The 55,110-nt window shown below is 33.3% G+C and overlaps 5 protein-coding genes and 1 pseudogene across 6 annotated transcripts; 3 read left to right on the top strand and 3 right to left on the bottom strand.

The window, feature by feature from the left end:
- The first annotated feature begins 2,105 nt into the window (after positions 1–2,105).
- Positions 2,106–5,941, top strand: LOC110641703 (aspartic proteinase Asp1). Its single transcript, XM_021793527.2, has 9 exons — positions 2,106–2,463; positions 3,484–3,601; positions 3,690–3,916; positions 4,133–4,366; positions 4,462–4,600; positions 4,694–4,888; positions 5,064–5,136; positions 5,253–5,340; positions 5,431–5,941. Exons 1-9 carry the CDS (start codon positions 2,258–2,260, stop codon positions 5,567–5,569), a joined length of 1,419 nt encoding a protein of 472 aa, XP_021649219.1. The 5' UTR covers positions 2,106–2,257; the 3' UTR covers positions 5,570–5,941.
- On the bottom strand, positions 5,554–21,276 carry LOC110641694 (kinesin-like protein KIN-7C, mitochondrial). Its single transcript, XM_021793516.2, has 26 exons — positions 20,991–21,276; positions 20,813–20,910; positions 19,978–20,067; positions 19,448–19,500; positions 18,891–18,956; positions 18,759–18,812; positions 17,622–17,681; positions 17,059–17,137; positions 16,686–16,753; positions 16,389–16,451; positions 16,184–16,288; positions 15,646–15,750; positions 15,310–15,417; positions 15,063–15,209; positions 14,634–14,816; positions 14,354–14,524; positions 13,666–13,905; positions 12,606–12,746; positions 12,353–12,478; positions 10,539–10,589; positions 10,387–10,434; positions 10,009–10,299; positions 9,107–9,850; positions 8,121–8,210; positions 7,726–7,801; positions 5,554–5,871 (listed from the first exon to the last, which is right to left on the bottom strand). The coding sequence occupies exons 1-25, from the start codon at positions 21,260–21,262 to the stop codon at positions 7,781–7,783; spliced, it is 3,474 nt and encodes a 1,157-aa protein (XP_021649208.2). The 5' UTR covers positions 21,263–21,276; the 3' UTR covers positions 5,554–5,871; positions 7,726–7,780.
- A 5,366-nt stretch (positions 21,277–26,642) lies between these two features.
- LOC110641685 (replication factor C subunit 3-like) lies at positions 26,643–30,914 on the top strand (annotated as a pseudogene).
- LOC131168974 (replication factor C subunit 5-like) lies at positions 26,968–28,481 on the top strand. The gene is made up of 4 exons (XM_058138404.1): positions 26,968–27,157; positions 27,595–27,761; positions 28,118–28,226; positions 28,318–28,481. The coding sequence occupies exons 1-4, from the start codon at positions 26,968–26,970 to the stop codon at positions 28,479–28,481; spliced, it is 630 nt and encodes a 209-aa protein (XP_057994387.1).
- Positions 30,915–31,117: 203 nt separating the features above from the next.
- LOC110641669 (protein CELLULOSE SYNTHASE INTERACTIVE 3) lies at positions 31,118–41,758 on the bottom strand. 2 transcript variants are annotated; one of them, XM_021793498.2, is made up of 8 exons: positions 41,625–41,758; positions 41,261–41,472; positions 40,653–40,711; positions 37,305–40,374; positions 34,334–36,881; positions 33,070–33,524; positions 31,953–32,069; positions 31,118–31,749 (listed from the first exon to the last, which is right to left on the bottom strand). In XM_021793498.2, the coding sequence occupies exons 3-8, from the start codon at positions 40,709–40,711 to the stop codon at positions 31,597–31,599; spliced, it is 6,402 nt and encodes a 2,133-aa protein (XP_021649190.2). In that variant the 5' UTR covers positions 41,261–41,472; positions 41,625–41,758; the 3' UTR covers positions 31,118–31,596. The 2 variants fall into 2 exon arrangements, with proteins under 2 accessions (XP_021649190.2, XP_021649184.2); XM_021793492.2 differs by having other exon boundaries at positions 41,261–41,466.
- Positions 41,759–50,249: 8,491 nt separating this feature from the next.
- Positions 50,250–52,166, bottom strand: LOC110641661 (NAC domain-containing protein 2). Its single transcript, XM_021793479.2, has 3 exons — positions 51,886–52,166; positions 51,530–51,804; positions 50,250–51,009 (listed from the first exon to the last, which is right to left on the bottom strand). Exons 1-3 carry the CDS (start codon positions 52,049–52,051, stop codon positions 50,581–50,583), a joined length of 870 nt encoding a protein of 289 aa, XP_021649171.1. The 5' UTR covers positions 52,052–52,166; the 3' UTR covers positions 50,250–50,580.
- Positions 52,167–55,110: the final 2,944 nt, after the last annotated feature.

The following is a 55,110-nucleotide window of genomic DNA, read 5'->3' as shown; positions in this document are numbered from 1 at the left end:
CAAATGTTAAATTTAACAGCACAAATTTTTATTGTTAAAAATATAAAATTTATTACTATAAATTTATTACAATAAAATTTGAATTGGCATTTTATAATAAAATTATGATTGTCAGAAAAAATAATTATTAATAATGACAATTATTATTATTGAAAGTTTACCAATAATAATAATAAATTATAATTTTTACAATAATCTTTTTATATTATTTATATTATAATTATACGTACATTTTATGGTAGTAGAATATGTAATTATAAAATTTTTATTACTAATTCTAATAGTGATCATAATGAAATAAAAATACTGTTAAAATAGAATTAAAATTTTAATTTATATTAGTTGTATTATTTAATTTTTTTATAAATAATATAAATATATAAAAATATTTTTATTTATTCATAAATTCTTCTTTATTTATAATTTTATATATATTTATATTTTTGTGCCCAACCTGCCTGCCTGATTTAAATGTAGTATTTCATTTTAACAAAAAGCACTCATTTGAAGTCTGACAATAGAATCCTGTTATTGAGGTGATGTTCATCCCACAGTGGATGGTGTGAGAATAAGTGCCATCAAAATTGAAGTCAACTCCAGTATGTGCATATTGGACAAATCACTTGATTTCTGGAGCAATTTGTCATTCTTCTAATCAACATGTGGATAATCCACTTTAGTGAAAATAATTTATAATTTGTTTGGCTTCTTGCAAATTTTCTTGATATTTCTCATTAATGAATTTTCAAAAGCAAGACATAAGATTACCTTTGGTAAAATATAATATAATGTAATTAATTATATAATAAAATTAATATAATAATAAATAATAATATAATATAATATAATAATTATTATATTAAATTTTAAAATAAAAATATAAATAATATAATATAATGATAATTTTTATTTTTATATTTTATTATTTATAATATTAATAATAAATTATAATAGTTACAATAATCAATAATTTAGTATTAGTGGTAGTTAAGTGACAGTAATAATAACAACAAATTAACTCACTGGACACCATAAATGAACTACACGCAAAAATGAATAGTTAAAAAAAAATATAATGTCAACAAATTTAAAAATTTAAGGATTTAAAATATAAAATACAAAATATATGAGTTTAATATAAATATGAAGTAAAATTCAGGAATAATTGAGATATTTAAAAGTAAGGAAACAATACAAATTGAGATTTTTTTTTTTTTAAGAATAGGGGAATATAATTAAGAGTTTAACAATGTGGGAGAGTTAAATTTAATAAGTTAAATTTAATAAGTTAAAAAAAAAAGAATTCACTAAATATTTATAGATAATTTTAATTTTAATTTTAATTTTTTTAAAAAAATATTAAAATATAATCATAAATCAATTTTGTAAATGCGAAAAAAAAAAAAAAATAAAGCAACAACTGTCTTAAGACCATTGCTGCAAGTTGCGTAGGTTGTCCTCTCTTATATGGCCATGTGTCACTTTTTTTTTTCTAATTTGGATCAAATCAATTTAGAAGGTTTGACCGAATCATTGGTTTCGATTCAATTTACACTTTAATTAAGGGGGAAACCAAGCTCGACCAGTCGAAAGGCCACAAGTTGGTTTACATTCGTGGAAGAGATTCAGAATCGGATCATAGGGGGTTAATTTTGATTTCAGTTTAGGAATAATTTTAATTTCAACTTGTTTTCGGTTCGATTTGAATTAAATCAATCAATTGGTTTTTCTTTCTTAAAGAAAAGGAGATTCACGGACTATTGATTCAAAGTTACAGAAAAAGAACTGAGATAGACTCTCCTCCAACATGATTTTGGTTGGAGTTTGATTTTCATCAGATAGGATTTCAAATCAAGCCAATAGATTCTATTTCGATCTTTAAAAGTGAAGAATTTTTATATGTATTCGGATGTAAATATATTTAATTTTAAATAAATTTAATCATAATTTTATAAAATATAAAATTTATAAATTAATCGAATGCACACATTTGACTGCAGTAATTCTTTCCCCTTTAAAAACACATGGATATGTCCACGTGTGCGGAACTATCGGCAGAGCCTAGTCTAGTCTAGTAGATTTTGCACTTCACTCTTCAGCTCTCTCTCTCTCTCTCTCTCTCTCTCTCTCTCTCTCTCTCTCTGTCTTTATAGATTCCTGCTCCTTTTGTGTCGGGGGCTTCTTTTTCCTTTTCTGTCCTGAAATCTTGAAACCCTTTTGGGAAACAGCTCGATTGATTTTTTAAAGGCTCGTAGATATGGAAAAGAAAAGCAAAAGAAGATTTGTATTACTGTTATCTTCAGTGTCGGCCATTTTCTTTATTGTATTGGCTGCTAATTTTCAGGGTTCTTTCTCAGCGGCTAGTCAAAAACCCACCAAGAAAAGGTCAACCAAGCCGGCGGTTGCTACTAGTTTTGTTTCCTCTCTTGTTCTTCCCGTCGCTGGAAATGTTTATCCTCTTGGGTATGTCTTTTATTACTGGAAATGCAGTTTTAATCTTTTTTCAATCTTGATTCAATTTGGTCTTTTGTCTATTGGTTCATGGTGAACCGGTCTAGGGAAGAAAATCCTGGATTCTTGTGTGATTCTTTTCTTTCTCTCGTTTTTTTCTGTTGTTTGTTTGATTGGCTATGGTCTGTTTCAATTAGTTTCCTTCTTGTCTTTTGCAACTGAATTCCATCTTTTTGATGATTTTTTTTTTTTTCACATTGAGCTGTCTTCTTTTATTGTATCATTCTGATTTGGTTATTGATTGGGCACTTGGGTGTTCCTTGTCTAAAAATAATTAAAATTAGTACTTTTGATATGTTGCATTTCAATTTCATGAATTACTCCAGTGAAAAATAATACCCATTTTTCTATTTTGTTTAGTTTCTTTGACAAATTAAAAGCTTTTTATCAACCCATTTGTCCAAAAATGATTTTCTCTTAGGATCATTCAGTCGATAGTAGAAAAATTTATTAGAGAGGAAAAAACAAGGAAATAATGAGAGTGTTACAGTGACAGACTGCTAATTAATCATGCAATTAGCCAAAAGGAAAGAGTCAATCAGGGAATAACTAAGATGACTACACAACTTGCAAGAAAACTATCTAAAGCCAAAAATTTCGGCTTTAAAATAACAGTGACAGAGTACACTGTACAAAGCAGAACAACCAGTCTCCTCATCTAAACTTCTTTTACCTTGTTACCCAAAAACATATCAAGAAATCCTCAGCTACAAAAATAGCAATTTTCTCTGAGTTGTTTCGTATTGAGTGAAGCTGTTGCTGTCATTTCCTAATTTCACTTATTGTGGCATTTAGATGAATTCATGGATTATGTTATTGATATTCAGTTTCAAAGTTGATCTTTATCCTCATCAACTCATTGTTTCCCAATGTCTGGACTAAATGTGATTCTTTTATTTATTTAGGGATTGAAAGTAGTACACTGAAGTGGAAGAATTTACATCTTTTTTATTTTTTTTTTCCATTTTGCAGGTACTATTCTGTGTCCGTGGATATAGGCAACCCGCCCAAGCATTTTGAGTTAGATATTGATACTGGCAGTGACCTTACTTGGGTCCAATGTGATGCACCTTGCACTGGTTGTACAAAGGTAAATGTGCTAGATAAGAATAACAACACTTTTAACATTTTCTCTCCATGGCCTCACCCACTGTGCGCATGAATGTTCATGTTTACAGCCTCGTGATCTCCTTTACAAGCCAAAAGACAATATAGTGCCTTGTGTTGACCCCTTATGCAGTGCCATCCACTCAGCAGGAAACTTTAAGTGCGAGTCTTCTAATGATCAATGTGATTATGAGGTCCGGTATGCTGATTACGGTTCATCTCTTGGTGTGCTGGTCTTAGACTACTTTACCCTAAGATTAATGAATGGATCTCTCCACAGACCTAAAATGGCCTTTGGGTAGGTATCAGACTTGACATCAAAGTTCACACCGCTTCAGCTTTTGATTTTGATGAAAACCCTGTTCATATAATCACTCAGATTAAACTAATAAGTAAATTAGATTCTTTAGCGGACAACTTTATTTATTTCGAGACTTGAGCAGAAATGAAAGCTTGAAACTTATTGTGCTTGTAGTTCTTTGATTAAATTGCCTGATGACTTCAATGATATTAGGTGTGGATATGATCAAAAGAATCCAGGTCCAATCCCACCACCTCCCACATCAGGGGTCCTTGGCCTTGGCAATGGCAAAACAAGCTTTGTTTCACAATTGGAAACCCTGGGTGTAATAAAGAATGTGATTGGACACTGTTTGAGCAGGGAGGGGGGAGGATTTTTATTTTTCGGAGATCAGCTTGTCCCTTCTTCAGGAATCAATTGGACACCAATAACAGGCAATTTATTGGAGTAAGAGCAATATACTCTGTGCTTTCCCATTCTCATCTTTCTTTCAGGCATGTAATTCATCTAAAATAAATCTCTTTCTTGATGTTCTTATCCAGCAAACACTACACATCAGGACCAGCAGAGCTTCTTTTTGGTGGAAAGGCTACTGGCATAAAGGGACTAGAATTGATTTTTGACAGTGGGAGCTCTTATTCTTACTTCAGTGCCCAATTGTACAAAAGCACACTTAATTTGGTGAGATATGAAAAAGCATGAGTATTTCCTTCTAGTCACCAAGTTAGATAAAGGAATTATGTTGCAGGAAATAATAACTTATTAATGTCTCAGGTAACGAAAGATCTATCTGGAAAGCCTTTAAAAGATGCACCAGAGGAGAAGGCCCTCCCTATCTGCTGGAAAGGTGCAAAACCTTTCAAATCTGTTAGTGATGTCAAGAGCTACTTCAAGCCCTTAGCACTAAGCTTTACAAAATCAAAAAATGTTCAGCTGCATTTACCACCTGAAGATTATCTTATTATCACGGTGAGTGAGGACCTATTGAATTTTATTTGCTTCCTGCGTCAAGAATATGAATGCTTAGTATACAGAGTAGGCCCATTTAGTGCCAAAACTACCAGAAAGCATACTTCTAGAATCCAATTATTTGTTTACTGCAGTTTGAACACATTCTAACAAGTAACAACCTCTTGTCTTTCAGAAAAATGGAAATGTGTGCTTGGGGATTCTAAATGGTAGTGAAGTAGGATTGGGAAACATCAACATAATTGGAGGTAAGTGATCCTAACAGAGTTACTAAAAATAAAACACTTGTATGATCAAGCTGATTGAAGTTTTCCTTTCATTAATTATGATCTAACATCCACCTTTCATGCACTTTGCTGTTCAGACATTTTTTTACAAGATAAACTGGTGATATATGACAATGATAAGCATCGGATCGGCTGGGTTCCTGCAAATTGTGACAGACTTCCGAAGTCCTGAACTATTCTCTAGTAATATTCCTTTTATGCAATTTTGCTGAAGGGCTTTCTCACTGGTGTTCTTTTGCTTATGTTTATTGACAGTGTGGACCGTGACTATAATGAAGGTTTTTGTCCAACTAATTATGGTTTCCTAGACGAGCATTGCCCATCACCATTTGCTACTGTGAAGACCAATACTGATACAAAGAACATTGCACCAAGATATAAAAGGCAAAAATAAATAGCTTGATGTCATTATAGATAGTAGATAGATACATTTGTTCAATCACATAGGTTTACAAATGTTGTTCTTTCTTCTGTGATCTGTAACCTTCACAATAGATTTAATGGGTTTGTCCCACATACATAGCATTTGTTACAAAATTATGGTAATGTCCCTAGTTCATTTCCGCTACAAGTTAGCTACCGCATTTAGGATTACAAGAAAGGTGCTACTCCCTGGCTGTTGCTTCTACTGAGAGTTATGAGAGAAGCTGGCATACATCAATTGGGTTACTTCTGTTACTGTACATTTGGTTACACCTGCATAACACCAAGAAGAGGTCAAACAGTAGAATTCGTCACATTGGAATAAATAAATAAATTCTGTTAATGATTTATGTCATCAATTACAAGATCCTAGCAATGATGAATTTTACATTGTTCTTTCAGGAACCTAGAGGACAATATGCATAAACAGTCGCATACTATTTTAACATGGATCTCCAGAATTTCCAGTCCCATCTAATGACATCTACATCTCATATCTGGGAGAAAAAGAGTTGCTTTTTGTCTCCCAAAGTTATCTTAGAAACAAGTCAAAAAGTTAATTTTCTTGGGGAGAAAAAGACTGTCATGTCACACCACTAAAAATGACCTGTTAACATCTCTGACCAACAGGTATCACATGCTTTTTTGAGTCATCTTGGTGGCAAACTGGCAATGTATAAGAGAGTAACGGAAAACAGAAAAACAACTATTATTTTCCTTTACTTACAATATTTCTGAACGCATTCCTGGATAACAAACCTAAAGGTTTTCCTAGTGACGATAAGTTTGGTAACAGCTAATTGTTGCATCAGAAAAGCCACAACCTTACTCGGTTATATTTGACAGTTTAAACAGAAGCTATGGCCTTTGCCATCTTAAAAGAGAGCAGTTAAAACATTCATCCGGAACATTTCTGATTGCACCAAGAACTTAAAAGTTCAGAAACTAAAACAAGATCACCAAGTAAATGCAACAAATGTTACAATGTCACAGCACTGACAAACCCATGTAAAAATAGCATGTGCAAATCCTCAAAAAACGATTTTACACAAGGGCATGTTCCCAAAAGCACATTGTATCAAACTGCTTCAATAACTTCATTCAATAAACTTATTGAACAATGGACAATAACAATGAGAACCTATTCCTGATCTTGGCAACACTAGATCCAGCTAAAAAGTTGCAACAACAAAAAGCTAGCATTAACAAATGCTCACATCATGGTTTAAAAATCGACAGTTATGTAACTATTACTTAAATGTTTTTTTGGCCCTTCATCACTGTTTCCCTCCTATATATAACAGCATTTTAAAATCGTAGGTTGTAATGGCCGCTACTCACATGGGCAGATAAAGGAAGGCCATTTTTGGGCAGAGGCACTTAACTTTATCCTTTCAGTTTCTATGCTTTCTCTAGGCAGCTTCTCTCAAATTTTGCAAGTGGAATTTCATTTCTTGAGCTAAGATCATCAAATAGACAAGATTTATTTGAAGTGAAAGAGAGCAAATCTACACTTATGCATTCAAACTTTTGCGAAGTGTGAATTATTTGTATTTATTGTTGGTGTTTTTGCTCATTTGATGAAGAAAATTGTTTGATTTTTGCTAGGTCAGTTGATTTCTGGAGCAATTTTCAATCATAACTAACCTGTCCATAATCTACTTTAGTCAAAATAATTTGTTTGGCTTGCAAATTATCTTAATATTTTTCACTAATGAATATTCAGAAGACATAAGATTATTTGTCAGAATCACATCCAGAAGGAGTTATACAGGCAGGATCTCTAAGATTTCTTAATTTTTCATTTTTAGTCACAAGCAGATCAATGCACTCTTTGGCTCATTCTTAACTAAGTGACATAATACATCATGCGCCTAGTGATGTTTGTTTGGCATAGGAGTGTGTAGAAAAGAGCAAACAATTCCCACTTCCTCACATATTTTGAGATGACTGGCTCAATTGGAAAGTTGAGGAAGGGCAAGATGCTCAAACTGAATCTATTTATATTCAAAGATAAAGGAAGCATTTAAAAATTTCCCATAATTCACAATGAAAAATAGGCTAGAAGAACATCATAATTCAATGCTTGGTTAGGGAAGAGGGGAAAAATCATGGATCAAGACTAACCTCAGAGGTCAGAAACTCCAGTATGGCAGGATTCAACATAATAGGTCATCGAATGTTATAAGATATGATTTGCACACTGCACAGCAAAATAACCAACTTTAGAAAATTAATGCAAAGCACTAAAATAAAGCCAAAACATCTTTTACTGTTTGCCAATGATCGTCAGACAGATATCGCTAATCAAATCGTGCACATTGTTGAAATTCATATGCTAAGAATAACCGTTTTAATTTCCAATGCAAATAGTTCTAAAACTGATAAACATCATACACTATTCATATATTATAGTTTTGATTAAAAAGCAGCCTATGAAACATATTGAAAAGAAAATCATACATTACATAATTAAAACAACAAGAAAAGTTCAATAAAGAAAAAAAAATAAAGGAATATACCTTTGCATGAGAAATTTTTGTTATAGCCTCAATATGAAAATTCTGTAGCTGCTCAAGTGCTTTGACATCCAAACCACCAATGTCTTCACCCTGACAGAAGTTTCATATTATTCTTTATTAGTACTTTCAAATTATTCTTCATTAGTTGTTTGTTTTTCTCTCCCTCACCTTTTCTTCTGCTTTCATCTGTTTTAGTTGCACTAACACGGGGGGAGTTTATGATTCATCTCAAACAGCAAAACACCAGACCATAAAATAATCAATTCCAGATAGATCTTTGATTTCAAAATAAAAAACCATAATTCAAACCTCTGGATGGCATCATACGCTTAATTAGACAATAACCACTGACAAAATTATAAAATAGACTGATGCAGGCTATAAAATGTATAGAAGTATTTAACCCATATGTAATGACTAATGAGTCAAAGTGTCAAACAGCATAGACTTATGGCATCAAATTATACATCAACTCTTAATGGAGTAGAGCAAATTTATATTTTAAGTGACTTCGCACACTGGCCTGCACTACTTCACACAAGCATAAACTCTGATACAGTACATGCACAAAGAGATATGTCCCAGTTGACAGCTAAGAAAATATAAAACAATCAGGAAAGAAGCTCACACAAGGCAAAAGTTTACTAACAAAGAAAAAGTCAGAAAGGAATCTTAAAAGCTGGAGCAGGATCACCGCGGAAAAATTTCAACTCAGGATAAATTCTCTCATCTAATTAATGAGAGAGAACAAGCCTGACCAAGCTAACAATAAAGTGAAAGAGAATATATGTGTGATTTTTCAGAGACAAGTCAAGATGCATAATAATATATATTGTCTACTCTTGCATTAGTTGAAGAGGTCCCATTACAGAATCCAATTGGCTAGCCAAAATGCAGCATAAATTTGAACATTATATTCAAATATTTTTTTTATAAAATGGCATATCCTATGTAATTTTGATAATGTTTTGTTAAAAAGTGCATACCTTTAATCTTGAAATAAGGCTTTCAAGTTCCTTGCATCTTCTTCTTTCTTTTTGATAACTGATTTTTAACTCATCTAATGTGCTTATCCCATCCTTGTTTTCACAGATTTCATCTTTGGATATTCTATTAGAATGACCATTAGATGGAAAAAATCCATTTTTAAGTCCAGATTGAGAAGTGTTAGATGAAAGGGCCCCTTCAGATGGTATATCCTCAGCATTGCAACTGGACATTCTCATCTTTGCAATCAGCACCCACATATTGGCAAGCTCATTTTCCAAATCTTCTTCACGCCATTTTGCTTCACCAAGTCTTTCCCGTAGCTCACTTTCTATTTTATCTTTCTCAGATATTACAGCTTCCAATGCCGATTCTCTTTGGCATGTTGTATTTAGTTTTTTTCGTAACTCCTCAATAAATAAACCATCTTCTTGTCTTCTTGCATGACCATCAGATCGAGCACTACTTGAATTCTGTTTGGAATCATATGAAACAGATCTCTGACAACAATTAGATCTGCAATGCACCTCCTTTGCAGCAGCCAGATCACCAGTCAGCTTTGCATTTTCATAAGAAAGCTTGGTTACTTCTTCAGCCAAGTTCCGGAGCTCAACTGCTGCAGTTGCAGCCAGTTCTTTTGCATATGTAGCTTCCTCTGCCAGTTTCTGACTTCGAATTTCAAGCCCATCATTTTCTTCAGACAACTTTACCTTCTCTTGCTTCAGATTCTCTATCTCAGCAGCCTACAAAAATATGATGGAACTCATCAGTCAAACTGATTAAAACCACCAAGGGAAAAAGAAAAATAAAGTAGCTACTAACTAATCAGCATATCCAATAATGTTCATAGCATTTTGAGCATCCATGCAAAAGATTCTAGGAAATAAAGAAGAAAATCAACCTGCTTAAGAACTTGAGAACTCAAAGGAGAATTGCCATTGAATTCTTTGGAGTCATCCTGGGAAAATATTCGATTCAAGCTCATGACACTTTTTGGCGTATTTTCATCAATAGAGTTTTCTTCACATGGCCAAATCTCATTATTCCCCCCTTGGTTCTGCCTTGGTAGCTCTTCAGAACAAGTTTTAAGTGTGTCAGATTCTGCAATTGGTGGTTGACTGTTACCCAATAATGAATTAAGCTGCTGCCTCAGAAGTAGAATTGTCTCTTGCATCTCAGTATTTTCTGCTATCTGATACAACAACCATAAGTTTTTTTTCTTTTTTTTTTTTTAAAAAAAAGTTTTGGCAAGAACAGATGATGCAATTCTGGAATCTACCTTCATCTGTAGTTGCTCCTGAAGTACCCTGTTATCTGCAGACTTAATCTTGAATACCCATCCCACAACAAAGCAGTCATCTTAGTAAAGCAGTTTAGCAATTAATATTGAAAAATCATCCTCATGGCTAACAAGTAAATAGGATAACAAACCTCAAGTTCAAAAATTTTTTCATTTAGCTGCGTAGTGAGCTTGGATAGAGCCTACAAGAGAGGATAACAATTATATTAGAAGATTAAAGTTACTCACCAAGGATGCTCCACCCAGTACAAGCATCTTACATTCCAGTCTTTGACTTTCCAATACTTGTTGTCCAACATAAAAGTCCAAAAATGGTAATTTATTCCGTTCCAGTGATTCAAAGCATAGTTACTTGGAACACAGTTCACCTAGGATTGTGGTACAGGAACACAGTACACCACTTAGATATAGTGTATGCAGAGGGTAAGCTTAGCTGATACGCCAATTTGGTTTGTGGTACATTAATTAGACTTGACTAGTATAATCCCCAAGTCTAGAAACACCAAATCAAATAATAATTTTCTTCTATTTTTTGTACTTTTTTATATTTTTTTATTATATATACGCTATATAATATTAATATTTGTAAAAAGAAAGTCTCAAAATTTATATTTTCTTTAATATATTATTAATTATTTATAAATTAAATTTAAAAACACAATAATATTTGAATATGATGAGCTTTAACTGAAATTTATCATAATAACACACTGTCTGAAGCCCATATTGTTGTTTCCTTCAGCCTTCATGCTATGCTGCAAGCCCATCTGTCCATTGCCCAAGAGGCCAAGACCAAAGACCAAGAGACCATCAAACCAAGACACGCTTAATTATAATTCTCCTTTCAGTCTTCCACTCCCAATCCATGTTACTCCTCCTCCTTCTCCTCCTCTTTGACTTTGTGCTGAGTAATTGGAATTGGTTTTCTTCATTTGGAGATCCAGATTGTGCCCCCAAGCAATTTGGGACGCAATACTCTCTTCCACCTTCTCTTTGATTTTGTGCCAAGAGATTGGAATTGGTTTGCTTCATTTGGCAATCCAGATTGCATCCCCTAGTGATTTAGGACGCAAACATCCTCCTCTTTGATTTTGCGCCAAGCAATTGGAATTGGTTTGCTTCATTTGGCAATATAGATTGCTTCCCCAAGTAATTTGGGACACAAATGTTCCGCAAATTGGAACAAGCGGCTAGGCGAACCTAGTAACTATGATTTAGAGTAGAGAATACCACTTTATCCTTATATAATAAAATCAGGGACTAAAAAGCAATGCACTGGATTATATTTGAAGAGTAGTTTGGAATCTAGGGTTTGAATTTGAGATTTTAGCTCAAGTTCCATAAACAAAGGTTTGCATTTTTAAAGAAAGAAGCACCTACAACAATTTTGAAAAGCATATTGGAAATGACAGCATCTTAGGTATTTTCAATTCAAACTTGAATAGTTTTCATCCAAATCATCCATGTACTTGAACAAATTTATTAATTTTAAAATTTAAAATCCAAATTTTCCCTCAAATCCATGAAGCCAAATGCAACCTTGGAGAATTGTTAACAAACAATAGAAGAGCAATTTTGGAAGGGAAAAAGAAACTTGGCATGATCCTTGGTGAATTCACTTATTATCTATTTGTCTTTAAGAGTTGGGCTTTTCCAAGGAAAAAAAAACTTGTAAATGCAGCACCTTCATTAATCATAAAATGAATAGTTATTTCCATCAAATTGATATGGAACTAGAGTTTAACCTGAGAACTACCGATTGAAAGGATATCTCTATAGTTTCATGCTTATAATGCTGCTTAAAATTTTTTAAAAGGATTCACCATCTATGTTAAGCTAAACTCACTCTGTGTTTTTTTTTAAACATTTCTGCTTTCCTTCGGGAATTTTTTATTTAATATAGTCATTTTAGTTTCTCAAATTTCTGCTAAAATCTATCACTTACCTGTGACAATCCAGTGCTGCTTGATTTATTTGGTGTCATCTCAACTGATCCAATCATGCGTTGCTCCAGAACATGCATCTGAAGCTTCTTTTCAGTAATTTCATCTTTTAACTTCTGCATTTGATCCTATGTCAACCAATATGACAACCAAAAACCAAATTTTGAATGCCTTAACAGAGATGAAGGTATCTATAAAGTGATACCCAAAATATTTTGACATCTAAATGAAGACAAGAAGACTACAATGTATCACCTTCAGTTGACAATCTTCAGGGTTACTACTGGCTTGCTCTGACAGTCTTTTCAGAGAACTAGTACACAATGCCACCTCCCCAGCTAACATTTTCACCTGCTCACGAAGCAGATCCATTTGATCCGTGATTGTTGTCCCAGTCTGCACAAAAGCGAGTCAGTCCTAATTAACAGTTCAAGTGCAGGGCCAATAACATGTACACTTTTTCCTTAAGAGTTAAGATACAGAACCAAATGACCTCCAAGTTTTAGCAGCTTAACAAATTGACAATATACCATATAACCACATAAATTTTCCTGCAAACCACAAAAGGACAGCAGAAAACAAAATTTTGGACTGGTACCGGCAGCCTGGATACACGAAAACAGAAGCCAACACAACTAGGGTCTGGGAAGAATGAATAAAAACCAGGATGGTAATATCCCCAACTAGAACAGGTGTGGGAATATCAAATAGCTATCCATATACTATAGGAGGCTTGGTGTTTAATAAGTCTTTGTTATAACGCTTGTGATGACATATTTACCCTTGGTTTTGTAAATATTTTCACCTTTTTTTCTTTAATTTTATTTTATATCACTTTGATTAGATTAATTTGGTCTAAAAAAGCAAAGGACAGTGATAATATGAAGTTTTTATATTATTAATAGGATTTAAAACTTGTTATAATATTTCTGTCACTTATAAAGTCAAAATTAGGTTTAATATTAAAAATTATTATAATATTTCCATGCATTCATTAATAAAGTCAAAATTAAGTTTAATTATTACAAGAGAGAGAGAGAGAGAGAGAGAGAGAGAGAGAGAGAATTCAAATAGCTAGCCTGTGCAAGGCATATGCTTACTCAACTAGTTAACAAGAAAAGGAAAGCAGCTACTAGAAGTCAACTTAACACCAATGTAAAGTTTGTGTTATAAGGCTCTTTAGTTTGAATGGCAAGAACATACCAGAGCTAGACTTTCTAGGCTATGATTAACCCTCACTGATTACAAAAAAATAAACAACTAGTATATTACAGCATTTAAGCACTACTTAAGTAATGGTTAGAATTTCTCTTACCGGAGGCAATTGGTGACCACCAACAGCGGCACTAAACAAGTCACCTGCTTGGTTTCTTTCTGGAAACGAGTCAATGAGCACAGAATCGTCTCCTCTTCGACTGATTGATATTCTCCGTCCATCCTTTGTATCACTAAACATGACTCTATTTTGTGATGATTTAGAACAAGATGCAGGTGATCCACCAGCAGAGCTCCCACTATCAGCACTTGGTGATGACCTAACCAGATTTTCGGGCTTCTGTACAAGAGATTATTTAAATCCTTAAATGAGTTAAAGAGTTGTTGAAGGGGCATTAAGAAGAAATCATGCCTGAGAATGAAGATTTACATTCTCTTGCATAGGAGAGGAACAATTACACCGATTCATTAACTATAGCACCTCATGTAACAAATTGATCATGTCAAATAATTTTAGTTCAGAACCAATGCAGGGATTCTCTAAGCTACTAACTTGCCAAGAACTCAGAGAATGAGTAGAAAGTAGATGCTGCCTGGTTTAGTCAATGTATGTAAAAGAAAATTAGAAAGGAAATGTAGCTTTAGGAAACTAGGGAAAAAAAAGTGTATATACCAATAAATTATAAAATATGATTCTTTCTTGACAACCAATATAACACAAATAAACCAAGTTCAATTTCAAAAATCATGTCAATGCAAAAAGGCACCTTATCAAGTATATGACTTACTCTTGGTTTAAACCAGCCAAGCATCCCCCGCCTCCTGTTCCTTTTGTAATCATTCACCAACTCATCTAGATTGGTGATATCATCCCCTTTGTCAGCCGAAAGCTCAGAAGCATAGCTTCCAGCATCTTCTTCAGTCATATATTCTCGTTTCCTATCTGGTAAATATGCTAACTGCATAAACAACAGAATCAATCATGAATACTTAAACTTCCACCTAAACTGTTGAACACCAGGAAATTATTTTTTATGAAAAGTAAGCTTAAAACAATGAATTATCAACCTCATCTTCCCCAAAAGAATGTCTTCGCCTGTGACCGGGCCTTTCTGGAAGGCTTGATTGCATTGAGTTCTTGGTGGAAACCAAGATAAGTTTTGTCAACCGTTGAATTCTTCCCATTAAAGCTGCCTTGGCTTGCTCCTCTTCTTCCAATCTTGACTGTAATTTGACCTGACCAGCTTCCAACTTTGACACCAGAAGAAATTATATATTAGGAAGTGAAAAACAATACTCCGACAGAATCCACAGGAACCTAAAAGGCATGCTAAGTTTTATTTATTGAATATTTTATATTTAACGTGACATCTTTGTTAGGGAAAAAATGGATTCTAAACATAAGCCACAAGAAGTAATTGATTTCACTTAAAGCCAAGGTAATGAATGAATAAGAAAGCATTCTAATTTCTAATAGAAATGATTAAATGCACCAACCTGAAGCTTCAAATTAACCAAATCCTCCTGGGTAGATGCAGCCATATAAGGATTTTCCATTAGCCCACGCTTTAATTGCTGAAGTTCTTGCTTTAAGGAGGAAATTTCCTTCTGATACTTTTTTATGAGAGACTTCTCATCCATAATCTAAATAATACAACATTTCAAGAAATGAAAAAAAAAAGTACAAAAAGTAAGCTTCTCAAAATTAATAACAACTCAAATAGTTAGTGAACCCAACATTCACCTTATTCTGAGAAGCCTTGATTTCCACATGCTTGCTTCTGTGTGCAAACTTCAATGTGTTGTGTGTCTCTTCACTATTGCTAGAGGCAGGTGTCACGGTGCAAATAAGCTGTCCATAAGATTTTGAGAATGAAACTTAAAATAAATGCAATAGTATGCAACTTAATAATAATGACAAAAACAAAATAGTGACAGTAACAAAATTATCCCTAAGCACAAAAAAGAACAAAAAAGAGAGTAAACACAATAACAACAACAACAACAACAATGTAGAGTAGCAGCAGAAAGGCAACAATTATATATATACCAAGAATTTGAAGTAGCCTATTTAACTTACAGAGATCCGCCCATGACCGCTGAGGGATGACTGCAATAAACGTGTGAGTTTTGAATCCCGGTATGGAATATGAGTTGATTTTCCATCTGTTAGTTTAGAGATCACCTGCAAAGAGAAGCAGCAACAAGTCAAAATATCCAAAACTTTGTGTTCACACTAAGCAACTATAGGGAACAGATTAGAAAGAATTGGCAAGAGAAAGATCCCCAGCTCTAATGAAAGTCATTTACACACCCATAATGAAGAAATCCTCAATTTCATGCCCTGAAAAGTTTTACAAGTCTCGCTACAGTCAAATTAATTCAGTTTTAGTGTCCAAATTGGTTTTGGTATTCATCCTTAAATGATTAACAGTAGCACAAAGCAACCCACATAATAGTGAACTGAAAACAATAAATTAAACATAAATAATTCCTGTCAAATGGGATTTCAAACAAAGAACAAAAGCAAAAATCCAATTAAAAGATTAAAATGGTTTCAATATATGTTACACATGAAATTGAAAAGAACAAGACAGATAAGCAGAGCAACATCTTACTGTGCCAAGAGTGAGTAAGCTTTTGTTTATGTATGAACCCTCTTTTCTCCGCAATCCAGTTGTTTCAGTTTTAGAACTTTCAGATCCTGCAAGGTCAATTAAGTTCTGCAAGAAATTTTAGTTGTATAGTTCAGCATCAGATTGCAACAAACAGTAAAATTTTATTAAAAAAAAATCAGAAAATAGAGCCAGAAACAGGAATTACCAACTGAGACAAGGTTACATCTTCTTCCCCTTCATTTTCTCCACGTGGACTGCTTTCAATAGTCTAAAATGCAACAATATATTTAGTGTAGAAAAACAAAAGCTATGAAAAACTAAAAAGCCAACAAACAAGGGCCAATTGGTCAATCAAACCTCTCAGGAATAGATAATAGAAATGGCCCATCTGTCTAGCTTTACAAGGTTTAGCTCAAGTTTGTACAGGCTTTTTCATACAGAAAGTCAGAAACAGAACTATGATTTTTCAGACCTTCATATTCTGAAAATAAAAAATACATACCAAGGTGAATATAGTGTGGCTACGACTGCTTAGAAGATTGAAATTATTAGAACCCACATGCCTATGCTCTGCAACAATATCAGAACAAAAATGTTGAGAGGCACACAAATGCTCAAACAAGAAATGTCTGTATTGGGGTTAGAACAATATAAAAAGACAGGTTGATACATATGCATAATGATGTCCCATAGCTAAGAATTTCAGGGATTAAACATAATGTGTGCATGGATACAAACATGTATATAGCAAATGCACAAGGCCATACTTCAAGAAACATAGTAAATGAAGTGTGTTAAATGAAACAGGGAATGTGAAAACAGCAGCTAGTGTACCCAAGAAGTATTTCTATATGTAAGTATTAGAAAGCATATACCTTCTCCAGATGCTATCAAGGAAAGAGCATGTGCAGGTGATAAAACAACTTCTTCTTTGATTCCCTCAACATAGGTTCCCTGCCAGTACAACAATGAGCACATTCAGATAACAAGATTTCAAATACCTACCAACTCAAGATCACTTTGCTGTCCAAAAGTCTAATATTGCAGATGCTCCAAACAATGCTCAATGCTTAAAATATAATAACCATCTCCTATTAGACATATTCAAATAAAGGTTTACTTCCAAGAGCATATTCATCTCTACAGTATAATCCTGTTTGCAAATCTAATTTTTGCTTTGCAATTTTTGACAGATTTAAGCGACTATCCTCCAGTCATTCCCAGACATCACCAACCATTTAGGATATACAACTGTATGCTCCGACATTGAAAACTTTACATAAAGCTCTCAAGGTAAACAAACCTTGAAGCATTGAATATGGAGAAAATGGAATATACATACATATATATATATATATATATATATATATATATACACACACACATATATATATACATATATCACTGTATAACTATACTAAATCTTAAAAATAAGCACCTGCACATCCTCTCGTATTCTTAGGTTTTGCCCTGTTGGATCAAGCAAATCATTGATGACCTGGGAGGAGAAAGGGAAAAAGAAAGTTATTAACAGCAGGTACCTCTCATAATGACACAAAAATTAATTTATATTGATTATTGGAACTTCAGATTTATATTTCACAGAGATAGTTGAAAGGAAAAACAATGAACTATCTGCCCAACTTAAAGCTACTGACATGAAACATTCACATAGGTAAAATAAGCAATAAAAATAATTCACAGAAAATTATAACTTGTGCCTTTACTTTAATCGGTGATAATGAAAAATTCTATTGATACATGAGAGGATAGTGCAATGCAATAAAAGAAAACAAATGAAAGAGTTGAGCACCAAAATAGAAAGTCAGCAGCATTTTTACAAGTATCATCAAGCACACATATGGGAGAACTAAAATTATAAGTGAAATTATAAATAAAAACCAAAGTAAAAGCACCCATACCCTCCTTCCTATTTTAGCAAATATTAAGAGAGAAGGATCTTGTAAATGCCAAGGAAGAACAAGTGAATCAATAATGGCCCTACTCGCTTTTACGTTGTCCACAGGTCCACAGTAAACAAGGCCAAACCATCTCAAATACCATCCCTCGATTTGTCCTCAATTGGTGCTACCTCCACCTTGCAACAAATACACCCCAAATTTTATCCAATTCATTCTTGCATTTACACATATGCATAATGTTCCTTCTTAGCAATACTTTCACTTCCCTGTACTCATTCCCACAAAGAATAGAGTTTAGCAGAGGCTTTACAAAATTTACCTATTAGTATAATGGTTACTTCATGATCACTTAATTCAATCATACTCTCCATTTCAATCATTCTGCTTTGGTTTTATGGCGATATCTTCTTCGATATTACCCTCTTCATCATAAAACTAAATTTAGGAAGCAAGTATTTGATTTACAAAAGAAAAGAATTTTCATTTCTCTTTAAACATGGTAGAAAACAGAAAACATAGGTAATGGTCACGTCATGTGTAGAATGCCTTTGAGATAATTAGACTCAATAACAATGTCTCAGACCTTTCTAGAAAGGGCATTTCCATGCACATTACATTTACCATCCATAGAAGCTGTAGAAAGTGCGACTCACCTCATTATAGATTTCTAAATATGAAACACGAAGAAGAAATTCCCGTCCAGGTGTCTGAAATATCACTCCCAAGGTCAGTCTTTGCTAAAAAATTTGTTTAATTTATAATCAATAAGAATACTAATCCACTACCTCCTGTATAATTCCAAACACATCTTTTACTGCCAATGGAATAATCCCAGGTGACTTTTGCTCTCCCTGAAATACAGAAATGAAAAGGTTCAAGCATAGAAATGAAAAGACTCAAGCACGCAACTGAGTAGTTTGCAAACATTAAGAGATAATGTAAACAATTGACCAAAACCAACATACATAAAAACAATAGATCAACCAATTATGTGGCCCATGGTCTTATTAGATGCTATCTTGTACTGACAGGTCAACATAATTTCATAACAACCATTCAAATGGAGGGACCAAGGTTATGCATTCCATTTTTCTATTTTCAGAAATTTCCTTTAGCGTTGGTTACAACTATAGAAGACACAAGTAGAAAAATAATGCGGGACTTGACTTCATTGGCTCAAACTCTCAGTGGGTATCAAAACATCAACCTCAGGCAGCTAGCCATCAGCATCAGCAAGGCTCACTAGCACTAAAACATATTGTCGTGAGACAAACTGCCATAATACCAGGACAAATAAGACAGTTGAAATTTCCAAACAAATGATCTCCATTTAACAACTTACATGCATTGTATGAGTCTTCCCACTACTAGTGACACCATATGCAAACACAGTACCTGCATTATAAAAATATTACTGAGATTTGAGAGAAAGGGAGAAAATATTGCATATACATTTAGCCATGTGTCACAAATGAGCATCTAATATTAGATGCTAATATTAAATGCTGAATATCCACACATAAATCTTTATCCCTTATCCAAGTACCAGAAGCAACTAGCCATTGAAAAATCAACTAACCAAAATTGGGCAAATCATCATACCAGTTTACCCCACAATATGCCACACAATAACCAGTACCATTTCCATATTTCCTATCTAATCTTGAAATCAAATTGAAAAACAGCAATGTTAAAAGTGAAATTGGAAGACACCTTCTACGTGTAAACAAATAAATGATCAACATATAAGCTACTCATTTCATTTGCCAGCTGAAGTTCAAAGACCCTTCCAAGGATCCACAGTTCCCCAGTCACTTAAATTCCCTCAATATACAGAAAGTATAATTATGGGGAAAAAAAAATTGTAATTACCATTGATCCCTTGCATGGCACCGCTAACAACATGCTGTGCAGCAACATCATAAACATGGCGAGTTGTTGTAGCAGGACCAAACACTCTATCTGCAATGGAAAAAGCACATTTCTATGAGCAATTTAATAGACAAGTCCACACAATATTCCAAAGTTTTTTTTTTTAAATAAAAAACTTTCAATCATAAAAAATGACCTTCAATTATGTCTGTGAGTGTGATACTACTATAATTTCATGTGAAATAAAATCGTTTCATTTCCAAGCTTTACATCCAATATTATATAGTATCTTTGAAAACTAAAATAGCTACCAATATTACCAAATAGCTATAAATATAAAATCTGGCAAATAAAAATCAAATAATATAATCATATGATAAGGCTACAAAATACTCAAAATAGAACCAATAGGCTAGTTTTTGAAAAATGTAGAATATAAATATTAGACGTTTGCTTTACAGTCATACTGCCATTGTGATCTGAAATACTGTTCCTATTTTAACAGCCCTCTCTCCTAGTCTTCCTAAAATGCAGTTTCAACGCGAACCATTTTTGTAATATTATTAAAAAAGGGGCCGAAACTCCAGAACTGAGCATGACATGAAGCAAACAGCTCAATATCCAATGTTTACCTCCTAAAAATGACAATTTCAAGGCGAGAGCATTTTCATAAGCAATCAAAATGGTGCGTAAAACATTTTTTAAGGCAAACAAAAGACTACCCTCCCTGGACAGAAAACTAATCATTACATTGTCTTAAACTTATTAACAAGCAACTTAAAGGCAATGCACTAGCACGCACACAGGCACATTCATAAAAATATATAGTGCTAACCAAAACCGTAAGCAATTGAAGGATTGTTCTCGTTCCTCACTGTATGCTCCCCATCAGCATACCACGCTATCTCGTCCCCTTTATTAATCTCCCTAGCACTGCCCACACACAAACACCATCACTCATCAGCAACAGCCAAACAAGTCAAACTGAATGAAGTACACAATTTTCACACTACCTGAGAGGACGGAACCTAACAGTAACCGTCACATTTTCCTTAGCCTTGCTGGGTTCGGGCCGGTCGAGGGCCTGAGCCGTCGGACTTAGACCTGAACTAACAGGAGTGCCCGAAATCCTTGAGGGAGGCCTAGACGACGTCGTTGATGAAGGAGTTGACGGCCGTCCAGTGGATTTCGAGGCCGCCAGCGGCAGCGGCTGGGCAGGCGACTTGCGGGAGCGGAACGGCGAGATGGCCGAGGACCGGTGGGTCCTACTAGAAGTGGAAAACATGAAGGAGAGGAGAGGAGAGAGATAGAAACAAGGAAGGGTTTAGCTTTGCTTAGAGAGAGAAATGGAGTCAGGAGGTAGTCACATGGCCGGCCAGGGGGGTGTTTTGTGTGGTATCGGTATGTGCCGCCTTTTGGACTTTGTTTGGCGCCCTCTATCAAAACGAGGCTTTGCCTTTTTTTTTGAATTTTTCATTTGTCATCTGATAGTTTATTTGAAATTGCGTAGGGGCAGGGCGCTGTTTTGCTTGGGACAAATAACTCTTGCGCCCTGTTTGGGACAATTTTTTTGAGGGGAGAGAAAATAAATATCAGAAAAATAAAGAATTTTTTTTTATATTTTTCTCTATTTTACTATTTAAAAAGAAAAGAAAATATTAAAAAAAAACTTATGGTATATTTATAAGTATAATTTTATCCTATATATTTTCAAAAATAAACTTTAAAATATGAATAATGTTTGAAATTTTACTATGTAAAATACACTTTTCTCTCAAATATTTGTTATTTTCTCTTTAAATAAAAAAATAAATATTATTTTTATCATCTCTTATTCTCTCTCCCTTCCTAAATGAAAGAAAATATCAATCATCTTTTTATTTTCTTCAATATTTTCCTTTTCCTTATTTTCCACACATCCAAACAAAGACTTCAACTTTTGAACAAAACGGCAAATTTCGTGAGGGGTCACGTCTTTGAACTTGAACATTTCACATGATGGATGTTTTTGATCCCATCGCTGCCCAAAGAAATTTTGTTTTTAGCTGAATTGACTACTAAGATTTCTTTTTGGAATTGTGGAATGGGTGTGTTTGTTTATTCTATGATATCCAACTAATAAAATTAATTACATAGAATTTCGAGTGTTAACAAAAGTTTTTTTTTTTAAATATTGTAAATGTTGAAAAAAAAATGTTTGAAAACCCGTCTTATCTTCTATATTTAATTATGTGCAGTAATTGATAGTCTATTAACATTTATAGTTCAGCTTATTTCACGGAAATAACTCATATATGGCATATATTTTTCATAAAAAATATTTTTTTATTATTTATTTATAATATTAAATTAATAATATATATTTTATATATATATATAAGTTTTTTTATATTCTAATAAGATTATCAAATAAAATGAAAAATAACTTTATGTTTAAAAATAAAAATTATTTCTTTAAAAATAACTTCATTTTTCTTTTAGTTAATAAAATATTTTTTATTGATCAATTTTTTTAAGTGTTAAAAATATAAAAAAATAGTTTTAAAAAAATATTTTTCATGAAACTTAAATAACTGAATGATTCAGTAAAATTATTAAAATCACATATAATAATTGAAATATTATTCATAGTTGCCACTGAAATAGCTTTTTTTTTAAATTATTAATTGTATTCAATAATTAAAATAAATATATTCTTATTTTTCTTAAAATAAGTTTTTTAAGTTTTTTATAATTAAAACATATTAAATTTATTTTTAAATTAAATTTTGATGCTCTAATTAATAATTTAGAAAATGCTTTTCCCAAGTCAATATCAATTATAACAGTCAAGCCAACCGATCTTAAAAACATATGTTTGTAGAGATATTCGATCACATGAAATATTAATTTAATAGTATTATTTGTACACACTTATTGCCATAAAAAAACATACCTTATCACTTCACAACTACATGGCAGAAGATTATAATTAAATTTAAAAAAAAGTACTATTTAGTGTCTATATTTAATAAAATTAATTATTTAATTTATATATTTTAAAAATATATATTATTTAGTCTATATATTTTACTTTTGTTAAATTATTTAGTCTATTTAATAAATTTTTTATTAGTAATATCAATTAAACAACTATCTAGTCCCTTTATTTTAAAAAAATTAATTAGTTAATTATTGTATTTTGAAAAATACTTCTATTCAGTCACTCTATTTTAGTGAAATTAGTTAATTGATCATTATATTTTAAAAAATATAATATTTTGAAGAACATATTATTGATAAAAATAAAAATTTTGCTATTGGAGACTAAAACTGAATTTATATTTTTGTTAATTGTTCAAGTATATTCATTCAAATACTTGTATATATTTTTGTATTTTTTCTATTGAAAAATAATTTTAATAAATTAAATAGTAATTTGACTAGCACCAACCAATGAAAAAAATAATAGAAAAACTAAATAGTTTCACAATAATAAAATATAAAGACTACATATGTAACACCCAAATTTTTAAATTGATTATTTTGTGAGTAAATATTAATATTTTATTTTAGTTAAATTTTAAAAAATTATTTGAAATTTTTCGGATTTTAGAAATCAGATTCGATTTTCCGAAAACATAAAACTTTGATGATTTTTAAAAATTAATTTAAAGACCACGTGGTAAAACTAAAAATATATTTGGACTCTACGAATTTTTTTGAGTTTTCTATAATTTTTTCGAAATTTTTGGGCCTCATTTTCAGTCACAAGACAGAGTAAAAAATTTAAAATTTTGTCTTGAATTGGATAGGCCGAATCGAACCAGATCAGATCGATCGAATCGAACCGACCTTTCTTTTTCTTCTTCTCTATTCCGCCGCGCACCCGATGTCTCTCCTCTCTCTCCCGTTTTCTCTCTCCTCTCGGCTCCCCTCGCTGCACCGCCGCCACTCCAGCCCTCCCCACTCGCCCGCGCGCTGCCCCAGCCCTCTCCATGACCGGCCGACGCTCCAGGCAGCCGGAAAAATGAATGCGAAGTCCTCCCCTACGCGCGCGGGACGCTCCACCTTCCCGGCCAAAATTCGGCCGATCTGGTCACCGTTTGGGCCAGGTCTTGTGTCTAAACTCATCTACACCTCGAGAGCTTTCCATAGATACCAATAACACCAAAATCCATCGAGCAGTTTGCCCAATTTTTAGCCCATTTCAATTTTTGGGCTAGATTTCTCTCAAACCGTGAACCCCACTAGAAAACCAAGAGTACCAGAGCGCTCCACTCATCGAGAGCTTCGTGGCAATATAAATTTCGAAATTTTTCGACACCATTTTTCGGTGGGTCCCACGAAACTTCGTAGTAGTTTTCCGAGCATTAAATGAGCTTAGAAAATTCCGTAAAAATTATGTACTAACCCATGTGTTGTGGGCTTCATGTAGGTACCTTCAATTCGTAGAAATTTAACGATTGCCCAGGTCTGTAAATTTTGGGTTAGACAGACAGGCTACCGAAAAAATCTTAGAATTAGGTCAAGATTTTGACTACCCCACCACTGTCAAACGTCCTGAGCGCGTCTCCGGGATCGGAATCGGCATAGGTAAACCCGAACCTTACTTTTTCTTCATTGTCTAGTGCTTGAATTGAATTAAAAATCCATAAAATATTCGTGGTAGCTCAGAAAATTATTATTCTTTTTGCGTTAGCTTATTAATATTGGTAAGGACCGCGGGACAAAGTTTTAGAATTTTTAGAGCTTATTTGGGTAGTTTTTGCAAAAAAAAGTCAATTATAAGAACTAAACTGTAATTTTACATATTATGATTGATGACTGTTTGGATGGGCCCAGGAGGGGCTATGTGATGTGATTGAGTTATGGATATATGGTTTGTGGATATAGAAGTGTGTTTTAAGTCTTTTTGCAGGTTAGGTAGGTCATAAGTATAGGGGAGACTCTGTCGGATTTTCGGCACAATTTAGGACATCTTTGGTCTTTTTTTTAGTTTGTATTGAGTCAAATGTACTAAATAATTGTAATAAAATTGTTAGGTGAGCCGGGACAGCCTTCCTCCTCCGCCCAGCCGCCACAGTGACTTCGGTTGAGTCTGTGAGTAAAATATTAATTTTAATTATAATTTCGATATTATTATATGTTCAAGCATGCTCATGTATCACTTATATGTATATATCTATGTAGTTAAACTCTATGCATGTTTTATGTTGCATTCACAACTATTAAAGTGCCATGGATATTGTTTGTGGTAATTTGGAGCAGTGTGTGTGCGTTGGCGTGCGTGTGGAATAGTGTTGGATATGGACAGGATGGGTAGACACGGCTTGAGATCTTCGCTGGGACCCGGTCTTTCGGAACAAACACAGCTTGAGTTCTTCGTTGGGACCCCGTATTTGGTTTATTAAGCGAAAGTCCGACTTGAGATCTGGTAATGGTTGTATTAAGAGGGTTGTATAGAGGATCAGCTCCCATATATGTATTGTTTGACACTCTTAGGTGTGTGAATGCTCCAAATTGCCTTTTTGATATGATTTATATGAAATTTATGACAGTGTTGCATTTCACTTCACAGGGTGAATTAGTTTTAGATAGCTATAGAGATTATGGTTAAATTTGATATTTTACTCTCTGAGTCGAACGCTCACTCATGTTCATCTATTTTTCTAGGCTACATGAGATTTATTTTTGAGTTATAACCTGCTTCTCTCCCTCGCAGGTCGTCTATTAATATCTGTAGTGTTTGCATAATTATGTTAGCTCATAGAATTCCGCATGTGTTATAAATATTTATTTGATTAGAATATGTAATATAATTGTCATGTTAGACCTATAAACTTATTAAATGCATGTATGTTGGACTGGATGAAGGAGCCGAGCTCCCATTTATTTCTATGGCATCATGATTATATGGAGGGTGAGCTGAGCTCTCCAGATGATTATATATTGTGTTTACAGGTCGGGCGAGTCAAAAAATCCCCATTAAATGATCAATTTTATGACCGGACTCTGTTCAGTTGAATTCTTGAAATTAGGCCCAAATGGGCCTTAGAGTTGGTTTGAGGAATAGTTAGGCTTACTACGGGCCTCGGAGACTTTAGGCTAGTCTAAGTACTAGTATTGGTCCGCCCATAGGCTGAATCGTGACAATATAGTATATTTTTCAAAATATAAAAATTAAATAATTAATTTTATTAAAATTTAAGAACTAGATAATAATTTTCATTAAAATTTATTACTTACAAGATTTTTCTAATTTGGACATTATTTATATTTATTATTATCATTTTTTTTTCAAAATTCAAAATTTAGTAAGGTTGGATTCAGAGACGGTACAAGTTTCCAAAGCCGCCCTGCCTCAACCCAAACTTGATCAATTTTTGACTTTGTCCTGACCCTGATTTATGCAAGGCAGGGATGAAAAACCTTCTCATTATCTCAAAATCCTATAATATGCCCCCACAATAATATATTATTATTATTTTTTTATTAAAAAATAATTTATTTTTATATATTTATATATTTAAATATTATAATTTTAATAAAAATATATATTATTGAAATAATGTTTAAATTTATATTTTTAATTATATTTTATTTTTTAATAAATAAATTTATATTATATATTAATAAATTAAAAAAAAAAAAGAGAATTCTCCACGGAAAAACTCGTCCCGTCTCGTACTCCGGCGGAAAGTGCCCCGCCTCAATCTCAAACTCTTGCAAGGTGAAGATGGGAGGAGTAATCTCGCGCCTGACTCGTCCCTTTGCCATTTAGAGTTGGATCCAGTCTATCACAAGTAACCTAAGATTCAAAGCCATCTCTAAGCACAAAGCTATGGGCTGGGCGGCCTAAACTCAATAGGCCTGCATCCAGCATTCGGCACCCCCGCTGCTTGGCGCCATCAGGCAATATCAAGAAACCATCACTCTGCTCAGTGCTCTAACTGCTTCTCAAAGCTCAGTGGAGAGAGCCAGAACTGAATTCAGAGAGACAGCGAGAAGATGACAGAGGTGGTATCTCTTATGGACATTGACGAAGATGAGAACCAGAACCATTCGTTGAAACCAAACAAGGGCAAAAACGTCGTCGTAGCCAGCACTCTGCCTGATAGTAAGGCCACTCCCTGGGTGGAGAAGTATCGCCCTCATTCACTCGCCGATGTAGCGGCTCATCGCGACATTGTCGATGCCAGTAATCATCTCCTCTCTTCTTTTTCCTTTAGGTTTTCACTGTATCCGTGCTTATTAAGCTAATCAAATTCTTCAATTGGTTGATTGAAAGTTCCAGGACCAGAGATGGAAAGAATCCGAACTTGTTTTAGGGATTTGCTATATTATTTTCCTGGTTTGTTTTTCTTCATTTTCCCCCTCCTTTTTTGTCTGGTGAGTGTGCGTGTCTATTTCTAGCTTATTTTTTTCTTGGTTGGCTCCCGAGAAAGTGTAGGATAAAATTTCTGATATTGACACTTTTGAATGTTGTTTACCCAATAAAAGAGGAACAGTAAACAAACAATGATACCATGCTGCTGATATTCCAATCAAAAGCAGTTTGACATTGTTGGTTTCTATTTGGTGTTGTAATGTCTCTCTAGTAACGTCAAAATTTTTGGTTCTGTTTGGCTTGAATAGTTGATAGGCTCACCAGTGAAAACAGATTGCCCCATCTCTTGCTGTATGGTCCTCCTGGCAAGGGGAAAACTTCAACTATTTTTGTTATGGCGCGTAAACTGTATGGAGCACAGTACCAAAATATGATTTTGGAGCTGAATGCATCGGATGACAGGGGAATTGATGTAGTGAGACAGCAGATACAAGATTTTGCTAGCACTCAGAGCTTCTCATTTGGATAACTCTTTATTATGTTGCTCTACAAGGTGTCTTTTGAGTCTTTGAATGATTTCAGAAAACGTAGTGGGAGACATGCTTGGATAACGTCTTCCATTTAATGGTCACATTCACAAATGAGTTAAATAATTTCCCTGGTCATAATAGTGATACTGCATTATATGTGATTATTTTAGTTATTTTTTATTCTTATTTTGTACCTGACTGAGAAATATTTTATTTTTGCTTTCATTTTTTGTAAGTGTTGCCCAAGGTAAATTGATTTTAGGCCTGAAAAGTAATGCTGAATGGCTCTTCATGATTATAGCTGATTAGCAAAGAGTATAACGCTTACAGGGCAAAGTCATATGTAAAGTTGGTCTTACTAGATGAGGCAGATGCCATGACAAAGGATGCCCAATTTGCCATGCGTAGAGGTACTGATTGTTATTCATCACTGTTTTTGGGCCTCCCGTCTCCGAGTTATATCTTATAAAATTTTGTATATTCTGCTTATATGTGGTGTAGTTATCGAGAAATACACCAAGAACACTCAGTTTGCACTCATCTGCAATCATGTGAACAAAATTATTCCAGCACTCCAGTCTAGATGTACTCAATTTCGATTTGCTCCTCTTGAGCCTATCCATGTTACTGAGAGGCTCAAACATGTTATAGAGGCCGAAGGGTAAGATTCTGTTTCTTATTCTCATTTTTATGGATGTCTTCTTATATTTTTTACTGTGTAAACTGGATGATGCCTTTAGTTTATGCCAGACTGTCACATGTGTGTATACATTTAAGCTCCAATAACTTTTCCCGAGTTCAAAAGAATTAGCAAAGCATCTCTAAGCTTAACCTCTTATTTCCAAAATCACAAAAGATGGATATCTTCTTTTTTCTAGTGAAACCTTCTATATAATTAAATAACAAAGTTGTATTTGCTCTTGTGAAGTTCTTTTGTTTGAAGAATGAAAGATACATTACTTTATTTATAATTCCACATTGTTGATCCAATTTGTGCATTCTTTTTTCTTCTGACAATTGGACATGCATGACCTTGATTGTGATGGGGTTAGAAAAAGGGAGAGAGGGAGGAGAGGGGGGATTGTGGAGATTGGCAGCTTCCTTGCTGGGAGTCAAACTGGGTTTGCCTTTTGGTGTCACTTCCCTTGAATCATTTTGAAGAGTTAATGTGAATGATGAAGCAATTGTTTCGAGTTTATACAGGAAGAAAAAACTAGCTTGCCTTAAAGAAATGGTGACTCTTTTTATTTGGTCTTTTTTGTTAGAAATTACCAGTAATGCCTTTGAATATTTCTCTTTTTTCATGAAAAAGCTTGATGCATCGGAAACTGGCTTACAAGCACTTGTACGACTTAGCAATGGTGATGCGAGGAAGGCTTTGAACATATTGCAGGTTCTAATATTATTTACTTTGATGCTCCTTTTTTTATGCATTTCCACACACATGGTTGGATGATAAAAAGTGGCTAATTTCATTGTCCATCATGGTCCTAATGGACACACTGATCGCTGTGAAGTCAACATTTCTGTTTCAGATTTTATTTTGGTGGTTGTACATGCAAAGAAGAAAAACCATGCTTAATACCAATTACATTCTGTTTCCTGTTGGCTGTTTTGTGTTAATGAATTCAAAGTGAGATCCTAATCCTTTTTTCTGATCTATGCAGTCGACCCAGTGTCACCCACATGGCTTCTCAGCAAATTACAGAAGAAGCTGTATACCTTTGCACTGGAAATCGATTGCCCAGAGACATTGAGCAAATATCTTACTGGCTTCTGAATGAATCATTTGTAGAAAGTTTCAAATGTATTCAATGTTCTGTTAAGCATATGATGCGGTTGTTTCATATTAGTTAATAAAAATGCAGATTGTGATTGGTCTTTTTATTCTTTGTATGCTCAATGCTCTGTAGGAATTTCTGATATCAAGACGAGGAAAGGATTGGCATCGGTTGATATTGTGAGAGAAGTGACTATGTAAGCACTGTACAATAGTTTTGGGTAACAACTTCTAGGAATTTGCATTGATTGACATAATCTCCACTGAATTCTTCTAACAGGTTTGTTTTTAAGATAAAGATGCCATCAGATGTCAGAGTTCAGTTGATTAATGACATGGCTGACATAGAGTATGTAACCTGTCGTGCTCTTGTTTTATTTGCAATTTTCCCAATTTCTTATGTACGAAGAAGCTAAAAAGGAAAGAAGTTATGGACTTTTTGATGTATTCGTCGAATTAATCTGTGCATTCTATAATCTGCAGGTACAGGTTGAGTTTTGGGTGCAATGATAAGTTGCAACTGGGATCACTCATTGCTTCTTTTACACAGGCTCGATCTGCTTTGGTTGCTGCAGCGAAGTAATTACTAAGTTGCTTTGTCTTGCCGTGTTAATTCCTGCTGATTTCAGCCCAAGACAACTGAATGTTTGGTTATGCAATTCTCAAGTCATCCATGTTTAAGAATGTAAAGTTTTAAGGTTTGCAAGTTAAAGAGCTTAGCTGATTCAAGCTTGCAGACTATTTGGTTTCCCATATTTTTAATAGAGTTTTCAGGTCAAGATGAATACCCACTTCACTAGATGAGGATTCTCTACTCCTGTTTCTGTCAACTTTTACCTTCTAGTTCTTCTTAATTCTCTATCAAATGCAAAATCGCAGAACAAAAATGAACATTCAAACAGGGAAAAGATGCTCTTGTGAAGAAATCCTTTGAGATTCATTGGGTCAATTCCAATTTTAATATGGTCGCCATAGAAGAAACTTGCCGGAGGGGATGGCAGGCGAGAATTTCAGCTCAAAGAGCCGACCTCTAGGATAGGGGTGGCTAAGATTGTGCCCTACCTGCCCCTGCCCTGATTTTTAACAGCCATTCTCGATCTTGCCTTGTTCCCACAAAGAAAGGACATTTTATGCTTAATCGGAATGTTTGTCCATTTTTGAACTTTGCTCCTCTTTATTTTTCCTGAACGGACATGGTGCAGACCGGTACTTAGAGTTGATGGAAACAAATGGCTTATCTTTTTCCAATTAATTATTTCTTCTGCAAATAATGGTTTCACATTGAATTTGTTGCAATAAAAAGTAATATTGTTCACTCTTTCCCTTGGATTATTCAGATGTCGTTTCAACTAAAAAATATATATATAAAACTAACCTCAGATTGTGTCATGCAAATGCAAGGATGCTCGACTGGTCTGCACATTTAAGTGCAACGAAAGGGATGCTGTATGCATTCTGCTTTCATGCATCCGCCATTGCTTTCTATACAACAGAAAATCCTAAGAGTAAAGCAGTCACATCTACTTCAATTACTCTTAGTATCAATTCCCATTATAGTGATTTGTTGATTTGCCAAAATAACTCATTACAAGAAGTACAACTTATTCCTACCATCGAAAACCCCCCTTCTTAGGGTAAAGCTTGATTTCATCATTTTTCTCGGTGCTATTTCTCTATCGTGGGCTTTAACTGCTAATACCTACAGACTGACCTGTACAGCAAACTACTAGACAATTTGTATGTTTTCCTATGCCGTGGGAACAACCCTCGACCCTTTTTCACCTCTGCAAATTAATGAGTACACTTTACATGTCAGGCAGCATATGTTTTGCTACTACAAAACTGGACCTTCAAACTGTAAACACTTACAAGCAAGACAACTTCCTGCATCCCATTGGATGAGATGAATGAATATTAATTATTCTTCTCTCATTTGGTTGATTGCCGTTCCTGATTTCAGTGGGTTTCTTGTATAAAATGCCTAAACCCTTCACAGGCTATCATTCTGATGGCCTGTTGGTCCAGACAATCTCAATTTCAAGCGTTCTGGAAGTGCCGTCCTTGTTACTATCATGATTGAGGCTGAATAATCCGCTGTATATTCCTTCTGTCACTACTTTATCGATTTGGATAGTCACTCTTCCCAAAGTTGTCTGTAAAAAATCAACATATCTCGATAAGAAATTAGAAAGCAACAAAGTCAAACTACACTGTTGAAGCAATTGCTCACTACAATACAATGAGCTAAATCAAGAAATAGAGATATTCATTGTGTGCTTAATAAACATTGGGTTTTCCTCCAATGAATGATGATGATGAGCAATGAATTGATGTTTATGATAGTAATGCTGATTACCTTCCCAAAAGTATTTTTACTTTTGCATATAATGTGTAGTTTTTGTCCTTTCGGTGGCACATCAAAAGCCCATGTGAACCCTTCTTTCCATTCTGGAGAAATACTGTGGCTTACAACCTGATAAATATAGCAGATAATTGTCATCTGAAATGCAGCTGCAGCTGCAGCTCATGCTAAGAAAATAAACATATAATCACCATTTTACTTGACCCACAGAGTTGCAGTTTCTGGATATAGGAAATCTCTTCCAAAATTTTCCATGAATTTGGAGTTGTTGATTTTTGTTGAAATTTCCCAGATGTTAAAGGCAATTAATGTATTCATCTCTTTTAGTACAATAAATGATATACAAACCAAAAAAATCACAGATTGTTTTTCATTAGATATACCCTTTACAGTCATAATTCGTGATAATTCATGCATTACATTTAAGATGCTAATTCCTGAACTTTGAATTTTATCATGTAACAATTAAAAAAAAAAGTTAAATTTCCATAAGAACCATAATATGTAAGTACAACAAAATCTATATCATAATGAGCATGCGAACATATAAATAAGAACATCTATGGGGCTATTTCAGTGTGAATATTACTATAATTAAAGGCCAAATTTTCAACAATATCATTATTATTTTCTTTTCTCTCACATTCCCAAGAGAATATAACTTTATTTTCCCACACTTTGGGAAGGGGAAGTACTTTCCCAGCATGTAATTGCTAGAAGTGACAGTGGGAAGCATTATTCCATAAAGTAACTTTCATGGGAATGCAACTTATCTATACATACCGAACATGTAAGTGTTACATTCCCACATCACTGTCCAAAGAAGTTTCAATAACCAACACACTCTTACAGGAATCTTCTTATGACTTCCTTAATATTAAAAAATGAGCACAGGGTACCCAAATGCCATATGGCAGATTTAGGTGCAGCTAAATTATTAAAAGAACAGTAACATTCTCAAACCTCTGTCCTCCTATTGCCTAGCATCAATCATGTATAACACATGAAAGGCCATAATTACATACAGTGGATTTTATTAAAATAAAATGACGCCATGCCATCAGCAAAGTCAATGGTCTGTTTTGCACACAAAACTTCAAAAAGCTCTTACCTTGGTTTGCCGAGGAGGACCACTGCCTATTGTCAATTGGCAGAAGGCATTTGTGCTTCCCACTGTCTGCTTGAGGTTGTTCCCACGCATAATGGTAACAGTTAAACAACCTGGTAAGCAGTGCAACAGGAGGTCTGCTCTCTCGTGGAAACTTGGCGGGCAGGTCTTCATCAGCATTTGGAGAATAGGAATGGCATCAGCTGCAACCATTGCTTGAGACTTCGCAATCTCTATTGACATGGCTGACCAAGACTGTTTCAACAAGCAGAGGGTGTCCAATACAGATTCCTGAGCAGCCTCACTACCTGACTTTAGTGCATTTATTAAGCAGGGAATAGACAAGGTTGCTGCTTCAGAAACATGGAGCTTAGGAAAGTTGGTGAAAATGACATTCAAGGTTCTCAAGATCTGTACATTGATGGTTGCTGTGGACCACAACTCTCTCTCAAGTGCAGCTGCACAACAAAGTTATGACAGCTTTCCATATTTAGATGAAAGCAGAAGGGGAACAAAGAAAACAAAACATTATCAAACCACTAGAATACCAAACACCAGATTAAGATTTCTTGTGTCCTTGTTCTATATCATAAATCACCTTGGCACTGCCTGCAGGTAACTTTTCTAAAATTCCGGGGTATCGAAATGTAATATCACAACTTAATGATCCATGTTCTTTCCCAAACCCAGAAGGGAAAATAGAGAGAGAGAGAGAGAGAGAGAGAGAGAGAGAGAGAGGGGAAAACCTTGAATTGTTTTGATAAAAAGTAATGACAGGAGTTCCAAATACCTCTACTGTTACAGTCAAACTTCATGAAGACATAAAAAAAAAAACACTTAACAATCCACTTTAACAGTGGGTTCTAAACAAGCAGGTTAAAAGGTCCAAAAAATCTTTTGGCGTGGGAACCTGTATTATTAATTACTGTAAAAAGCTAATTCTACTTCTTATAAATATGACAGATTGTGTCCATGATAGATGGGTATTTGAAATGAAAAGATTTGGATTTGAATGAGGATTATATTTTTTTGATTCAATATATACATAAATCTAGATATATACTTCTTTGAGGATGAAAATGAATTACCTACTAAAAAGATAATTTTTATGCAACCCCCCTAAAATATGGTTGAAACGTACTTTGCTTCTCATCATTTATAATACCAGATCTTTAAGTATAAAATTTCAACAGATCAAATTCAAATTTTCTTGCCAAACGCAACCTCCAATAATTTCAAAATATGTACAAACTTGTATTCAAATTACCTGTCAAAGACCTGATAAGCTCATTTGAAACATATTCCTGGAGAGTGTGGTTAGAAAACAGAAATCTGATCAGCATTGCTGCTTGCCCAACAACATCAGTACTAGTCGACAATAGCAGTTCCTGAACTATTAATATGCCACCTGCTTCTGCAACAGCCCTCCTATTAGTCCGACTATGCATGACAAAATTTTGCAATGCACAAGTTGCCACCATGGTCATTTCTTCAGATGGCTGATCTTCAAGCAAGCTTACCAAAGCACGGACTGCTGAAACAGAATCACTGGCCCTAGCAAGTCCTTCCTGCTGAGAGAGATCCCCAATAGCTAGTGCAGCAAGTAGCCTGCAGGTATCTGATTTCGTTTGTGGGTCTAATAGATACTGTGCTAAAGGTGCAATAGCATACTTGGAAACCTTCATCTCTCGTACCCTGATATGATTAAATAAAGCTTCAAGTAATCTTCCTGATAACTCTTCACACTGACGAGATCTTAGCAGGTCCAACAAAGCATCTACAGCACCAGCTTCAGCCATCTGCTCTGCACTTGAAGCATCAGTCCTTTCATGAACAATTAGAGCATTAAGAGCCACTTTAATAGTGCTCTCAAGTGTAGAGTGCAGCATTCTCACAAGGACAACCAAAGGAACCTTAAAGTAGTACTCTGCATTGAAGCACAGCACATTTGATAAAACCAAACAAGCAGTTTCCCACAGCTCAAGAGGTGGTTGAGGATCATCTTGAATAATAACCTTTGCAACCTCAAAAATACCTCCAGCATCCGCAACCACCTTTGGCCAGCTTGTAGAAATTTTTTCCAGTGCCTTGATTGCTGTCTGCTGAAGGTTCAATATTCCAATTCCTGCAAGCCGCACAAGTGGCACAACAGCATTTTTTGTTGTGATATCTTGCTGAAAATGTTCCTGTGCAAGAAGATGCGATAACAATTCTGTGCCAAGCTGCTGAATGGCTTGAGAAGGAGATTCCAGAAATGTAATTAAAGGTTCAATGACCCGGCTGGGAGTAATATTTAATGTTACAAGGCTCTGTGGCTTCTCCAAAATATTTACAAGTGCTTGTAATGCACTGTGCTGTCCCCACAAACCAAAATCTGGCCGAAGCAAAACCATAAAAAGGGGTTCTACTATTTTTGCTGCATCTGAGCTTCTAGCAATTGCACCACTATTTGTCAAAATGCGAAACAATTCTGCAATTGCAGAGCATAATGAACTGGGGGCAATAGGGAGTAGCACAAGGCATTTATCTATAACACCTGCTTTGACCATATCCAATTTGCAAGGAGCCCGGTCTTTCCCCAACTTTATTAAAGCACAGATGCTACCTTCAATAAGTCGAAAATTAGTCCCAGAAACCAAGCCAACAAGAAGATCCACAAGAATATCATAAGCTGCAGCAAGCTCCACCTGCTGTTCATCATCCAACAATCTCTCAAAAGCACAAACCCCAGCTTCCACAACCAAACTTATATTAGACTGCATAAGAGACAGAAGAGGCTGCATGCACTCTGAGGCAATTGGATCTGCTCTGAATTTGGCATTGCTAAACAGAATAAAGCAAAGCTGTGCAGCACATCTCTTCAATTCCAAGGAACACGAAGAAGATAATATCTTGTATAAAGTCTCAAGAGGATCACCTTCCATATCCGTGAATAGAGCTGCTTTTAAAGTATTTCCTGAAGTCAGTTTGATTAAAGCAACAAGAGCCGCCTCTTGCTCACTCTCTGATGCAGCATTAAGCATGTCAATCAATGGCTGAACAGCCTGCCAAGCTAATTCGGAGTCTCTGATGTTCTCAGCGTCAAAAAGTTCTTGAAGAGCCCTTGCAGCACTAAATCTAGCATCCCTTGACCCCAGATGAAGAACTGCCACAAGTTGATTCACTGAACTAAGAGCCGCTTCATATCGAGTGATTTCAGGATTTTGGAACAGGATTCTTAAGAGTTCAGAAATAGACGCCTCAGTTGAGTCCTTAGGACTCAATGAAAGATATTTTGTCAAAGCATCCAGAGCTCCAGCTTCTGCCATTATCAATTTATTTGTATCACTTCCTTTTGCAACGTGCGTTAAGAGTTGAACAGAAATTGTGGGGGCACCTGGCCTATCAGGGATAGGTCTTAAGAGATCCACCAGCAATGGAATACATTTGCGTGCAGTCGAACCAACTCTCACATCTTCAATTTCAAAAAGGCGCTCCAGAATAATTTGACCAGGATTTCGTAACAGAGAAAATTCTTCTGATAAAGCAACAAAGTTTGGCATATCTGATTCTATGTAACCAACTAGAGTTATTAACCCAGCAACAGCACCTGAATTTGCAATGGTGAGATTTATTCCCTTACTTCCATTGCAAACTAGGCTAGCCATTGCTTGGGCAGCAAAATATCTGTCAATCATTTCATCAGATCTTAGCAAATGAGCAAGTGAAGGTATGATCCGCATTGTTGTAGGAGACATAACAACAGTTGCATCTTGGAATAAGATAGCCAGGAGCAAGGCACTAATCCATATACCCTCGGTGTCCTCAAACTCTGCCTGTGAATGAAGATAAAATGTTTGGCTCAGCTACCAAATATTAAACACAAATGTTTGAAGCCAATCATGCATTCCAATATACCATCTATGGAGTGGAATCAAAATAAGACCAAAGAAAAAAAACTGCAATAAACAACAGAAACAAAGCTCTCTCATCTGTGAAAGAAAAGATAATCTTCTTAATGATGAATTAAACACCCATTTCACATTCAAGTTTTATTCATCATCTTGATTATACTACAAGATTTGTTTAAACAGACTCACCATGACTAAAGAAACTACTCTACTTTATGGATACTAGAGCTCATCTTGTAACGTAGCAAATTCAGCACAGCAGAGCGTAACCAATACGGTTGTGGCCTAGGCATCTAACACGTAGGGCAAGTTGAGACTTGAGATAACAAAATGTCAATAAGGCCATACCTGTGGATTAGATGTATAATTTAAAAGCTTGTCAGACAGAGCTTCAAGTCCACCAGCTTCCATTACAATGAGCTTGTTCTTATTGTGAAATGAAGAAATTATTGATAGAAGCCACAGGGCAACAGTACCTCCTAAAACAGTGGATGGATCAATAACATCAAAATCATCCCCTTCCTGGAAGGCTGATCTTTCAAAATATCCCCTTGGGGTTCTGACTTCAATTTCTAAAGAACAACAACTAGAATTCTGCTTCATCATATCCACTAAAGCATATGTGAGTGGCTTTGAATAACCTGATAAATCAAGTGCTTCCATTGACTGTTGTTTGTGTTCTTTTGCAGCACATACAAACAATGCAGTCCCTCCAACTCGCACTTCTAAACTGGAGGAGTTTATTATTCTATTTGCAAGAGAACCAATTGAACTTGATCTGGCAATCAACAGATCACCTAGAACAACTGGTTGACCGGCACAAAGCCTAGACAAAATTTCTATTGCCTTATCTTGCTGTGAAGGGGAGCCCTCAGCCAAGCAGCAAACTAAAGACTCTAAGCTTGAGGGTACTTCAGCAAAGGCAGTCCAGGGTGGGTAAGTGGCACTCAAACCTTGTTTTGTTTTGGCCAAGAGTGCAACTACTTCTAACACATCAGCAGCATCAGTGCCATTTAAGTCCAATGCATTCAAGGAATCAAGAATCGCAAGAACAGTAAAACGACACTGAGCATTTCCCTTGAGAACATCACCCACTGGGAAATGCTTTAGTAATTGATGAAGGGCTCGTGCTGCATTCTTCTTGCCTTCTGAAGTTCCTTCCCCAAGGACCCTTGTCAAAGCCGCCACAACATCTTCTGCCAGGGCTTCAGCAGCAACCTGGAAATCAGAGAGAAGATTGGCCAGTGCAGCAACTGCAGTTTCAGCAGCATCAATGGATGAAGTTTTAGCCAACTTAATTAGAGGTTTAACATCTCCTTCTGCAATATAAGGCATCTTGATAGTAGTCTTTTTCTTGGTTGGACGAGACAAGGCACTCAGTGTTCGAGCTAGCTGCGTTGCAACTTGAGTATTATTACCAGCTAGAAGCTTCATGCAAGGATGCACAACCTCATCAGCTGCAAGACTATCACAAATATCCTGCCTTGTGCTGAACAAATCAGCAAGAATAGAAGCTGCATACTCTTGGGTTTCTTCATTTGAAGAGTTCAGAACCTTTATAAGAGATTTTAATGCTTTATTAGCAGCAGATCCCCTATGCACAATATCATTGAGTGATGCCATTGTAAGTACATGGCCCAAAACTCTTATTATGTGTGCCTTTGAGCCCGGAGAGTCCCCTAGGAGCAGAGCTAGCAACTGATTAATAGTGGCATGATCAGCTGATCGGACAAGGGTTTTAAGTGCCTTAGCTGATGCTTCTTGACCTTTTGGCCCACCACTTTTAAGAAGCCATAAGAATGCTGGGATGGCTCCTGCACTCTCAACACAGGCCCGGATATCTTCACTATGACAACACAAGTTCCAGAGAACATGTGCTGCATCCTCCCGTGCCTTCTGAGATCCTGTCTCTAGTAATTGTACCAACGGAGGAATCCCACCTGCGGCAGTAATAGCCCACTTGCTGTCATCAACTTGGTCAGTCAAGATTGCAAGCAATCGAACAGCATACTCCTGATGCTGCTCACTGGACAAACCCAATAATGATATGAGTAACTGAATTCCTTCTCTCTTGCCGATGGCCTCCCAGAGGCCTATCCCATTACGACATAAGCTGCTTAAAGAAACAATCAGATACTCATGTGCATCCCCAACAGCCATTGTGATAAGTCCAATAAGAACCTTCTTTGCTTCAGCATGATTAAGGGAACTTGAGAGCTGGATGTTGCCATACAGGCTTGCCATAGCCTCAAGGATACGCTCCTGAATCAGCTTAGTATCACGAGGCTTCAGAAGCTTTACCAATATATCCTCTATCTTTGTTGCATCAAGAGATTCCCCATCAACACCAGAATTCTGTTCAAAGACCATCAAGGCATAAGCAAGTGCTCCAATTATATCAGCAATTGGTGCAGCAAGGCGAGGAGACTGTGACAGTTGTCCAAGATACAGTATCAAAGCAGACATTCCACCATAGATATTTGCTAAAGCTCGGGTTGCATGGCCCTGCAGAGCCTGAGCAGACTCCCCTTGCATGCATTCTTTAGAAGGAGCAACTACAGCCCCAATGAGCACATGAACACCATTTGCATCTACAACAGCTTGTTTAGCCTTTACTGACTTTGAGGAAACTACCTCCAAAGCGTCAGCAGCACTAGCACGGACTGAAACATCATTGTTCTGACCCACAAGCTGAAGCAAAGCTTTGATGGCCCCAGAACCAATTACCTTTGGGATACTATCACTGAAAGCCAACATCAGACGAGCCATGAGAGAAGCTGCATTGGATTGGGCTGCAACATTATCAGAGGATAGAAGACCTACAATGATATCCACTCCCCCAGCCTCAAGAGTTGCTCTCCAGTAATCATCTTTGTCACCACAAAGATTTCTCAAGGCCCCAGTAACAAAACCCTCCACCACTTTGTCCTGCTTGTTCTGTGGATTGAGCTGATCCCACAAGGTTGGTACTACACCTTCTGTGACGAATATTTTCATACCAACATGGTCATCGGAAAGCCCTCCTGAAGATACTTCATATATTGCCTCTGCTGCAGCCTTCCTAGCATCAATAGATTTAGACTTCAAGAGTGAGAGCAAAGGTGGGATGCACCCACCAAGAAGTACCTTCACTCGCAAGTCATCATCTTTGCATAGAGCACTCAGAGTTCCAGCAACATTAACTTTTGCCCCTGGAGTGCCACTTCTGAGAATAGATATGAATAGTGGCATTGCCTGGGTATGAGAACCAATGATTGTCCTGGCCTCCTTTTTCGCTTTGGCCAGGCTAACAAGACGTGCTGTAATAAGTTCTTTCTCATGTGGTGAAGATGTTTTGGCATGTAGCTTCTCAATAAAGCGAGCAACTGTAGCTACTGTATTCTCTGCGTCATCCATTTCCAATGTTCCATTTGATCCGCTGGATAGCATTTAAAGCACAACAAAAAGAAACAATAAACCCAGTATGAATTTGGTTCCCGGCAGCAGGTTAATAGGTAATAATAATATTCATTGAATTATTACACTGAAAGTTCAACTCTAGAGGATTTTCTATGGCTCTACTCATATTTTTACTTTTAAATTTTAACATAGTATATGGCAATCATTTTAATGAAGTACAGAAAATAAGTAATTTATAGCTAAAATGTTTATCAGAACTCGCATATCCAGTTAATTTCAGGAAAGAAGGATACTGACCTAGACTGAAAGACAGATGAGGAATCCTCTTGCAGATCAAAGGAGGGAGACTTTGACATCTGAACCAAAGCACCACTTTAGCTATTTTCTACGATTCTTGGTATTCAAAGTAATCAATCAATTTGCAAAACACAAATTTTTCATCCAATTCATTAGCAATAACAGAGTGAAAATGCAGCTAATAAACATTTCAATTTCATATTCAATAAACACCAAAGCGTTAGAGATATGAAACTAGTAACGGCACAAGAAGAAGGAAAAAAAAGAAAATATAGAGACGGGGAAGAAAATCAACTAGTAAAAATGTTCATTTCTAGCTGAAGTCGTCGATCATTTAATTAAAAATTAGATCACAATTAACTATGAACAAGGGAATTCTAAGCAATTCTCGGGGCTCAAATATGCACCTATAAAACCAAAACCTCAAATAAAGCAACTATGTTATTGTCCAATTTCAACATCTATCCATCCCAGCCAGCGTGAATTATAAAATCAAACCTCATACAATACTGAATGACCAGATTAGCAAACCAATATTTGCACCCAAAAACTTATATAACAACAACACATATGTGTGCGTGTTTATCAAAGAGCTATCAATACAATACCTCGCCAAACAATGCAAGTGCCAGAGAACTCCCTCCTTCTAGCTATAGATAAACCAACCTTCTCGATTCAATCATCATCATACAAGATAAGCTCACGACGAAATGCAATGAAAAGGTTGAAGAAGGAACCGTATATCACGAAAACAAACCGAAATTAAGATTGCTTTTGCAAATGCAATGCAAAGCGTACAGAGATCGGATCACAACTGCATCTTCAGAATGTTAGGGCAAGAGAAATCTCACTTTAAAAAATGTAAATAAAGAAGGTAATAAATTGTCGACTATCATAAATAAATAAATAAATTTATGCAATAATAATAAGAATAAATCAGAAAAAATAATAATATAAATAAGAAAAAAGTACCTGAAAATTTCAAAGCAGAAGATAACCTCAAAAGGAAAGGTGTCAATGGAGGTAGAGACAGAAAAGGAAAGAGACGCAGAAAAAGAAATGTAAAGATAAGAGAGAGAGAGCGAGAGAGAGAGAGGAAGTGAGAGTCTGAGTCTTTTCGTTTCCCTTTCTCTGCGACAGTATTATGTGTGCGTGCTGTTCATTTTTCTTTATATTAAATTTAATTTAATTATTTTGTCTTTTCTATTTTTGGTCTTTTATTTTTTAATTTAAAAAAAAAAATATAATTTCTAGTATTAATTTCATAATTTGTTATTGATTTGAGGCAGTAAATTCTTTTTTCTTTTAATTCGGCGCGAGTTATTCGGAGAGAGAGAGAGAGAGAGGATAATCGGGCTAATTGCCTGTCCAGTAGTACTCGCCAGTCGCTGGCTCTGTAACCCTACGCGCAATGTACGACTGACGCGTATATACACGCATGATTTTTATTCAATAATAAATATTAGCAAACTATATAATAAATAAACAAATACAAAATTAAATTAAACATCTAATGTAGTATTATTTCTAAATATTTATATATAACTTTATTTTTATTGAAAATATTAATAATTAGCTAAAATATTATTGTATTTAATTAAAATAAAAAGTAAAATAAAAAAGATAAATGCATTAAAATAATAATAATAAAATAAAATTAAGAAAATTATGATATTGTTTTATTAAAATATCAAAAATAAAATAATTATTAGTATTCATAAATTAATTAATTAATAAATAATATTTTATGTAAGTAAATTTATGAGGAAATGTAAATTGAAATAATTTTTGTAATAAAAAAATTGCAAAGTTAAATTTTATTTATAGAAATGAGTGAGTTCTGTGATGGCTGTTAATCATAATAAATGGAAAAATAATAGCGGCAAAGAAAAAAGGATTGGAGGTTCGTTGGATGTGGACATCAATCATCAATCTGGTTTGTCTTTAGCAGCAACTGTCATGTGCATACCAAACGGCACAGACAGATTGGCCAAATTTTGGAGGGAATTCATACCAAAACGCCGTAAATTATTATTATTATTTTCTTTTTTCTTAAAAAATAGTTGAAAATGTTGCAAAAATTAAAAAAATATTAAAAATAATTTAAAATTAAATTTAATAAATTTTAATTATTAAAATAATAAATTAATTTTTTTTAACTTTTTTAACAACGTGAAATTAGAGTTTTTTTTCATGAAATGTAGTTTTAACTCTTAAATAATAATGTCAAACCAACACTTCGAATTATTATCTTAATTTTAATATATTATGGGATCACTAAGTGAATCAAAAGTTTAAAATTGACATAAATAAAACTTTTTTTAGAGATTATAAAATTTAACCTTGGCAGAAGGGGCATTTTAATTTTATTCTATTTTTTATATATTAAAATTAAATTTTATTTTTCTATAATTTTTAAAATTTCATATTTTTATATTAATTTAAAGCATTTAAAATTTTATTTTTAATATATCATTCAACAGAGTTAAATTTTATTTTAAAAAAATTATTGTTCGGCTAAACTTATTATATTAAGTTCTATTTGTTTCATGAAAAATATTTTTCATATTTTTTTAGTATTTGAGACACTAAAAAAAAATTAATCAATATAAAATATTTTTTTAGTCAAAGAGAAAATTAATTGTTCTTTTTTTAAAAATGACTTATTTTTTAAAAGAGGAAATTTTTTTACTTTTTTAATTTTAATAATCTTATTAAAATGTGAACACGCTTATACATATATGAAATAAACACATATTATTAATTTAATATTATAATCAAATAATAAAATATATATATATTATTTTTTTAAAAAATATTTTTCATATACATATTATTTTCTGTGAAATGAATAAAACTTTAGAATATGATATTTTGAGGTAAAATATTGCTAAAGAAATCTCGTGATATTATGAACTTTTAAAGTATTCTATATAAATTTCAATTTCTGTAAACATCGTGAAATTAATATATCATTTGATTGCTAATATAGTAGTCTACTAACTAAAATTCAAAAAATATTTTAATTTCACAAGTCGAGATATATCATTAAACGTTTACGATAATTAAAGTGTATCATAAAAAAATTTAAAAATTTAAAGTATTATAATATTTATTTTAATAAAATTCAAATATAAAATGATATATATAATATTTCACGTAAAAGTTTAACTTTTTATGTGGTTTTTGATTTAAGAAAGAGAACTTTTTTGTTTTTAAATATTTATTTCTTTTTATTATTAATTGGTATTTTTTGTCTTGAAAAATAAATAATCATTTTATTCCTTTTTTTATAAAAGATTTCAAGAAAATGCATGTCTTATAAAAAAAAATAAGTATAAAAGAGGAAAATCACATAATGTGTGTTAATTTTCATGTAGCACTAGCTGCAGCCTCTTGGAAGATATTTTTGGATTAGATAAAGGGAATAAAAATGGAAAGATAGTGGAGTAATGATTCTAATTAAGAGTAAGTATCTCCTCAAATCCATTTTAGTTTTCCTTTAAATTTAAGGAATAATAATTTTTTTATTATAATTAATAATTTTATTTAAATAATATTATTTTATTCTTAAAAACCATCCAATGTTGTGCTTGGATTCGTGCTTTTGAATTTAAATTTTGAATTTTAAATATTAAATTTAAAATTTATAAATTTAAAAATACATTATTTAGATAATAAAAAGAATTTCACATTTTGAATTTAAAATAGAAGTGAATATTAGAAAATAAAATTATTAGATTATTTTGAATTTCAAATAACATGGGTAATATTATTATTTCAAATCCTTGCCTTTTTTTTTAAGTATATACTTAATAGAAAGTTAAGAGTTAAACATTATCTTCATAAATTTTAATTTTTAAATAGGTTAATTATTAACCTTAACATTTAACCTCTCAAAAAGTCATAATCAAGTAAAAAATTAAGATAGTCTCTTTAGAGGGTGTTTAATTTTACTATTTATTTTTAACTTTTAATCTAAAATATATTTTTTAATTTATGAGTTAAATTAAAAATAAATAATTAATTATTTAGTAAAATTATTTTAAAATAACTTTTAAATAATTTAATTGTTTGGTTAAAAGGTACTTAAAAGTAATTTAATTGATTAAAATTATCAAAAAGTATATGCAATTAAGTATAATAGTTATTAAAATGAGGATAATTTTGATATTTAAAAAAAATTATTAGTATAATATAGTGTTTTATTTAGTCAAATAATGGTTTTAATATAAATTATATATGGCTTCTGACTTATTTAAAGTATATTTTTTTTTAACTTATAAGTTAAACTAAATATTAATATATTTATAATTTTCTACTTATAAATAAGTTTTATTGACTTGTAAGCCAAGCTAAACACTTTCTTAATATTCAATAATATGAATTAAAAGTTAAAAGTTATAATGGTAAAAATTACCATCTGTTGACCTTGTACTAAACACGCTCTAAGTCACTATATTTACATTGAATTTGATCAAAATTCAAATTCATATTTTTTAAATATTTTAAACAAGATATTTGATTAAAATCTAAATTTATAATTTTTAATTCATGAATCAAAATACAATTTAAACTAAAAATAAATATTTATTATTTTTTATGTAAATGGTATATGTGGTCCAAACTCTAAACAATTTCTTAGAGCCCAATAAAAGAGAACAAAAAATAAAAAATAAAAAGCGAAAGAGATAGCACAACATATGCACATTGGTTTGTTGTGCACTAACAATGATAGATAGATATGGGTGTAGGATCAAATAAATAAGTGAAAGGCTTGTATGTCTGCTATGTTCTTTTTTTTTTTTTATTGATTTAGTGCATGATTCAATCAAAATCTTCTTTTATTAATTGTTCACAATAAATGTTTGGCGGTTATGCTATATTTTTATGAGTGTAATTCTTATATACATTTGATTATATTGCATGACTTAATCATACATTTAGTTAATCCATAGTTGACATGTAAGTTTATAAAATAATTAATTTTTTTGATTTATAGTAATGTGTAAAAATATTCACAATGTAGCAATCGTTTAGGTACAAAAATAGAAGATCAAATAAAGGAAACACACTGCCAACCACTTTAAACTCGCCACTACTAGAAATGTTGGATCGCAATCGAAGTTAGCCAAACAAGAAGTAAATCGCCCATCACAGTCAAACAAACCATCTAACATCATCATTCCATAGATTTCTTTAAAAACAAAGCATGTCTACTCTATCACAACGAAGGGTGCTGCTGTAGAGCTCATTGACCATCATAGGTTCGCAAGATGAACTTCCCAGCCACAGCGTAGAAGTAAATCTTAGAGGTGTAAATAGCCAAGCCCAAGAGATGACTTTCACTACATAAAACATACTTAAGACCCAAAACAAGCACCATAGCCTAAACAAAGTCAGGCAGAGCACAAAGAAGTCATGGCCACAATGTAGGTCAACTAAGGATGCCTCTTCCTTAACACTATTGTTAAATTAGAAATAAAACCACTATTTACTCTCATTCAGATGAGGGATGGTGGACCTCAAATGGGCGAGAAAAAGCCATAGCCTTTCCCTATCCCAAAGGGCAAGGGAAACTTTCGTGACACAAACAAGCTCGATGGATTCCAAGAATGTTGAGGGGCTGAAATTTTTATCTTTCACCGTGAAGGAACCTTTAACTTAGAGAGTAACCATCCAAAAGAAAATGTTGTAGGAGACATGAGGCAACTTGTTTGGATATGAGAAAAAGTACAAATAAATGGGGTATGGCCAAATTGATTTGGTTGCACATGGAAATTGGAAGGAAGATGCTTTATAGCATGAAAATTGATCTGATAAGATGCGCTTTGATATTTGATAATTCATTTGCAATCTACTCTGACAATGATCCATCCCACAAAATGTTTCTTTGAATCTTGAATAGGGTTGTTTGAAAAAAAAAATCTTCAATAGAGTTGAGTAATAAATGATTATAATCGAAAAATTAAACTTAATGAATTAAATTTAACTTTTCAGTTTAAATTGTTAGACTTAGGTTTAGCAAGTTTATTATTCTTAATTTTTGTTGTTATTGATTTTGTGCTAGTGTTAGAGTTTCATATTGAAAAATTATAAGAAATTAAAATAAAATATAAGTAAGAGAGTCAAACCTATTTCGTTTAAACCATTTTAGTGGAAGCAACCCTAAGCTCAATAATGAAATCATGGTAATAGTTTTTAATACTCTTGGAGTTTAAATTTCTCATAGTATCAAAGCAGGCCATAATTTGAGAGTAACAAAAGCATGGTAGGTAGTGCCACTCTAGAACTAAGCCAAAAAAATAAAAGATGAAGTTGAACTCTAGATGAGCCACTGCATGCAGTTTAAGTAATAACTGGACCTAAAACTTGAATTCAGACAAATTGTATTTAAGGGGATTAAATAATATAAGCATAGAGAGCTAAACCTAATCGGCTTAAATCATTTTGATGAAGGCAACTCTAAGCTCAATAATCCAACTATACCAACAATCTTTAAACGTTTTTTAAGTCAAAATTTCACGATTAATAATCAATTGATTCAATAAAAAATGCATAGAGAAGAAAAAAAAATATAATTATTTAAACAACTTTATTTTTTAATTATTAGACCAATTATTTAACAATTAAGTTGATATTTTGATTAATCTTTCTTCACCAAATGGATTTACCGATTATAAATAATTTGTTCAATTTTACTCTACTTGAAAGGTGAAGAGGTACAAAATTCCATCTAATAGTCTCTAAGATTTATTTATGGGTATTGCCAAGCTCGTCATAAACCTCAAAAAACAAATTATCAATGCCAATAAATATCTCAAAACTCTCAATTTCATCCAAAATCGCAATCTAATGCTCATATTAATTGAGCATAGTCAAGCTTACTAGCAGAAGGAATAATCAAAAACCCACAAGACCAAATCTATGGAGGTCTAAATGGACCCATAACAAATATTCAATGCAGATACTTAGCAATCAAAAACATAGGATTCTGAAGGATGAAGCAAGGTGCCATACAATCCCACTGATTTCATTTCAAATCTGAAATGATAGAACTAAGATCCATTCACGCATTTTTTATTTCAGCCACTGATGACCCAAATCCTTGTATATCTCCAATATTTAAAGTATTAGACAAAATGGGATTAATGGACATTGATATGACAGTTTTTTTGGTTTCTGGTTCACCTACTTGCTTACCATCTGCAAGACATTAAATCTTCTTGTCTCTCATCATTCATGTCCATGTCTCTCTCTTTCTATCTTTACTTCGAGTCTCGACCCTTTCAAGTTCCTCATCCAGTGCCTGATTTGGTGATCTACAGACATGGGTTTGCATTTCTGATGCTTCCAAATTGTTTCATAAACTTGCAAAGCCCACTCTGCGAGCACAATTTTCAGGCCTAACACGAGAAAAGAATAGTAGTTGGGCCTACGCTAACAATACAGGAAAGATGTTAAACATTCCTTTCACTATCTTCCTTCTTTTTCAAAGAAGAAAATTGCCATTATAGTTTTAGGCAATTTAAATTGGTCTTAAAAATAAAAAATTTATTTTTTAAACATTTTGTTATTATAGTTGATTTTTTAATTTTTGAAAAATTAGTTAGATTTTAAATATTTAATAATGATAAAATAAAAATAAATCGATAATAAAAAAAAATGATATATCAATTAATTGAAAGAAAAATAACAATTAAAATTATGTCATATTAACTAAATTAAATTAATTTTGACTATGGATTAAAAAAAAATAGCTAACCAATCTAAAAAATAAAAAAAATCTAACATTAATTCTTTAAATTACATAATATTATTTATTATTAATAAAATTATTTATGAGTTAAGATATTTATAAGTATTTTTGTAATAGGATTTATAATAAGATTATTAATTATTATTTATTATAAATTAAAAATAATTTAATTAGTTTATATATTCTCTCATTAATCATACTTGATATTTGTTAATTAAGTTTTTGTAATAATAGTATGATAAATGATTATAATAATTAAATACAGCGATAGTAAAACTGATAAGAAAAAATAATTAAAAAATATGATAATTATAATATAACAATTAAAAAATAATAAAATTGTTGAAAGAGTTAAAATTTAGAATTTAAAATTATACATTATTAAAAAATATATTGTTGATAATAAATTTGATTTGTATGTTATGTTTATTTGAGAATAATAATTAGAAAGTAATAGTTAAAAATTACATAAATTTTTTTAGACACGTTAATTAAATTTAAATTAAAATATAATTAAAACAATTAATTAAATTTTGAGGTTACTTACGACTATAGCTAGGTGAAGAAAATGAAAATCAATGTCAAATCATTGGTGTTGCCTTTGTTTCCTTTATTGTCTTTTTGTTGTTCATTAATGTCCTCTGTACCCAAATGATTGAGCCATTAGAATTAGATTTTAAAAGATGAAATTGGATTCAAATAATTGCTTTGCTAATGTTTGAGTCTAAATATGCAAAGGTTTTAAGATATTGAAGTTTGTTTTTTTTTTTTTTTTTACATCCTATAATATTTTGTTAATTAAATTATGTCAAAAATAGTGTACACACAAAAAATAAAATATAAAAGCATATAGTATTTCATCTCCATTATTAGTTGCTCTAACCTCAAATAAGGCACTGAATCTTCTATCCAACTTTGAGATCATATAAAGAGGAAAAAAAAATAAAAAAAATTATTACCAACAATAAGGGTTATCTATATAATTTTGGGATATTCTTTTTTTTTTTTTTAAATATATTATTTTTTTAAAGTTAATTAAATTTAATAAAGTTACAATAAAAAGATTTAATTATGATTTTTTTAATTTTTTATTCATCCAAATTGTAAATATACTTTTACCAAAATATATCATTATAATTAATTAATTATTATAAAATTATTTACATATTGAATGTTACACTAAACATGAAAATATGTTATATAATACTCAAATTAGAATATGATACTTATTACTAAAATTATATTAAAATTATTAAAATTTTTTAATTAATAATATTTTTTATTAATTAAATAATTTTAAGATATTTTTATTTTATTTAAATATATTAATTTTAAAAATTAATTAAATTTAATAAAATAATAATACAAATTTTAATTAAGTGAAGTTTAAATACAAACAATATTAAAAATTTTAAATTTGTATAAATTTTAAAATTAATTTAAAATATAAAAAATTAAATAAATTAATTTATAATAATCTATTAAATTGAGTCTTTATTGTTATATTAACAAATTATAATAAATATTTTAAATTATCTTTTTTCTTTTTACATTTATATATTATTATATATATAATAATTTAATTTTTTTAAAAATAAATATTATTAAATTAATTTTTTAAGGTATTATATTTCCCTTTTATTCAATTTTTATAAAACATAATTTTCATTATTTTATTAATTTAAATACTTCATCAACTTAAATTCAAATTAAAATAGCTATTCATGTATTTAGCTTTCAAAACTTATGTTGAAATTTTTAAAATTTAATATTATAAAAAATATTACACCTTTGATTGTCAATAAAAATATTTTATTTTCCTTCTAAGAAAGGAGACAGATAAAAATAGTAGAGATTAAATATAAATAAGGAAAAATGGATGAATGATTTTCGAATATACCTACCTTAAAAAGGTACAAGACTACTACAAAATACGAATACAATCATTTATACCCCCCAAGCGTACCAAAAAACATATAACCCACCCTTAAAACTACCATATATACATAACAATAAGCTTTTTTTTTTTTTTTTAATATATATTATGCTATACCCAAACCCATCGTCCACAAGTGGATACCACCGAATAAATTATTTTCTACGTTCTCCCACAGCACACTCATAGACTTTCAGTCTCGTGATGCCGTGCGATTGCACTTCGTCTTCCACTCAAAACGGCTTCTGTAGGTACATGAACATATCCTGAAGCGGCGACATCTGATTATTCCCCTGGAATTGCGACGCGAACGCATTGTCCATGGTGGCATCCATGTAATTATACGGGAAATCAAGGGCATTTACGTTCCCCCATTCTTTCCACTTGGGCTCACTCTGCACCTCGCATGTGAACTCCGGCGATACTACGTGCTCTGAGCAGCTCGAGTCTGTGTGCAACTTCGGTACTGAATCCGACGTTTCAAAGTAGGCGTAATCATTTACGGTTCCCGTCGCCGATGACGGAGCTGGCGGAGGAGCCATAATCACCGGCTTCTTATCCTCGATTATTTCCGGCAAGTTCAATTTCCGGTGGCTTACTTGTCCATGCTTATCAATTGTGCCTTTCTTGTTGTATATGCGACACAGCACCCAATCATCTAACTGCAACCAAATCAAAACCGTTGATTCAGTCAATGATTCTTAGCGTGCAGCATAATCAGAATTTAAAAATCATAATTGAAAAGATAAAAAAAAAATTCAACCTTATCTAACATGAAATGAATGGAAGAGATAAGAATGAATAAGAATTTTCCTCAACAGGAAGGCAATGATTTCCTAGCTGTACAAGCATATCGGTCAGAGTCATTAATTAATGATTTTGCTCCTTAATCGTGTTTTATTAACGCATTTAGCCAGTTGTATTACTTGGGGGGTGGTGGGGCCCAACTGTTCTAGAACCACAATCACCACCGCCACCGGATTTGACAATTTGAAGGTTTGTGCATTGTGATTCTGTTATTTATTTATTTATTTTTGTTCACAACGGACTGCCTAATATATCGTGAGAGGCCAAAAGGGTCATTTGGCCTCGATGTCCTAATTTGGGACCATGTTCATGCAATAGAATGTCGAAACTTCCCCAAATTTTTAATGGAAATGGATGTCAAAATGGCAATTATACCCTTGAGCTGTTCTTTTTGCGAGCCGATCGATCCACATCGGCTAACCGATATTCGTGCATAATCCAGTTTGTTTTTTCTCCTTTGGGAGCTTTCCCTGCGTAAAATACCAAAGCCTTCTTGATTCCAACAGGCTTCGGCTGCCCAATTGGCTTATCTGCTCCGGTAGCCTTCCAGTAACCAGACCCTGCCGCCCGGTTCGGCCTCGATCCGTTTGGGTACTTCCTGTCCCTAGGTGAAAAGAAATACCACTCCTTTTCCCCATACAAGGCCATACCTGTAAATACATGAAATAATTATAATTATTCCAAAGGAACAGCCAAAAAAAAAAAAAAATGAAAAAGGCTAACAATTTTACCTGGGAGATCCCACGGATCGAACTTGTAGAGATCGATTTCGGCGATAATCGGGACAGCAATCGACTGAGACGCGCATTTGCGGCAGAGGTAGTGCATCACAAGCTCCTCGTCTGTTGGATGGAACCTGAATCCCGGTGGCAACGCCAACGCTGCTTCCGCTGCCATTTTTACCTTCTTACCCTTCTTCTCTACTAGTACTCCCTAATTTTCTCTCTTATCCCTCGCGCTTTCCTTCTGTGGTGTAAATACTGTGACGGCGCTTGAAACTTAGAACGCATGGGAAAGTCATGAATTTATAGAGAAAAAAGGCGCAGGACACACACAAGGGCAGGCGTGATTTCTAGAATACACGTGGGTGATATGATTTTACTTTTTTTTTTTTTAATGATAGCAGCCGGTACACGTGGCAGAACCTCAAGTGGGGTGCGTGCGTGTCCATAGCCCACATGGAGGTGATTTTGTCACTGCTTACGACACGTATTTTGGACTCTGGTGTAGAGACACTGTACACATGAAATAGCCACTAGCCAGTCGGTTCGATCAGAAAAATATTAAAAACAAATGGAGACCGTCCTAGGGATCCGTGTGGGGTCGGCGAGGTTTGTTCCTCGCGTTTTTATTTTTTTGTTTTCTTGGGCAATGAGCCGACTGTTAAACGGTGGATGCGGTGTACAGGTCATAGACAGGGGATGAGCCACGTGCACCGGTGAAGCTCGTCCGATTGCGTTATTTGGCAACAGTAGCTGAGGAGCGAGGTGAGTGAACGACTAGCACCAATACGGCGTATTTGGTTTTCGTAAAAATGGAAAAATAAATTAGAAGATAATCCTTATCTCCCTATAAAAAGCATTTTTTATTTTTTAATAATTTTTCACTTTGATAAAAACGTTTTATTTTAATATAAAAAATATTAATTATTGCTGAATAGTTTATTATTAATAACATATTGTGTGGAATTAAAAATAAAATTTTAGAAATTATTTTGAGGATGGAATATTGTGTTGTAAAATTACTATTGGGCAATTGTAAAATAAGAATATATACACGGACACATCCAAACTTTCTAGTTCCGGGCACCTTTCAAATATTAAAAGAACAACGCACATACACCAACTTTCGGGTAGGTATTTGAATATCGACGTGTCAATGGCCTACGTGGATAAGGATAAAAGAAGGAAGTTGCTCGGCAAGTGTCGAAACCACCGATTCTCGCTACTTCCACGCGAACTTTTATCGCCTACCCATTATATTTTTGTCCTTAGCAAAAAAATTGCCGGCTGTGATTAGTGCTGTGAAAATTATCCGCTTGGTTTGAAATAATTAATGAATTTATGTTTAAAATTTTAATATTATTAATGAATTTATATTTTTTAAATAAATTAAAATAAAATTTAAATTTGTAAAAAAGTAAGAGAAGAAAATCAAATGTAATTTTAATTACAGTCAACATCTGCTCGCATAACAAAAATTTTATAGGCAGGCGTGAACTTATGAGTTCCTACCGCGGACATATCCAAGTTACTGTGGCTGATGGCCGCCACTTGGATTTAATGCAGCCCTTCAAAGTTTCTAAACCAATGGTATTGTGCCACGCCACAATTTTAAGGACATGGGACCCAGATGGCTAATGTTCACGCTGATGGAATGTCTCCACGTCAACCATGTGTACTGACACCTGGGATAAGAGAGTGACAGGCAATGACCTATAGCCGTCGCAATGAATGACCTAATCAATGTGCCATCATTGACTAAACTGCCCTCTGTTTCGTAATGTGGCGAGCTGTGATTGGATGAGTGGGAGAGCCAGAAAATAAAAGCGAGAATGATGTATCGGTCAATTCAACGGGTGGAATACGCCCAATTAGTGGACCCATATTCGATCAACAGCATCAAATTTCAAAGCTCATACCGTTAAGATCAACAATGATTGATGCGCTGATTTCTCTGTTTTCATTTTTCACTCTTCGACACCGTTTCGTTTTCAAAAAACAATTTAATTTCTCACCTTGGATTTTTTTTTTTTTTTTTATAGTTCTTCTGAGTTTAATTAAAATTTAAATTCAAATTTTACAATTCTAAGAATAATTTAATATTTTTAAATATATATGATTATTATATTTAATTAATTATAAATAAATTACGCAATAAAACTATTAATAATTAGTTGTGAAACCATTTTCAAATTTGTTATTTGCATGAAAAAAATTTGTTATTGACACCCTTTTAAAACAAAGAAATTCTATTTTAAATTTTTTTTTGGACTACAAAAATTGAAAATTAATTAGATTATTGAGATTTGCACTAATTTTATTTTATTTAATTATGTATTTAATATAAATTTGGATAAAAGAAACAAATCAATAAAATTTATATATCAAGTCATACGGTTGGTATCCTGGATATGTGACACATGAATAAGATGTACATATGGCTATAAGGGCTTGTTAAGGGATATATAAACGAGTACTATCTCCTCATGTACCACTTCTTCGAGAATGTGTAAGTTGGCCTTGACTTCCTTCAACTACTTAAGTCCTGTTTGACATTGAGTTTCAAAGTCTGAAATTGCATTTCTGAATAAAAGTATCATTTTAGATGCTGTTGATGAAAGTAATTTGAAAAAACTATTTTGTTATTTTAGTATTCTTATGACTAAAACTGATCAAATTTAATTTTTAATTATTTTTTAACACTCTCTAACTAGTATATTTAAAAAAGTGATTTTCTCAATAGCAATTTCAACAACAATGCCAAACAGGCCCTTAGTTTGCAAGACAATAAGAGGTTAGACGGCTAAATAGCGTCTCTCATTTGGTACTCTAATGATTAAGTTATACAGATAAGAAGAATAGATATATTAAAGATAGAGAAAATAAATATAGAATAATAGAGAATGAAATAGAAGGATAAAAGTTTAAAGGAAAGAATATTGATGCCTACCTTGATTATTGTTTATGAACTAGTCTATAACAAATGAAATGAAGGAACGGAAGCGTGAAAAACACAAGTTTATACCATTGAATTTAAAAATTTTCACCTAGGGTCACATGCATCATGCAAGATTTATTTTTATCTATTTGATTTCAATGATAAACAACATATTAAAACTCTTTTAATATGTTTTTGGATTTCTATTTGCCATTTAAGATTTTAAAATTAATCAGATTAATTTTAGAACCCTAAATTAAATCAAGAACGATTACACTAACCTCTTGATGCACTGC

Source organism: Hevea brasiliensis, chromosome 16 (genome assembly GCF_030052815.1).
Source record: "Hevea brasiliensis isolate MT/VB/25A 57/8 chromosome 16, ASM3005281v1, whole genome shotgun sequence".
Taxonomy (NCBI): domain Eukaryota; kingdom Viridiplantae; phylum Streptophyta; class Magnoliopsida; order Malpighiales; family Euphorbiaceae; genus Hevea; species Hevea brasiliensis.
The sequence above is the reverse complement of the archived record's forward strand: the minus strand, read 5'-3'. Positions and strand labels throughout refer to the sequence as shown.

Coding starts and splice junctions, on each gene's coding strand:
- LOC110641703 (XM_021793527.2), top strand. CDS start 2,258: ATGGAAAAGAAAAGCAAAAGAAGATTTGTATTACTGTTATCTTCAGTG. Junction 3,602..3,689: donor CTTGCACTGGTTGTACAAAG/GTAAATGTGCTA, acceptor TCATGTTTACAG/CCTCGTGATCTCCTTTACAA. Junction 4,601..4,693: donor ACAAAAGCACACTTAATTTG/GTGAGATATGAA, acceptor TTAATGTCTCAG/GTAACGAAAGATCTATCTGG.
- LOC110641694 (XM_021793516.2), bottom strand. CDS start 21,262: ATGTTTTCCACTTCTAGTAGGACCCACCGGTCCTCGGCCATCTCGCCG. Junction 16,754..17,058: donor CTTGATAGCATCTGGAGAAG/GTATATGCTTTC, acceptor ATATTGTTGCAG/AGCATAGGCATGTGGGTTCT. Junction 15,751..16,183: donor GCTTACTCACTCTTGGCACA/GTAAGATGTTGC, acceptor TTCTCTTTGCAG/GTGATCTCTAAACTAACAGA.
- LOC131168974 (XM_058138404.1), top strand. CDS start 26,968: ATGACAGAGGTGGTATCTCTTATGGACATTGACGAAGATGAGAACCAG. Junction 27,762..28,117: donor ATGACAGGGGAATTGATGTA/GTGAGACAGCAG, acceptor TCATGATTATAG/CTGATTAGCAAAGAGTATAA. Junction 28,227..28,317: donor CCAATTTGCCATGCGTAGAG/GTACTGATTGTT, acceptor TATGTGGTGTAG/TTATCGAGAAATACACCAAG.
- LOC110641669 (XM_021793498.2), bottom strand. CDS start 40,711: ATGTCAAAGTCTCCCTCCTTTGATCTGCAAGAGGATTCCTCATCTGTC. Junction 40,375..40,652: donor TCATCTGTCTTTCAGTCTAG/GTCAGTATCCTT, acceptor AATGCTATCCAG/CGGATCAAATGGAACATTGG. Junction 32,070..33,069: donor GTCCTCCTCGGCAAACCAAG/GTAAGAGCTTTT, acceptor TATATTTATCAG/GTTGTAAGCCACAGTATTTC.
- LOC110641661 (XM_021793479.2), bottom strand. CDS start 52,051: ATGGCAGCGGAAGCAGCGTTGGCGTTGCCACCGGGATTCAGGTTCCAT. Junction 51,805..51,885: donor CGATCCGTGGGATCTCCCAG/GTAAAATTGTTA, acceptor ATGTATTTACAG/GTATGGCCTTGTATGGGGAA. Junction 51,010..51,529: donor GCAAAAAGAACAGCTCAAGG/GTATAATTGCCA, acceptor ATTTGGTTGCAG/TTAGATGATTGGGTGCTGTG.